Source organism: Grammomys surdaster, unplaced genomic scaffold (genome assembly GCF_004785775.1).
Source record: "Grammomys surdaster isolate TR1022 unplaced genomic scaffold, NIH_TR_1.0 174, whole genome shotgun sequence".
NCBI lineage: Eukaryota > Metazoa > Chordata > Mammalia > Rodentia > Muridae > Grammomys > Grammomys surdaster.
Genome location: NW_021604622.1, coordinates 4,844,981 through 4,917,069, shown reverse-complemented (window position 1 = coordinate 4,917,069; position 72,089 = coordinate 4,844,981). Strand labels below are relative to the sequence as shown.

At 39.4% G+C, this 72,089-nt stretch overlaps 3 protein-coding genes and 2 pseudogenes across 3 annotated transcripts in view; 1 reads left to right on the top strand and 4 right to left on the bottom strand.

Annotated features, from left to right (window-relative positions):
• The window catches only part of LOC114621294 (UDP-glucuronosyltransferase 3A2-like), an 18,495-nt gene extending 15,690 nt beyond the window's left edge, over positions 1–2,805 (bottom strand). The window contains 1 exon segment of the mRNA XM_028767528.1: positions 2,712–2,805. Coding sequence (XP_028623361.1) covers positions 2,712–2,805 — 94 coding nt within the window.
• Positions 2,806–24,928: 22,123 nt separating this feature from the next.
• Positions 24,929–48,612, bottom strand: LOC114621388 (UDP-glucuronosyltransferase 3A2-like). Its single transcript, XM_028767645.1, has 7 exons — positions 48,394–48,612; positions 44,796–44,894; positions 39,059–39,173; positions 33,352–33,883; positions 29,500–29,731; positions 28,244–28,463; positions 24,929–25,958 (listed from the first exon to the last, which is right to left on the bottom strand). The coding sequence occupies exons 1-7, from the start codon at positions 48,485–48,487 to the stop codon at positions 25,682–25,684; spliced, it is 1,569 nt and encodes a 522-aa protein (XP_028623478.1). The 5' UTR covers positions 48,488–48,612; the 3' UTR covers positions 24,929–25,681.
• A 2,242-nt stretch (positions 48,613–50,854) lies between these two features.
• LOC114621434 (40S ribosomal protein S11-like) lies at positions 50,855–51,390 on the bottom strand. The gene has a single exon (XM_028767702.1). The coding sequence runs from the start codon at positions 51,388–51,390 to the stop codon at positions 50,914–50,916; it is 477 nt and encodes a 158-aa protein (XP_028623535.1). The 3' UTR covers positions 50,855–50,913.
• Positions 51,391–55,404: 4,014 nt separating this feature from the next.
• On the bottom strand, positions 55,405–67,593 carry LOC114621293 (annotated as a pseudogene).
• Positions 67,594–68,152: 559 nt separating this feature from the next.
• Positions 68,153–68,612, top strand: LOC114621385 (annotated as a pseudogene).
• The last annotated feature ends 3,477 nt before the right edge of the window (positions 68,613–72,089 follow it).

Here is a 72,089-nt window from a genome sequence, read left to right as displayed (position 1 = left end):
CTGGGAAAGAAACAAGGAACATTAAACAAATGTCTTCCCCTTAGCCACAGTTTTTTTAGAACATTTGTTTTGAGTCCAGAACTAAAGAGGAGAAACATAAATTAAGAAAAAGAAAGAAATGGAAATTGTAAACAAAAAACTGAGAGAATAGGCTGTTCAGAAGAAGTAAGACCCATAGTGATTATATCGGGACAGAAAAGTCAGGGAAACAGCGTGTATCTTCTCAGTGAATCACTCCTTCCATTCCCATCTGTGTGGTCTGAACAGCACAGATAGAAGCCACCACACCTGAGGTGTCTTGCTCCTGCTCTCATTAGACTGCGAAGAAGGAGGGCCCAGTGATGCAGCCATCCTAATGGATGCTCATGAGCAAGAGCTCTTCCAGAGAAACACTGAAACTTTCAAACTGCACAAACCAAACCAGTGGGGACAGAAAAAAAGTGAAGTATCAAAATCTGAGGTCCTTACCATCATTGCCTCAGAGACCCTGTGCAAAAGCAACCGGATGAGGCAACTTCTGCACCTGAGGCTCAGGGATCATTGCAGAAGAGAGGCAGAGTGATTACAGGCCAGAGGAACATGGAGTTTGCTCAGGGATTGTGTCTCCTAGGAGTGTCAGAAGCTAAACTCATGAAGTCTTACCAGCAAAACTGCCTAAACATGAGGCAAACAAGGACAGCAACAGAGACGTGCTAAAGTAGATGTCGGAAATCCCAGGAGCTTTCAACCCTAGACAGATCAAAAGAGAAACAGACAGACAGACAGACAGACAGACAGACACATACATACACACACAGACACACACATACAAAGTCCAACTAAGAAATGCTGAGAGTAGAAGAAATATTCTTCCCGAGGGATGAGCAGACTATCTGGTTAAGCAATACAAAATGGTTATTGTTAAAACATACATACAGACTGAGAAGGTTACATGTATATATTTATATACATGCCCTTGTGTACATGTGCCAACAATTAGTGAGAAATGAGGGGCTGGTACTGAAAGAGAACAAGAAGCTGTGTTTGCAAAGGTTTGGGGAGAGGAAGAGAAAGGGGAAATGGAAAATGAATGTGGCGTCAGAATATTTAACATAAGTGTGCAAACCACCACTATGAAAATCTCCATAAGAATTTTTTATGCAACATTAGAAGGGTGAGTTGTATTCCTGAAAGAGGCAGCCCATGCCCTTGACCCTTGTTTTCCGCAAACATGAACAGAGTAGAAGGCTCAAGCCCATGTCTATAGTCTGTTTCACTTCAGCACTGAGGTCCTCAGGCTCCACCCCTGAAAGTGCTCTAAGGGTGGTACGCTATCATTTGAGAACAGCTGAAAACAATCACCCCTTTATACAGGCAGACTTTTAACCTTTTGCACTCTATTACCCTAGACAAACAAAAAATAGTTACCACATGAGCTATAAAATATAGATTTATTAGACCTATCCATCTTGAAAAATGTTCAGAATGTGGGTAAAACACACCAGGGAATGTAGAACCCTCTTGAAGATATTCACTCATATTCTCAGTTTTACCTTGGTAGAAAATACTCCTAATATTCACTCCTTAGAATTTTAAGATAATCCTTTGAATGTTCTGCCCCTGCCATTGAGAATGTTCTAGAATTGTAGGCCTTATGACTCAGGTAAATCCTTGACCTCAGGCCTGTATAATGATTACTTCTTCAGCAGTTAAAAGAAAACTTTTGCTTTCCATAAAAGTATCATGTAGCTGAGATAGGAGAAATAGTGAAGACAGACCAATGGAGGTTGTTATTCATTGTTGTATCCAAATGTCAATAGCTTTGCGATAAAACACCAGATAATTCGCCTTTTAGATAATATCTATTATACATGAATTATGATCACAGGTTAGAAATGAAGCATTTATGGTCCTTTGCAGAAGCTTGAAGATTAATTTAATAAAAATCTTTCCTGGCACAATGGGATAATACCTTCATCACCTTTGTCATGCTATTGTGTTTGTTATTTTTCTCACTCTAATTCTTGAGTCACAGCCTAGTCAACAATAAATCCAAAAAAATGACCATTTAAAGAGAAATATTTTCACAAAGTCTATATATAGGTTTAATGTAACCTGTTTCCTGTTGGAACTAATACGTATTTCTCCTACCCGACTCAGACATTTATCAGTGAACCATGTACATGAAGTTCCTATTATCATGAGATCCAGACCAAATTAGGGGAACAGGACATTTGTGGAGTCAAAAATAAGACATCAGTTCCTGGAATAAGATGATGTCCTGGTGACATCTAAACTTTGACGCTAAGATACTTTCTGAGAAGAACATCTTTTGAAACCAAAAATGTTTGTGAATGTTAGCCTATCCAGAACAATCATGAAGTGTTCACTGTTCCCTTTGTTGGATGAATAAGCTAATCCCTTTGACTAAAATGCCTACCAATTATTCACAACTAAAGCTTCACTAGAGAAGCCTTTTTTACAACCCCCTACTCCACCTCCTGCTGCTGTTTCTATATCACATGATGTCACCATCTACTATTGCTCTCAACCTTGGGGACAGTCCCCTCTGAGTACCACATTTCACATACTGCATAGCCCCTCCCCAGGTTTGTCAATGCCTAGATAGAAAAGTCACATGCATGATCAACTATATGCCATTTTTATGAAACATGGTAACCCAGGCATCACAGTATCAGAAGACTCTATCTATATTCCCAGCAAGAACTTACCCAGTGTAGATATAGTCAGGATTTTTGCAGCCTCCAAGAGGAGAAACTCAAGGAGGAAGAAGCTCACTAGAAGCCAACTCCGATGTACCGCCATCTGTAGAACACCTGGACCTCAGGCACAGCCTGAACAACTAGAGAACTGTGTCCCACTAAGGGACCCTGTAAGCCTCTGTCGCAAAGCACTGTCTGTGGCCTTGAAATAGGGTAAAGGGGGTAGATATTTTATGCTGTTTTTCCAAATGCCCTTTTGCCCTTGTCTCTGCCAATCTCTTTCCAGTGGACACTGTTTCACCCTCCTTAACTAGAATTAGAAGAAAAATGGGCGGAGAGCTGATATTTAACTTGTTCTATAGCCACAATATAGTCTTTGCTGCCTCAAAATAACTCTAAAGTGGGAATGTAGGGACTTTGGGAAATCCAGTCAATGACAGCATCTTAAAGTAGCATGTACCATGAACATTTTACATGCCTATTCACAAGCTTACAAGACATTGCCTCCTCTGTCAGTCCTCTATCTGTACCCTATTGCCATTTCTGGAACTCATTACCCTGGGTATCAGTTTTAAAATCTCCAGTAGTGTCAATCATGAACTAATCTTCAAGGAAAACTTCCCAAGATTATTGCTGAACACCTATCCCTAGCGGCAGATGCATGAAAATATGCTAGTGGCCAACATAACCAAAAGAGAAAAGAAAAAAAAAAGACTAAACCTCCAGTTCTGAATTAACATCATAAAATACAATGGAATTACTACAAAACCCTCCCAAGAGCAAGCTTAGGAAAGAGTCCAAATCTGTTTACTTGTAAATCAACACAAGAGGAAGGAGCACAATGCCCCATGGAGTCATCTTCATGCTCCAGTCTAAAACCAAACTGCTTTATCCAAGTTTCCCAGTGCAGCTCCAAAGCAGGAGGAGAATCTGCTTCAGTCCTTCCCAAGTATGCAGAAGAATGAAGCCTTGAACTTCTGCTCTGCTCTGCAGCAGTGTCTAGTGTCTATGTGTAAAAGACTTTGCCTATGCCTGAGTTTAAGCATTTTGCTCTGGTATAATTCACAATCATACAACTAAAGAGACAAAAAGAAGAAATAATCTGAGAAAGAGGACTAAACTGTTCTTCCCCCTGAAAATCAGTCAATCTTTTATTCTCATACTTCTCAAATGTATCAGTGTAATTGTTAACTTATTGTAAACTACAACAGATTATGGGATACTCAGACAGCTGGTAAGGCATCATTTGTGGCCAGGTGTGAGACTCCTTCCAGATGAAGTAGCTTTGGAATCAGTGAAGAGAGAAAGGAAATTCCACACTCACCCAAAGTGTCTGAGCACTATCCTGTTCACTGAGGTTCTGGAAGCAAAGGTGGATTCTCTCTCTCCCTCCCTCCTCCCTCCCTCCCCCCCTCTCTCTCTCTCACACACACACACACACAGACACACACACACACATACACACATGCGAGCACATGTCTTTGTACAAAACTACACAACAGGTTATTTTTTATCCACACAAAACTATATATCACCTGCACTCTATCAATAGGAAACAAAGTAAATTAATAGTGGTGATGCACACAATACACTATGACTAAGAAATACAATGAATTTTCCACAAGCATTATGAATGAATGTTTACATAATAACTTTTATTTAAACCAATAAAATAAAAAATATCAAATTTATGATCCCATTTATGTAAAATCTAGAAGATACAAACCAGCATAGTAACATTATTTACTGGCCACCAATGGTTCTTAGGAAGTACGACAGCCAAGAACAAATATTGTAAAGCTATAGGGGGAGGAAAGCTTCTGTTATGATAAAGCTTCATTGCATTCAGATATATAAAGGTGAATATAGGTATACATAGAATTATTTATTTTAGTTTTGATGAGGTTGTCAATAGTAACCCATTAAAAATACTTTAAAAAATGAAATGGTACCAAAAGGAAATAATAGTCAGATCTGCTTTGCATTTTAAATGGCTAAAAACAAAACTAAAAAGACTATAGGGGTAAAATGTTCTTCACACACTGTTCATTAGGAGGCTCAGGACACTCTGTACTCACTGGACTTAGTTTTCAGAATGCCGATCATGGAGGAAGTATTCAAATCCACTCAGGCACTCCCCCTGAGTGAGAAGGTTGAATTCAGATGTTAGGAAGGACAAGACAGCTGGCAGGAATTTACAGGCTAAACCAGCAAGGACAGAGTGCTACATGAGAGAACAGAGTGCTCTGTGAGACAAAGTCTGGAGCTGAGATTTCCTAGAAATAGATCGATCCAAACTCGCCATTCCCTCCTCATTTCAGCCATGAGCTACAGAACAGTCAGGTGGAATGATATCTAGAGGCCACACAGGGCCCTGTGCCCTTGTCCTGACAACTCTCTTTCTTTCCTTCTTTCTTTCTTTCTTTCTTTCTTTCTTCCTTCCTTCCTTCCTTCCTTCCTTTCTTTCTTCTCTGTCTCTCTCTGTCTCTGTCTCTCTCTGTCTCTGTCTCTCTCTGTCTCTCTCTGTCTCTCTCTGTCTCTCTGTTTCTCTCTGTCTCTCTCTCTCTCCCCCCCCTCTCTCTCTCCTTCTCACTCTCTCTCTCTCTCTCTCTCTCTCTCTCTCTCTCTCTCTCTCTCTGTCACACACACACACACATGCACTCATCAAGGACCAGGGTTAAGGGTGCATGTGGTGAGAACTGGAAAGGAGAAGAGTGGAATACAAAGGGATAAATGAGGTGAGAGATGGAAGGAGGGGACACCTAGGAGGAAACAAGGTAAAGGATAACTAACATAGGATAACTAACATTAAAGAGCTTTGAAAGTACCATAGGAATACCTACTATAGTAGAAGCTTCCGTTAAAGTTACATATATTAAAGAACCTTAAATGGGATTTATCTATAGTGAGAATAAATGCCTTCCGAATGCAACATAGGCTATCAAATAAAACACCAGTAGGTATCATGGGTATGAATTACTTCTTTTCAGGGTTTTGGTCAATTAGATGCCATAGAAATCCCCCTCCCTGAAACATGACAATCTGGTTCCATTGCTCTTGGTTACTCCCCAAAACTTGAAGGCAAGACTCTTGTCAAAGACAACAAAAACGTTATTCATAGAACATGGAGCAATCAAGCTAGTGCCAAACAAGAAGCTTCAATCCTACTAGCTAACTTTCATAATGCTAGAAGTTTCTATACATGCTACTAGAAGAAAAGAATCATCATGAGTCTTACCCATCATGAGTCTGTGAACTGTAAATTAGCAATTGGCCTGAAAGGAAATTTGCCCAGTGGTAAAATTGTGGCACAGATATTGTCAGAGTAACCAACCATTATCTGATCAGATTAAAAGCCTGCTGGATTACATGAACTCTCTGGCTGGTACCATTTTCAGAGACAAATTTCTAGGGCTTTCTATTTCATAAGCCATAGGGTAGAACACTAGTGCTCTTATTCTCTTAAATAGACATAGTTAAAAATTGACCCCAAAGTTCTTCATTTTCCATCCATAGATTAATTAGTGCGTCTTTAAGCTCTCATCATAGATGATTCTTTTTGCAGTAGATGATGATTAATACAGATACCAACAAATTGTCAATGTGCAAATAAAAAGGGACTGATATCTTCTGCTCAAAACAAGATCTCTCTTGGACATTGCTCTACAAAAAGCTCAGGGATACTTGCAAGACAAAATAGAAAGGAAAGGTTATAATGGCCACGAGTAGATATTTGGAAAGTATAAAAAGATTATTGGAGTGGGGAAAAGTAAAGAACCTGATCTGGTATTTGCTGGGGAAAAGAACTGAAGCCCTTAGGGCCAGCAGAAAGAATGGAAACGGGCAACCTCTTGGGACATAGGAGTTTAGAGGGACCCTTCAGAATTCACCAGAGACCTGAGAGGTGAGAGACTCTCGAGACGCAAAGGGAGGGACCTTAGATGAAATGCTGAACAGTAGGGAGAGGGAACTTATAGAGCCCACCTCCAGTAGAAAGATAGGGAATCAGGTGAGGGAGGGGGTTGCCATCCCACAGTCAAAACTCTGACCCATAATTGTTTCTGTCTGAAAAAACTGCAGGGATAGAAATGGAAAAGAGCCTGAGGAAAGGAAGGTGCAGCAACAGGCCCAAAGTGAGATCCAATTCAAGGGGAGGTCCCAAGGCATGACACTATCACTGATGCTATGGCGGGATCACAAAAAGGGACCTATCATGACCACACTGCAAAACACCCAGCAAGAAGCTGATAGAGTCAGATGCAGACATTTGCACCCAACCAATGGACAGAAGCTGCTGACCCCTGTGGTTGAATTAGGGAAAAGCTGGAAGAAGCTGAGGAGGAGGTTGACCCTGTAGGAGGACCAGCATTCTCAATTAATCTGGACCCCTGAGATCTCTCAGAGACTGGACCACCAACCAGGCAGCATACACCAGCTGATATGAGGCCCCCAACATATATACAGCAGAGGATAGCTGGGTCTGAGTTCAGTCAGAGAAGATGCACTTAACCCTCAAGAGATTAAAGGCTCCAGGGAGTTTAGAGGTATAGTGAGGTGGAGGGTGAGGGGTGGGGACATCCTCATGGAGACAGGGGGCAGGGAGGAGGTATGAGATGTGGAATAGTCAGAGGGTGTCGAGGAAGGGGAATAAAACCAGAAGTGTAAAAAATGCATACATACATACATACATACATACATACATACATACATACATACATACATAATTAAATGTTCAAAAAAGATTATTTTCCAGACATGACTACATAGTTTCATGCATGAGCCATAAGATTAGGATGGCAAAAGGAAGATTTTCTGAATAGGATCAGCCAAACACAATCTAATCATGGATGGAGAGATTTTCCTGACACTGTACAATCTGAGGATCAGTTAGCAGGTGACAGCTATCAGGTGAGGAAGACTTACTTTCCTCCAGGGATGTGAGAGCCCAGAGAGGTCAGATATCTAGTAGACAGACACATTCTCTCCATCTCTCTTATATGAACAAGTTAAGGAATAATATTAGTGCCATTTCATGACACACAGATTGAGGTACATGATTTCAGATTGGTAATAATTTTCATAATGTCATTTTCATCGTACATTAAGTACTCTTTATTAGCTAATTATCTTTTGTTAAGATTTCATAGGTTTAACCCCTGAAGGATCTTAGGTAAGGAGGTAGCAATGCCTGTTCCAACTGCCCTCTTCCCCATATTTAATACCTGGTAGGGATAATGCCTTATGCTAATAAGTGGGTCCTTCTCTTTCACCTATGCATAAGTATGCCTAGTTGTAGAGCACCATAGACACCCAGTAGAAAGTTCCTTAGAATCCAATTATTTTTCTTTTTCTTTTTTTAATTGGATAATTTATTTACATTTCAGATGTTATCCCCTCATCCCATTTCCCCCTGCCCAGGAACCCCCTATGCCATCCCCTCTCCTCCTGCTTTTACGAGGATGTGCCCCCATCCATTCCCTCACTCCCACCTCCCCATCCTTGAATTCCCCCAACACTCAGCATCCAGACTTCATAGGACCAAGGATCTCCTCTCCCACCTATGCCTTACAAGGCCATTCTCCCCTACATATACAGTTGCAGCCATGGGTCCCTCCCTATGTGCTCCCAGGCTGGTGGTTTAGACCCTGGGGACTCTGGTTGGTTGGTATTGTTGCTCTCCTCATGGGGCTGCAAAACCTTTCAGCTTCTTCAGCTCCTTCTCTCTAACTCCTCCATTGGGAACCCCTTGATCAGATCAATAATTAACTGTGAGCATCAGCCTCTGAATATGTCAGAGTCTGGCAGACCTCTAATGAGACAGCTATATCAGGCTCCTCTCAGCATGCACTTCCTGGTATCCACATCAGCATCTATCTTTGGTGACCTCACATGGGATGCATAGGTGGAATAGATCCCCAGGTGTAATGGTCCCAGACAGCCCCTCCTTCAGTTTCTGACCCACACTTTGTCTCATATTTGCTCCCTTGAGTATTTTGTTACTCCTTCTAAGAAGAATCAGAGCACCCACACTCGGTCTTCTGAGTTGTTGCTTTTTTATTGGATATATTATTTACTTACAATATAGATGTCATCTCCTTTCCCCATTCCCCCCCCCAGAAAACTCTATCCCATTTCCCGTCCTCCTTTATCATTTTGATTACATGCATATATTAAGGTCAGTTCTAGGTTGAGGGTGTAGAAAAACAATAGATGGAAATAGTCAAAGAATAAGCAAGACAATAAACACAAATAGTCATAGAAAAAGCAAGGCATTATACCCAATTATGTGAACACTCCCATGATCACTGTTTTTAAGGGCTTATCAGGATGACAAAAGTATCTGAGCCTACTTTCCTGTCCTAGCCCAAGATAATTTTCATGTTTGATGCCTACTTCCTTGTTCTAGTCTAAAATTTAGAATCCTGTCTGAAATTACTTCTTTGTTCTAGCCTAATATTTAGATTCGTACCTGAAATTACTTCTTCGTTCTAGCCTAAGATTTAGATTCCTACCTTTAATTGCTTCTTTGTTCTTGCCTAATGTCCTATTTCTGCCTGAAGCCCATTTCCTTGTCCTTGGCCCATTTCAAATTCTTGCCAAGCAGCCCCAAATGCTCTCTGCCTCTCCTTGTTTTTTCATTCTATTAACAAGACTGAGCCTGTCATAGGTCATTCTGACAAGAACGCCTTCCTTACCTGTTATGGAATATGCATTATCAAAAACAATGTACTTATGTCTTCAGTTGGTAAGGCTCTGTGCAGAATCTTACCTGTCCTTGCGTTGACAGCCTGTTAATTTAATAACTTTGTCTGGGGATCAATTTTCAGGTTCAAGTCATGTACTTTGGCTTCCAACATGTTGATGTTCTTAAAGAAAATCTTTAACACAATGTGTACAAATAAAAATATTTCCAGAACAAAAAGAGCTAGCACAATCAAGCAATATATGCCACTTTTGAAGCTTGACCAAAATAGAAATACTGACCTCAGGCCACGGGTAACTTTATCTGCAGTATCTACTGCATCAACGCTCAGCAGAGCAGCATCCCTGAAATTCATAAGCTACCTATGTATCATTAAAACTTCCAGAGACTGGGAATTCAAGGGCAGGAAGGTGGGAGTGGGTGGATGAGTGGAGGCACACCTGCATAGAAATGGGAGGAGGGAAGATGGGCTAAGGGATTTCTGGGGGTAGGGAACAGGGAAAGGTGATAACATCTGAAATGTAGATAAAGTACCAATGTCCTGGCCAGCAGGGCATCAAACAGGGGTCCTGAAAGGGATCACCTGAAAGACAAAGTGGGGGACAGGCTGAATGACAATCTGTCTATAGTCTGATCAGATCATTATTTTTACTTTTTCACACACAGGTTACATACACAAAAAGGCAGGATGTGAGGAAGGGGATGACACGGGAGCGTAAGCATTCGGTGGGAGTACAGATATCTTCCAGAATAGAGTGTCCGCTGGGTGAAGGTTCAGGGAGCAGGACACTATGACTCCACCTATTATTCACTTTCCTTATCTAAGTTGGTACTATTGACCAAGGCTACCTATCTACTAGGTCTATGTATACAGCCTGGCAATTTTCTACCAAAGCTTGTTTACAATAGCTTCTAGGCATCTGCTTCAGTGTTTTTCTACAGAGACCCAAGAATTTATGTTAGCAGGAATGTATGTCAGGCCTATTGCTGATTTTAGGCCTATGGCTGATTTTAGACCTTCAGTGTATAAGCAGGCCTGCCCCTGACATACCAAATAATAAAAAAATAAAAAGAAAAGAAAAAAAAAGAAAAAAAATGATAATGAAACTGGCTATGGCCATTGTCGAACACTTGAGATTTTTTAGCAGCAATTAAACATTACCTATATTATGGGCATTCCTTATAACTGTCAAGGACAAAAGACTGTGGAACGGCCCATGGAACTTTAAAACAATATCGTCAGGAAATAAAAAAGAGGGAGATATATCCCTGTACACCACAAATTTATTTAAATCATGGTTTTTTAAATTTTAAATAATGACAAAAAATTTGGGCCTTTTGGCTGGGGCAGACACCTAGCTGGTCTGCTCTGGGAAGACACTTTATTCTGAACCTTCTTAGAGCAGCTAGTAAGAACCCTTACCCACAAACCTTCACACCAGAACTGCAACTGGGAGCCTGGGGTACTCTGGACCCATCACCCACCCAAACCTTACCCCTCTGGAATACCACTCCTCTTCTACCCCTTGCTTGGTCCTTTTGGCTGGTCTGCACCCATGAAAACACCATATCTTGAACCATCTTAGAGCAGTTGTGGAATCACTGCACTTGGAGAGGAGGAACCACTGAACTTAGAGCAGCAGTATTTCAGGATCCCAGAGGAAGCCTTATTCCCAGGAGCTCTTCCACCCAGGAAGTCAGGATCACAGGATCACAGAGACATCTGGATTCTGAGGAGTTCTGACACAAGCAAGATAACTGGAAAGACAGTCTCCAGTCAGAGACAATGAGTGCAGGTAGCACTAGAGTTAACCAGATGGTGAAAGGCAAGCACAAGAATATAAGCAACAGAAACCAAAGTTACCCGGCATCATCAGACCCAGTTCTCCCACCATAGCAAGTCCTAGAAACCCCATCATACCTGAGAAATAGGATTTAGATTTAAAATTACTTCTCATGAGGCTGATAGAGGACTTTAAGTAGGACATAAACAACTTCCTTAAAGAAATACAGGAGAACACAGGTAATCAGGTAGAAGCCCTTAAAGAGGAAACACAAAAATCCCTTAAAGAACTGCAAGAAAACACAACCAAACAGGTGAAAGAATTAAACAAAACAATCCATGACATAAAAATGGAAGAAGAAACAATAAAGAAATCTCAAAGGGAGACTACCCTGGAGAGAGAAAACCTAGAAGAGAAATCAGGAGTCATAGATGCAAGCATCACCAACATATTACAAGAGATAGAAGGGAGAATCTCAGGTGCAGAAGATACCATGGACAACATTGACACAACTGTCAAAGAAAATGCAAAATGCAAAAAGCTCCTAGCCCAAAACATCCAGGAAATCCAGGACACAATGAGAAAACCAAAGCTAAGGATAATAGGTATAGAAGAGAGTGAGATTCCCAACTTACAGGACCAGTAAATATCTTCAACAAAATTATTGAGGAAAACTTCCCTAACCTAAAGAAAGAGATGCTGATGAACATACAAGAAGCCTACAGAACTCCAAATAGACTAAACCAGAAAAGAAATTCCTCCCATCATATAATAATCAAAACATCGAATGCACAAAACAAAGAAAAAGTACTAAAAGCAGTAAGAGAAAAAGATCAAGTAACATACAAAGGCAGACATATAAGAATTACACCAGACTTCTCACCAGAGACTATAAAAGCCAGAAAATCCTGGAGTGATATAATACAGACCAGAAGAGAATACAAAAGCCAGCCCAGACTATTATACCCAGCAAAACTCTCAATATCTGTAGATGGAGAAACCAAGATATTCCATGACAAAACCAATTTTACACAATATCTTTCCACAAATTGGGCCCTACAAAGGATAATAGATGGAAAACTCCAACACAAGGAGAGAAATTACAATGTAGAAAAAAAAATCAAGAAAGTAATCTTCCAACAAACCCAAAAGAAGATAGCTACACAAACATAATTACACCTCTAATAACTAAAATAACAGAAAGAAATAATTACTTTTCCTTAATATCTCTGAACATCAATGGACTCAATTCTCCAATAAAAAGACATAAACTAACAGACTGGATACATAAATAGGACCCAGAATTTTGCTGCATACAAAAAACACACCTCAGTGGCAAAGACAGACACTATTTCAGGGTAAAGGGCTGGAAACAATTTTCCAAGCAAATGGTCCCAAGAAACAAGCCAGAATAGCTATTGTAATTTAGAATTTCGACTTTCAACCAAAAGTTATCAGAAAAGATAAGGAAGGACACTTTATACTCGTCTAAGGAAAAATCTACCAAGATGATCTCTCAATTCTGAACATCTATGCTCCAAATGCAAGGGCTTCCATATTCATAAAAGAAACTTTACTAAAACTCAAAGCACACATTACACCTAACAAAATAATAGTGGGGGATTTCAACACCTCACTCTCAGCAATGGACAGATAACAGAAACTGAAACTAAACAGAGACAAAGTGGAATTAATGGAAGTTATGAACCAAATGGATTTAATGGATATCTATAGAACATTTCATCCTAAAACAAAAGAATATACCTTTTTCTCAGCACCTCATGGTACCTTCTCCAGAATAGACCATATAATTGGTCACGAAGCAGACCTCAACAGACAGAAAAGGATTGAAATAATTCCTTGCATCCTATCAGATCACTGTGGACTAAGGCTGGTCTTCAATAGTGACAAAAACAATGGAAAGCCCACATACACGTGGAAACTGAACAATGCTCTACTCAATGATGACTTGGTCAAGGAAGAAATAAAGAAAGAAATTAAAGACTTTTTAAAATTTAATGAAAATGAGGACACATCATACCAAAACTTGTGGGGACTCCATGAAAGCAGTGCTAAGAGGAAAACTCATAGCTCTAAGTGCCTACAAAAAGAAACTGGAGAAAGCATACACAAGCAACTTGACAACACACCTGAAAACTCTAGAACAAAAGGAAGCAAATACACCCGAGAGGAGTAGACGGCCGGAAATGATCAAACTTAGGGCTGAAATCAACCAAGTATAAACAAAAAGAGCTATACAAAGAATCAACAAAAGTAGGAGCTGTTTCTTTGAGAAAATCAACAAGATAGATAAACCCTTATCCAGATTAACCAGAGGGCACAGAGACAGTATCCAAGTGAATAAAATTAGTACTGAAAAGGGAGAGATAAACAACAGAAACTGGGGAAATTCAGAAACATCATCAGATCCTACTACAAAAGTCTATACTCAACAAATTTGAAAAATGTGGATGAAATGGACAATTTTCTTGACAGACGCCAGGTACCAAAGTTAAATCAGGAGCAGTTAAACCATCTAAACAGTAACATAGCCCCTAAAGAAATACCAGCAGTCATTGAAAGTCTCCCCACAAAAACAAAACAAAGCAGAAAAAAAGCCCAGGACCAGATGGTTTTAGTGAAGAAGTCTATCAGACTTTCAAGGAAGACCTAATACCAATACTCTTCAAACTATTCCACAAAATAGAAACAAAAGGAACACTACCCAATTCGTTCTATGAAACTACAATCACAGTCATGCCCAAACCTCTCAAAGACCCAACAAAGAAAGGGAACTTCAGATAAATCTCCCTTATGAATAGTGATGCAAAAATACTTAATAAAATTCTCCCAAATAGAAGCCAATAACACATCAAAACAATCATCCATGATCATCAACTAGGCTTTATCCCAGGAATGCACGGATAGTTCTATATACAAAAAAAATCCATCAATGTAATCCACTATATGAACAAACTCAAAGAAAAAATCATATGATCATTTCACTAGATGCTGAGAAAACATTTGACAAAATTCAACATCCCTTCATGGTAAAAGTCTTGGAAAGATCAGGAATTCAAGGCCCACATTGCTAAACATAGTAAAAGCAATATACAGAAAACCAGTAGCCAACATCAAACTAAATGGACAGAAACCTGAAACAATCCCACTAAAATCAGGGACTAAAGAAGGCTGCCCACTCTTTCCCTACCTAGTCAATATAGTACTGGAAGTCCTAGATAGAGCAATTAGACAACAAAAGGGAAGTCAAAGGGATACAAATAAGAAAGGAAAAAGTCAAAATTTCACTATTAGAAGATGCCATGATATTATACTTAAGCAACCCCATAACTTCCACCAGAGAACTCCTAAGCCTGATAAACAACTTCAGTAAAGTGGCTGAATACAAAATCAACTCAAACAAATCAGTAGCCTTCCTCTCCTCAAAGGATATTCAGGGTGAGAAAGGAATTAGGGAAATGACATCCTTCACAACAGTCACAAATAACATAAAATACCTTGGTGTGAATCTAACCAAGCAAGTGAAAGACCTGTATGACAAGAACTTCAAAAAGAAAAAATCGCAGAAGATCTCAGAAGATGGAAAGATCTCCCATGCTCATGGATTGGCAGGATTAATATAGTAAAAAAAAAATAGCCATCTTGCCAAAAGCAATCTACAGATTCAATGCAATTCCCAACAAATTCCAACTCAATTCTTGTCTGAGATAGAAAGAGCAATTCTCAAATTCATTTGAAATAACAAAAACCCCAGGATAGCAAAAACTATTCTCAGAAATAAAGGAAATTCTGGAAGAATCACCATCCCTGACCTCAAGCTGTACTACAGAGCAATAGTGATAAAAACTGCATGGTATTGGTACAGAGACAGGCTAGAAGACCAGTGGAATAGAATTGAAGACCCAGAAGTGAACCCACACACCTGTGGGCACTTGACCTTTGACAAAGGAGTTAAAACTGTCCAGTGGAAAAGGGACAGCATTTTCAGCTGGTTCAACTGGAGGACAACATGTAGAAGAATGCAAATCAATCCATTCTTACCTCCTTGTACAAAGCTCAAGTCCAAGTGGATAAAGGACCTTCACATAAACCCTGATACACTGAAACTAATAGAAGAGAAGGTGGTGAAGAACCTCAAATACCTGGGCTCAGGGGAAAAGTTTCTTGACAGAACACCAATGACTTATGCTCTAAGATCAAGAATTGACAAATGAGATCTCATAAAATTACGAAGCTTCCATAAGACAAAGGATACTGTCAATAGGACAAATGACAATCAACAGATTGGGAAATGATCTTTACCAACCCTACATCTGATAGAGGGCTAATATCCAATATATACAAAGAACTCAAGAAATTAGACTCCAGAGAACCAAATAACCATATTTAAAATGGGGTACAGAGCTCAACAAAATAATCTCAACTGAAAAAATGTGAATGTCCTAGAAGCACCTCAATAAATGTTCAACAACCTTAGTCATCAGGTATTGGGAGCCAAGTCCTAGCAGAAAGCAGCTATCATCTTTGCAGCCATCTCAGACCACATACCCTGACAAGAGACTTGTATTCAACAGCCCACAACAGCTGAGCACACTCTGATAAACATCTTGTTTTTCTCACATATCTTGTTTTGCTGTTTAGTGCCCTCAGCTGCAAGGCACAAGTGATCTCCATGCTGGTAGGCGCACGTGGTATCCACACTGCTAGCTAGGCACACATGGTATTCATGCTGCAAGGTACATAGTGCCTTCAGCTGTGCTTGTCCATGAGGGCAAGGCACGTGGTAAAGTGAATAAATACCCAGGATTTCTTTTCAATAAACAAGACTTGATCAGACTCTGTCTTGTCTCCATTCTTCGAGTCTCTTGCAACTCCATCACCACTCTCTAGCTTGCTAAACCCTGACCCACAGACCAGAGCAACAGCTTGGGCCGGGACAAAGTGGCCCCCAAGCGTGGGGCAGAACAGGTCGTGACAAAGTGGTGCCCAAAATGGGGCAGCAAGATTGACAGACCCAGTGAGGGACATTACTGGAAGAAGGATCGACTGAAAATTCAGAAGTGAAACAGAGGTGATTGCTGCGGGAAACTGCCTTGTCAAGAGGAGTAGGTCATAGTAATGATAATGGGGCAAAAAATAAGTGAGCCTGAACTCAACTCTCTGTTTTTGTTTTGTTGTTTGCTGTTTAAGTGTGTCAATTGTTTGCTTCTGTTTTGCTGTTTAAATGCTGTTTTTCATGTTCAAAAGAAAAAGAAACGCATAGAATCCAAAATATGACCAAAGGTTGATGATGATTTGTCAGAGCCAGATTGTGCTGACCTAGAGGAAGAAGCAGCCAAATATTTTGACTCTGAATGGCCCTCTTCCTGAAGGCCCCATCCCTATGCTCCTCCACCTCCAGATGCTCCCGCTATGGGGATGGTGGTTGTAGATCCCAGAAAGGAGTTACAGGACAAAATTTCTCTCCTTAAGCAACAAATAGAGTTAGAAAAAGAGTATCAGGACTTAATTAATCAGCTACAAAAATTAATGACAGGGAAGAGGACTCGAGAGGGCAAGGAAAATCCCCCAGGTCCTTGAGTTCCTCAACCCAGAGTACAAAGACAGCCCTTGTCCTCTGGTTTTAGTTCAGCCACAGATCAGCCAGAGGAGGGAGTGGTTGAGGTTTCCCCTGTATTAGAGACTAGACAAGCTCAAGGGATTTCATGGAGACATCACACAGGGTTTAATTTTCAAATTACTAAAGAATTAAAAAAAATGCAGTGTCACAATATGATGCCGCTTCTCCCTTTACTCTTGAAATCTTAGAACTTGTTACAGAGGAGTGGCTGACTCCTGGTGATTGGGATACTCTAGTGAGAGCAGTTCTTAGCAGTGGTGACCATCTTATTTGGAAATCAGAGTATCATGAGAATTGTAAAGAGACAGCTAGGAGAAACATTCAGGCAGGCAATGGTTGGTCCTTTGATGCCTTAGTAGGAGAAGGGCAATTTGCTTCTAGTGATAACCAGATGCAGTATGACCCAGGCTTATTCTCTCAAATTCAAAATGCAGCAATGAAGGCTTGGTGTAAACTCCCGGTAAAGGGAGACCCTGGTGCATCTTTGACAGCAGTCAGACAAGGGCCTGACAAACAATTTTCTGATTTTGCTCATCAATTAATGACAACAGCAGGGAGGATTTTTGGTAATGCAGAGGCAGGTGTAGATTATGTGAAACAACTTGCATGTGAAAAGGCCAAGCCTACCTGCCAAGTGGCCATTAAACCCTATAGGAAAAAGACAGACATTACTGGGTATATCAGACTCTGTTCTGACATAGGGCCCTCCTACCAACAGGGCTTAGCTATGACAGCTGCCATGCAAGGACATGTAAGAGATTTTTTGGCCAGTAGAGACAAAAATGTCTGTTTTAAATGTGGCAAGCCTGGACACTTTGCGAAATGTTGCAAAGCAGAAAATGAGTTAACCCAGAGACAGCCCAGAAAACAGCCTAGGCTATGCCCACATTGCAAACATGGAAGGCATTGGGCTAGTGAATGTAAGTCCAAGACAGATGCACAAGGAAACACCCTTTCCCATAGTCTGGACAATGAAAACAGGGGCCAGCCCCAGGCCCCAAACCAACACAAGCAAAAACAGGCTTGTGGGACAGTCATTTTCATACCAGCAAACAACAACCCCTTTCAGAACTTAGTCGAGCAACACCGGGAAGCCCAGGACTGGACCTCAGTTCTGCCACCCACACAGTATTAACCCCAGAAATGGGACCTCAAGCCTTACCCACCAGAGTGTTCAGACCACTCTATCCAAATGTCTTTGGCCTGATAGTGGGAAGAAGCAGTGCAACTATGCAGGAACTACAAATTTTTCCTGGAGTTATAGACAATGATTATCAAGGTGAGATTAAGGTAATGGCCAAGGCAATACAGAATATAGTCACCATTCCTACAGGAAGGAGGATAGCTCAACTATTGTTACTTCCATTGATCCCTACTAATCATAAATATAAGAGTCCTAAGGAAGGGGATCAAGGCTTTGGTTCCTCTGGTCCATACTAGCCACAACCTATAGTTAAACAAAAACTTATGATGACAATATTGCTCAATGAGAAGGTATTCCAAGGCTTGGTTGATACAGGAGCTGATGTGACGATCATCAAACAAAGTGATTGGCCCGCTACCTGGCCTCTGACCCCAACTTTAACCAGTTTAAGGGGTATTGGCCAAAGTCAAAATCCACAACAAAGCTCTAAGATGCTGACATGGAGAGATAAAGAAGGAAACACAGAGAATACACAACCCTGTGTCATCCCAGGCCTTTCCATTAATCTCTGGGGCCGAGATCTGTTATCCCCATTGGGATTGATTATGTACAGTAATGAATAACTTCGAAGTAACTTTGGATTCTGAAGGAAAATCTGCTGCAGATAGATTCTGGCATCCTAATACCAAAAAGAATTTTGCAACAGTCCTCTGGAAAGACCCATTAACTGGAACCTGAAATGGGCCAGATCCAGTGCTCATCTGAGGAAGAGGTTCTGTTTGCATATATTCCCAAATGGCAGATGCCACATGCTGGTTGTCAGAGAGACTGATTAAACAAATAGACAACAATAACAAATCCAGGGAGGAGAAACCCCCTGGGAAGTGTATTTTTGATTTGTAGGAAACATGAAGATGCTTCACAATAGTCTTCAAATGGGAACGGATCAACCAGCATACCTGACTTGGGAAGTTCTCAGTGTGGAAGAAGACGTCACCACCCGCACCTCCAGGGTGGCTCTATTAGACTCTTGGTTCCCTGATTTATGATTTAGTGGGGTATATTGTTTAGACCCAAGAGAGAACCTATTACCACAATTATTATAGTTGATTTTGGGGTTTAGAAGTGACTGGGGCAGGGACAGGGATTTCCTTACTTGTTTTGTTAAGATCAAACCTATGGTCAGTTCTGTGCTTCTATAGATTTAGATTTAGAAAGAATGTAATCTGCTATATTGCATTTGTAGAATTAATTACCCTTCTTAGCTGAAATAGTGCTACAGAATAGAAGAGGCTTATACTTTTTACTCCTCCAACAGAGGGAGTTGGGTGCTACCCTTAAAAAAGTGTTGCTCTGAGGCAGAATGGTTTACACTGACCATTCAGGCACTGTTAAGTCTCTTGTCTCTTGGGTCCATGCTGTTCAACAGACTGATGGCTTTTATATGAAAACAGATAGACACGATTCAAATGAAAGACATGCAGGTCCATTATTACAGGCTGGAAGTAGGGGACTCTAAAACCTCTGTCATCAAGATTGATGAGGATTAACCCCTAAGTTACATGCTAAGCCGGAGAGTCAATGACAGGTAAGAGAACACCTCAAGACCCTTGCCATTAACTGGTAGGCCTCACCATCCTAAGACAGGAGCTCAACCAATGGCTATTGAGTATCCAGAGACAGGAAAGGGAGGCCGGGGGGTCCTTTGTTCCAACCTAAGACATGCATGGTTTCCATATGTTTTCCCAGCCTTCCCTTTTGAAAAAAAATTAAAAAGGGGGACCTGTTGGGAGTCAAGTCCTAGCCGAAAGTGTCTATCGTCTTTACAGCCATCTCGAGCCATATACCCTGACAAGAGACTTGTTTTTCAACAGCCTACAACAGCTGAGCACACTCTGATAAACATCTTGTTTTTCTCACTTATCTTGTTTTGCTGTTCAGTGCCCCCAGCTGCTAGGCGCACATGGTATCCATTCTGCAAGGCACATGACATAGTGCCTTCAGCTGTGCTTGTCTATGAGGGCAAGGCATGTGGTAAAGGGCATAAATACCCAGGATTTCCTTTCAATAAACAAGACTTGATCAGACTCTGTCTTGTCTCCATTCTTCGAGTCTCTTGCACTTCAATCCCCATTCTCTCTCTTGCTAGACCCTGACCCGAGGACCAGAGCAGCAACTCGGGCTGGGACAAAGTGGCCCCCAAGCGTGTTGCAGAATGGGTCATAATAATCAGGGAAATACAAATCAAAACAATCCTGAGATTCCACCCCACAACACTCAGAATGGCTAAGATCAAAAACTCAAGTGACAGCAGATGATGGCAAAGATGTGGAGGAACAATCCTCCATTGTTGGTGGGATTGCAAGCTGGTACAACCAATCTGGAAATCAGTTTGGCGGTTCCTCAGAAAATTGGACATAGCATTACCTGAGGACCCAGATATACCACTCCTGGGCATATACCCAGAAGATGCTCCAACATATAACAAGGACACATGCTCCACTATGTTCATAGCAGCCTTATTTATAATACCCAGAAGCTGGAAAGAACCCAGATGCCCTTCAACAGAGGAATGGATACAACAAAATGTCATACATTTACACAATGGGGTATACTCAACTATTAGAAATAATGAATTTGAGAAATTCTTAGGTAAATGGATGGAACTAGAAAATATCATGCTGAGTGAGGTAACCCAATCACAAAAGAGCACACATGGTATGCACTCACTGATAATTGGATATTAGCCCAAAAGCTCACAATACCCAAGATACGACTCACAGACTACATGAAGCTCATGAAGAAGGAAGACCAAAGTGTGGGTGCTCTGATCCTTCTTAGAAGGAGTAACAAAATAATCATGGGAGCAAATATGGAGACAAAGAGTGAAACAGAAACTGAAGGAGGGGTCGTCTGGAGACTCTTAAACCTGTGTATCCATCCCATGTGCAGTCACCAATAGTAGATGCTGATGTGGATACCAGGAAGTGCATGCTGACAGGCGCCTGATACAGTTGTGTCCTTAGAGGTATGCCAGAGGCTGGTATTTACAGAGGTGGATGCTCACAACTAACCATTGAACTGATCATGGGGTTCCCAATGGAGGATTGGGAGAGAAGACTGAAGGAGCTGAAAGTGTTTGAGACCCCGTGGGGAGAGTGACAATACCAAACAAACAGAGCTCTCAGTGTCTAATTTACCAACCTGGGAGCACATAGGGAGGGACCCATGGCTCCAGCTGTGTAGGAAAGGATTTCCTTTGTCCAGTGAAGGCTGGATGCTCCCAGTGTGGGAGAATTCCAGGGTTGGGAGGTGGGAGTGGACAGGAGGATAAGGGCACATCCTCGTAGAAGCAGGAGGAGGGGGGGTTGGATAGGGGGTTCCTGGGTGAAGGAGAATGAGGAAACAGGATCACATATGAAGTGTAAATAAAATATCCAATTAAAAAATGCTTAAAGACACCTGTGGGGTATTTGGCATAATTCTAACACCTCTCTGGATGTTTTAACTTGGCATAGTGAGATTATGAATTTAAAGAATGCTGCTCTGTTGAGCTTTGATGCTGCAAATTATGCTGATAAAATTATCCATGGCTTGACTCAGTATTTCCATATTGGTCAAACCTCAGGAGTGGCATATAATGCTTCGTCAAGCTAGCCTCTTTTGTCCTGGGAATACTTTTATTCCTGCCCATCCTGTTAAAGCTTGTCTCTAACTACGTCAACAGGTTCACAGACAAAGTACATGACTTGAAGCTGAAAATGGATCCTCAAACAGAGCTATTAATTTAATAGGCTGGCAACCCAAAGATGGGTAAGATTCTGCACAGAGCCTTGCCAACCTAAGATATAAGTGCATTGCTTTTGATAATGCATATTCCACAACTGGTAAGTAAGGCTTTCTAGTCAGAACAACCTAAGACAGGCTATGTCTGGTTTATGCAACAAAAAAGAGGGAGATGTGAAGAGCTTTGGGGGCTGCATGGCAGGAATCTAACATTGGCCAAGGACAAGGAAATGGATTGGAGGCAAGAATCTGACATTAGGCTAGAACAAAGAAGTGACTTAAGGCAGAAATCTAAATCCTAGGCTAGAACAAAGAAGTAATTACAGGCAGGAATCTAAATCTTGAGCTAGAATAAAAAAGTAGGCTTCAGGCATGAAAATGACTTTGTGCTAGAACAGGAAAGTAGACTCAGATATTATGCTCATCCTGATAAACACTTAGAAATAGTGATCACAGGAGTAATCAGGGGACCTGGTGTATTGTCCTGAGTGTTCTTTCACTGTCTGGGTTTACTGCCTTGCTTGTTCCTTGACTATTTGCATCTACTGTATTGCTAGTTTCTCAACCTAGAACTGACCTTAATACTTTCATGTAATTTAAATGGAATTGAAGCAAAAAAGGAGGAAGAAGGATTAAATAGAGGATTAATGGGGGGGGATGGAGAAAGGATATAACATCTGATACGTAAATAAATAAAATATCGAATAAAAAAAAGAAATTATCCAACCAATAAAAAGTTTCACAGGTTTATTTCATAGAACCCTTTTAATTTTAATGGAAGAATTCTAACTGTCACAGAAAGAATAAATACATTTAAATTTAAAGACACATATTCAACATATATAGTCACACATTTTATAAAGTCATTTTTATTAAAGTATACGATATTATGTCAAATAATATTACTTGACACCATGTATATGAAAGGAGTGAATTGGGCTGAGACAGGCTGACTCCATGACATGCAGCAAACAAGCAGTTTAGGTGACCAGGTTTGACTTTCTACATCCCAGAATTGGACAAACCAGTTACTGAAACAACCACAGGCTTACAACCTCACCAGCTTGCAAAAGGACAGTTAGCCAAGTTTTGGGCCAAGAGGTCAAGAGGTACCCCTGCTTGACTCAAAGAAGAATAGGTAGTCTGAATCATAGCATCACCCAGTCCCCCCAGAGATAGAACCCTCAAATGAAGATATAGATCACCTACCCCTCCCTAATGTTCTTCTTAATGGCTTAAAAACTGATTCTGACAATTCAGTCTGAGTCCTTCCAGCTGGATAAATTTGGGCCCTGCATGTAGGAATAAATGTTCTTTGCTATGGCATACTAATTGAGTGTGGGATATTATTATTCCGTGAGTTTTAAACCCTGGCATATACACACACACCATTTCTTTCTATCCCATCTCCTTTTCTACTCATCCTCCTTCTCTCATCCTGTCTCACCTCCATCACTCCATATATATTAGTGATTTCATCTGTCTATATAAAAATCTGGGTCCCATAAATTCTACAAAATATAGCATTTATCCTTTCTAAGTATAAAAATCACCGGTGGCAGCCACTAAAATGGACCTGCAGTGATGTAATTCCAATCTTTTTCATGGATGAATTACATTCTATATCACATTTTCTTTATCCATTAACTTATTGGCAGATGCCTAGGCTGATTCTATAGCATCCTTGGTCATTACAGAACTTCAAATTAGAACCAAACCACACCAAGATTTCTTTTCACACCAGTCAGAACAACTACCATTAAGAAGCAGAAAAGAATAAAATGATGTTGAGGATGTAGGGAAAGGAATCTGTGCACTAATAGTGCAACATAACAATCTCTAATTATATTTTCATACATTTACTACAATATATTTTATTGCCAAGAGCTTTGCCTTTGAGTGTGTGTGTGTGTGTGTGTGTGTGTGCATGTGTTTGTTTGTTTGCTGTGGAATGTTATTATACAGTTCAAGTGAGCCTTCAACTCTGATAATCTCCCTAATAATGCTGAGAATAGAGACAAAGACCACCATACCTATCATATATATCACCTATATGTTTATATGTTTTAATTATTTTACATTTATGATTCATGTGTGTGTGCATGACATGTGTGCTTGGATGTGTGGAAGCCACAAAGCATGTGTGTGCTTGAAATGAAAATTTCATGGAGATGGTTTTCACCTTGCACAGGCATAGATTCCTATACATTAAATTAAGTTCCAGGCTTGCAAAGAAAATGTCTTACCCACTGAAGTATCTCGGTGGTTTTAAAACAAGTCATTTCAAAGTGATACAATGCACTACTATAGATATTTTCTGTGTTGTTCCAGCAGAATCACTCTTCTGGAGTATTTACCTTCTGCCTGTGACCTCATGATCATCTTACTTACCTAATGTCAGTCTTCAAATCATACATTTGCAGGGTACCATGGATCTTCTCCATGGCACATAGTACTTGGAAACCAGTTCATGGTCACCAAATATGCTAGAAAATGTACATATGTAAACAGGGTTATAAAATCCCATGTAACTATCTAAAAGAGCCTATATTTATCATACAAAATTGTGAGGTTTTAGTCATACTTTAAATTGAAGTACACTCTCGCTTGGGTTACTATTCTTCTCATATTGCCATTTCAAAGTCTTTCTTTGAAAACTAAAGAATATTACGCTTGGTGTTATCAAATTATTTACAAATTTGTTTGCTCAATCCTATGCAGTGGATTCTCAAAGACTCGTCCACACAAATATGAAACACAAGCAGTAAATCAAAAGGTCTTCTGCAGGTGTGTTAGTCTTTAACTGAGAATTTGATACTCAAAACACTTTTAGCCATTAGTTATGTTAGCTTTTCATGCTTTTCATGGTCATAAAAATTCTGGGGAGAATGGAGAACACTCATTTATGTGTGAATTTAATTTTATGAGTTTTCCTATTTTGTTCATTTCAACATGTTTTGTGCATAAAACCTTGGCACACCTGTGGGTAGTGAGAACTGTGATGTATGAAGCTTTTCACACTGCATCGTATCCACACAGTGCAGAGGAACCATCATGTGATCCTCTAATAGCTCTTTCCAAGAATAAGAATACAGTGTATGAAGCATAGATGTTCACTATTCATGGTACATCAAATCTTAGCACCTTAGAAAATGTGAAACGATACACTTATTGCTTCATTGGCTTTATTTTAGGTAACAATACTGAAACTCATTCTACATATATTTATAATAAGGTTCTGGCTTATTCTACTTTAAATAGACACATTACTCCAATAAATAAACACCAGGTTCTTTCCTTTTTTAATTTTTTACACATTTGGAAATAAATCTTTTATATCAGGAACATTTTGAAAGTATTTTCTTTCAATATTTCAGTTGCATACCATTTTTATTCTGATTTTTATGAAACAATAGTTATTATATTTTTCTAATTCATATCTTCTTAGATCAATTCATTTACAGTATAGCCTGAGAATGATTGCTGTCCCTGCCTAAGGGAAACAGTGGAGAAAGGCAGAGCAGTTGTTCTGAGCTCTGAAGAGTGTTTATAGGAAAAAAGAAAAAGATAAGCTAAAATAATTTGCCAAATATGTCTTTTAAATCCCAAATGATAGAAGGAATAAAGAAAGTAAGAACATGAGGAGCCACAGTAGGACCAGCCTACTGAAGCAGTGTGTTCAGGATAAATGAGTGGGAGGAGGAACACATGATGAAAATAGTTTATATCTAAGTAGGGATGAAGGCCATAGGGGGAAAACAACAAGCAAAGGGGCCAAAAGTAGTGAGGTACCAACTCAGGTGCATCAGTAGAAAATGGAAGCAGAAAATGTTAGTGTTGCTCTGTGATGAGTTATGGAAAGCCTCTGAAGGGCCACAGACCTCCCATCCCCACATCAGAGCCAAGCCCAGCATTTCACTATCATGTCTGCTTGACCTTCCTTGCTCCACTCAGATACCTGGCCACAGCACCAAGAACCTTAACACAGAGCCACAAGGTGCCCAGTGTGAGCCCTAGCAGAAAGAGGAAGACATCCTGCAGATACTGCTCATGCCATGGTTGCTGGAAAACATATGGCCTGAGATGTGCTGCACCCCCTGTCTCCAAGATGTGATCTATCCAACCCACAAGCCTCTGGGCAGGTGTCAGAGGATGGGACTGCCTGATAATCTTGGAAGCCATTGCTGCAGACTTGTACCTGTGAACAGAGAAAGATGGAGGGTATTACCAATTTGCTCTGCCAGTATTTAGATCTTATATCATATACACACATATACACATATATACAAGCCTCCATCTATCCATCTATCTATCTATCTATCTATCTATCTATCTATCTATCTATCTATCGGTCTCACACACACACATACACATTTCTAGTGCATATCAATATGTCAACTCTAAACAAAATAAATATTGTTACTCAAGTCCATTCAGAAGTTCCCATGGCTCAGGAGATGACCCCCACCAAACCCACGCACATGTGGATAGTTGACTGCAATTAGTTAAAGAGTAAATAAACAAACAAACAAACAAACAAATAAATAAATGGAAGCAAAGATTTTAAAATGAGAAATGAAGTCGAGAGGGTGCTGTATGAGAGATTACATGGAAGAGTTGGAGGACAAATTAAGTACGGGTTTGGTCAAAATATACTACATATAAAAAAATATTTCCAAGAATACGTACAAAGCTGTTTTTTAAAGTTCAATGTGAAAGAAAAACTTACACAGATTGATTATAAGTAATTTGAAGGAAAAATGTTTAGATAGAGAAATACAATAATCATTGAAAGGAGGGAACCGGATGTGAGAGGGGATGGAGAGGGAAACATAGTGGGGAGAGCAGATGAAGGGATGCCAAGGAAGCAAGGGCCAGGGGAGTGAACCAAAACAAGTGAAGGAAACAGATGAAGAGACCCACAGCCAAACACTATACCAGGCTCACTGAGTCTTCTAGGATAGTTGGGGGAAGGATTGAAGGATCCTGAGGGGATAGGGACTCTGCAAGAAGATCAACAGAGTCAAAGAACCTGGACCCTTGGGGGCTCCCAGAGACTGAACCACCAACCAAAGAGAATACACACACTGAACCTAGCTCCTCACGCCACCACCAACACATATGTAGCAGATGTGTGGCTTGGTCTTCAAACAGATCCCCCTAAAATTGGAGAAGGAGCTGTCCATGACTCTGCTGCCTGCTTTTGGACTCTGTTTCCCTGACTGGACTGCCTTGTCTGGACTCATCAAAGAGGATGTGCCTAGTCCTGCAGTGACTTGATTGCCAGGTGGGTTGATAAAGGAGGAAAGGCCTCATTTTCAGATGAGAAGTGAGTTGGGATGGAAGGGGCTATGTCAGAAGTAAATTGGAAGGAGGGGACTGCGATCAGGATATAAAATGAATGAATAAATAAATTAATGGAAAAAATTTCTAAGCTGTTAGAGCTGCTTGACCTTATGACCCTCAGTGTTGGTTGCCTCTTGGATTTCTGGAAAGAGGATAGGATATAAAAGAGGCAGCAGAGGCTGAGAAAGTGAATTGAGTTAGCAGAGTGAGGGGAAGGCAGTTGGTACAGAAAATATTAAGAGACAGTTGAGTCAGAAGAAGCTGAGCTGAGTAGATAGGCTAGAACAGTTGTTATAGTTTGGAGCTGCTAATACAGGGAAAACTGAGAGAAGAGACTGTTTAAGCAGAGGGAAATTGAAGGTAGAACAGTTGGTTAGAAGTAGCCTTTGAAAGGGCTAGACTGGAAACTGGGAGGAGGGCTGGCCAGGAGTTAAGAAAAGTGGTCACAGTTGGAAGTAAAGAAAAAAAAACACATTTTACACCCTATACCATGGAAAAAGGAGCATATTAAATACTGTGAACAATCGTAACAGATGTATATCTGATTTAAGCCATTAGGACATTGAAACCTGAATATTTTTTGCTGTTGTGTTAAGTCACTATGCTAAATGGGCAAGAGCTGTGTGGGTCTCCAAGCTCCTGGTCCTGCCCAACTTGTGCTAGGTTTGTGAAATTTTCCTTAATAACAGACATGAACTGAAACCTAGAAATAGAATAGAAATAATACACTCTGCTTCTTCCTGGTGTGTGCTTTCTATGTGCCAGTGTATGACAGACAATATAGGTGAGAGAGATGTTTCAAAGCGTCAAAGAGAAAGTCCCAAGGCAGATCAGCCACAATAACATGAAAATATCTTCTCCTGTTTCAACTGGAATTCTACTATAGGTAATCAAAATATAAGAGGTCATAAAGATACAGTGTAGATAAGAAACCATCATACCACCATAGGCAGAAGCATCTGTTAACACCTCTTCTAAAATTAAGATTAATAGCAAAGGAAAAGCTAGAACTTCAAGTCTCACACAAGTATTAAAACACAGAACACAAAATTCTGGTTTCACTGGAAAACAGACAACACAGCTCTCTGTTTGGCTTGCATTTGGCCTAAGGGACCACAACCCCAGAGAGCTGCATACCTCTTGCCTTCTATGACTTCTTTCATTGTGAGTGCAAATGTCTCTGCCTTGAGCTTCTGTATCTGAATAGAAACACCAATTTTCTTTGCTTCTACTCGGACCATGTTTTCAGGTTGGTCAGCAAAAAATGGAATGCCCACCATGGGTACTCCATGCTGGATGGCCTCGTTTACACTGTTCAACCCCCCATGGGTGACAAACAGACGAATGCTAGGGTGAGCTGGTGCAAAGGAGAAAGATAGTCCCAGATGTCACTATGAAAGCTTCAGATACCAGGTAAAGCAGCAGACTCAAGAAATAACCATGTGCAATGGAAAATGAACTTATTGATTTTGTTTTGATATTTGTGGTGTTCCAAGATATGATGTCTAACTTTCCCTCTGTAGTGAAATGCCTTACTTCAATACAAGGACATCAAGCTACAAGGAGAGGGATAAGCCAGGCATGTTTCCTGTCCTCCTATTCATCCTCATCTCTTCTGATGATGCTCTTCTCTTCACTTTTCTCACCTGTTCCTTCTCTTGCTTTCTATATCTGCTCTCTTATAAAGCTTATATTCTGTGTGCTATCTCTTCTACTTCAAGGAATGTTTACAGAGGGAGATGGTAGATAAGTCACTTCAGGATGTACATGTCTTGGTGTCGCTTCATCTTCAAATCAATCTATCATTTATTATGATCATATAGAAATCATCCCAAACTATGCCTCACACAAAATCTAGCTATGGTCACTGGAAAGTGAGCCATTTTCCCATTTCTTCAACCTGTAACATTAACATAAGTGTGTCTGACTTTTCAGCCCATAGCTGACAAACAAGATGTCTCTACATGCTTACATTCATATTTGTGTTTTTAAATTGCTGGAGTGTTTTTACATCACTGCGAAAACAATGGCATCAAATACTCCCAGCTGCCCCAGACCATAGTTATAGTTCACATATTGTCCAAGATTGTGTTATATTAATCCTATTCAATGTTAGATACTGTTACATCAAGGCAGCATTACTGATCATATCTAATTAGGGACTGGAGACCTGTCTGAGTTGGAAAGAATAAGGCAGTGGCTTCCACAGCCATTATAGAGTGCTTCCAGATCCCTCCAAGTATTCTAGCTGCTATTGCCTTACTCCTGGAGATAAATCTTTTCCTATAAGCAGCCTTCTCTTCTGCTAGTCCAAGCACTCAGACATCAGACATCAAGTTAAGTCACAAAATCATGTAAATGGAAGTAAAGTAACAGGTCCATGAGGAGCTTACCCAGAAGGTCAGTCTGTGGAAGCCAATCCATGATTTTGACATTTGGGGCCAATCTGACATCTTTAGGCCAAAGAGAATCCTTACATGTCCATAGCACCCCTTGAGGGAGGTGACCAAAGGCACTGTTCATCTCCTTAAGAACTTCCTTGGTCTGATGCATGGTCACTATGGAGCCCAGGGCCACAAGGACAAAACCTGAGTCTCCAAACTGAGAGATAAAATTCTCCAAGTCCTAGAAGATTCATAGAGGGAAGAAGGCAAAGGAAGTGTAAAACACCAAGGCAGAAATAACTTGAAAGCAGGTTAGGTACTGAACAAACCCAAAATTCAGATGATCGTGTTCATATGACACAATCCTTTCTTAGGTCCTGTGCAACTGTGTCATGTGCTGTGTTCATGTTTACTGCCTTTATAAGCAGCCATCTCTTCACCATGGGCTCTTATAAATTATGTAGTCTGTGGTTTTACTGACAGAGGTCTATTTCCAAAATTTCCCACCTTATTTTGAGTCACAATCTTAGGTATAAAACTCAGACCAGCCATTGAGTTTGGTGGGGATGGCTTTCCAAAAGTCACACAGAAACAACAAATTTGAAGGGAGATGACTTTAGGAAATTCTGTTTTCCAGGAAATCAGTATCTCCATATTGTACCATGAGGTTAGACAGGTTGGCTCTCCAAGAGCTTCCTATGTCCTCAAACTCCCAAAATTTATGTTGTAAGTGTCTGAATTTTCAGCCTTGAGATGACAACATATACACATATGCATATATACATACACTCATATACAAAATTTTATTTTAGTGACTGATTTCTGTTGCTTAAAGTATAAACTTAGTAGTAACCTAATTGTTAAGAATAGTTCTATATTTAACTACCTGAGGCCTCTCCAAACTGTTTTTGTTACATCAATTGTACTATTTTATAATTATGCTAGAAATATACAATGGAATGTACAAATTTCGTCACTAGCTTTGTTCTATAATTTCTTGCAATCTTGTTTTGCTTTTTGTCTCTGGTTACATAGTAATGATAGACTCATAGAATTGGCTGAGAAGTATTCTTCCCTTTACAACTGCCTCAAATATTTATAGAGAAACTACCATCAATTCTTAAGTGTTTTGTTTCATCTGCCATTTAATCTATGTTATATTAGACTTTCTTGATGAAAGATTTTGTTTGACTTTCCCCATATAATTTAATCTCACAAGTTTCAGATTTTCTATCTGTCCTAGAGTCAGATTTGTCAAGAGATATCCATAGGAATTGTCCATTTATGTAGGTCACCTAATTTGATGATACACCATGTTAGTTCCCTTGTAATATTTATAGTCTTAAATAATAATGGGTATTTTTCACTTTAGGATTTAATTATTTGATTGGTCTTTCTTATTTAGTTTCTCAGTGACTCTAGTGGGTTGCCAGCATATTCTTCTCTTTTGCTCTGTTGATTCTAATTTTTTTACTATTCATTGTTTCAATCATCCTTGCTGTCATTTTTAAGCCTTCTTATTCCTAGTATCCTGTTTAGGTCTCTCTTCATTATCTATTTCCATATAGTGAAGGGTTACGTTATCCATCTCAACTGCCTTGTCTGCACCTAAGGAGATAATAACATCCACAGAGGATGTCCTGATTTGTTTGTATTGCACTTTATTATTCCACTGTGCTGCGTCTCTTTTTCCTTGATACATAGTATGTTCAAATGTTCCTCATGATTTTTTCCCTTTGTCGCATGGACTGTTTTAGAGTGTTTTTATATTTTTATACTTTGTTGATTTCTTTATCATCCCACTGTGATAGATTTTTTCATTAATTCAAGATTTTGAAATTTTCTGGGATTGTTTTCATCTTGGTGTGTTTTAATGTCTGAACCATGGCTGTGGTTTCTGCATTAGAGAGAATATGTGTACTGTTCTTGTTGGAAAGGATATGTGAGCTAGAGAGATGGCTCAGCATCTAAGAAAACTTGCTGTTCTTCCAGAGGACCACAGTTCAGTTCCCAGCACCCATATAGCAGGTCACAGCCCTCTTTAACTTTAGCTCCAGGGAATTTCATGCCCGCATCTGGTCTCTTCTGGGCCCAGGCACATATATGTCTGGTACACAGACATACATGCAGGACAAACATTCAGACACATAAAATGATTTTAAAAATAAATTTAAAGAATACTCTAGCTGGACGGTGGTGGCACACGCCTTTAATCCCATCACTTGGGAGGCAAAGGCAGGTGGATTTCTGAGTTTGAGGCCAGCCTGGTCTACAGTGTGAGTTCCAGGAAAGCCAGGGCTATACAGAGAAACCCTGTCTTGGAAAAAGAAAAAAATACTCTATATTTCTAATAGTTCTGATTAGTTTACAGTGTTATTGAAGATATTAATGGGTATAAATAGTGTTCTCATTGTACAACTGAGGAATTAAACTCTTCAGTTATAATCTATTTCTTCTTTAAATTACTTACATTTTTCTTCATATTTTTCTTTCATATTAGGGGCATATATGATGTATTTCTTACATCTTCTCTGTGAATTAACTGTTTCACATATTTTAAATAATGTAATTGTAAAGTTTGATGAACACAAAATTTCAAATTGTTATATACAGTCTTTAATCTTTTAGAAAGTTTCAATACAAAGTCTGCTTCTTATTGACAACCACAATTGTCTATTTTGCTTCTAACATGATTCTTAAAGAAACATGGGGTAAAAATACTCTACAGAGTCAATAACATACTTCTTTGTCAGACATTCCTTCAAAACATTTCTCTCCACTCTTCTCTTTGATAACTATTTCATCTCTTTGTGTGCCAATATCTGATTCACCTGTCTAGAAGATAAAAACTTTGTCAATAATATCTACATCTCTAAATGTAAATAAATTTTCTACTACTTGGAGATTCAGTCAGGGAGCCCCGATGATAACTATCTCACTTCCACATCTATATACTGCACCCCTACTCCACCAATTTGGGTTTTCAGAAGATTTCATTCAAAACCATAGCTGACAACTCCTTCCAGCAATGAAAAAACCATATCATTCAGAGATCACTGCCAAAACCCTTCTTCTCACACAGTGTAAGCAAAGGTAGGGACTCTAGTACCCAGTAGAACCAGAAGAAATCTGTACCCTCTCTGCTTTTAGATGAAAATAGGATAAACATCATCTTTATCACTTCAGCATCTCACCATCACTGTATAAAAACACAGGTGATCATTCCTCCGAGCAAGAGACAGAGAATTACAGAAGATAATGTCTATGAAATAACAACGACACAGTGACAGGTAACAAGCAATCAAAATCTATTAGCTCTCTGTACTTTTGAATTTTCAGTGGTGGTGATTTTGAGTCTGCATTGAACATGCAAACCAGATGGCAGCTTTAGTGGTTTACAGTAGCTGAATGAAGTATAAAGGGCTCAACAGACTGGGGACACAAAATAACAGACACAGTTCTTGTTGCCACTTGTGCTAAATTGTACATGTCTTCTGAAAGGGGTATATGTTTCATCATTAAAAGCCTGCTTCCTAAACAAATATAAAATATGCAGACATTTGCTATATTTGTATATATATATATAATTAATATCAACACTAACTAAAGGAGTTATTCTATCAAATCCAGAACTACAGAGGGACAAAAGAAACTCATACCTCTTTACCATATAACCAGGTCTTCAACCTCAGCATAGGGCATTCTGACACTGTACATTCACAACCCTAAAAATGTAGGCCGCAAATACCTCCCTTACCTTAAGGTACTTCCTTTCAGGACATTTCTGCCAAGTGACAACCCCCACCTGAGTACTGAAGGTCTCTGAATAAAATATAAATTGAGAGCTAATGTATCACTCACTTGAGGTATTGGCTGAACAGGTTTGTCCAGTAAGCCTCCCACATAGACAGTGTTGGGAAACAGGGGACGGGCAAACTCCAAAGCAAAGTCAGAGTTGACAAACCACAGCTCAGCTTTCAGTAGAAGGTCAGACAAAACTGGCCGAGAGCCTTCTGCAAAATGCTCCTGGATGGCACTGTCATATTGAGAATGTATTTCCCTTTGCTTCATGGAGAAATCAAAGAACGTAAGAAAGTTCTTCACTCGGCCCCAGAAGTCCATTTGGTCAGTTAGACAAGAACCATACACTGGAACATAGGACAAGGGGTTTGGTAACACAAAGTCCATAAAGCTAAATTGAAGGGGAAGAAAGGACACAAATCGTTTCCCAAGCTTTTCAACAATCAGCAAAGAACAGTAATCTAATGAATCAAGAAGGACTAGGTCAAAGTTCTCATTTTGTAACAATTCCATGATGTCCTTTCTGCTTAATAAGTGACTGCATAATTCACCATAGAGTCCATACATCTTTACAAGGGTGTGATATTCGAACCTGTAATCAACAAACAAACAAATAAATAAACACAAAAAATATTTTGAATAGATTTTTCACACTTTTTGGAATGATGTTATGCTCAAAGAAAATATTCTACAGCTAGACAGACACATGACTATAATTCCAACATTCTGAAAATGGAGTCAGAGGATCAAAAGTTTAAGGTCAGTCTAACATTGAGACCTTGAAGCAGGCAGTGCCAGGGCTAAATAAAATTGTAACTCACTTAGAAAAAAATGATTTCTAATATGTTTTATGGAAAGAGGTTCTGTATCCTGAATTTTTTCTTTTATTCTATTTAAAAATAGTCAAACATTAGTCTTACTTCCTATGTAGATGCTATTGCTTTTCATAAAATGAAGTACACTTTTTAATTAAAAACAAAGCAGACACATAGGAAGTTATTTTCCTTTCCCTTCCCTCCTACAGGGAGATATTTCTTAATCTTTGCTTATGAAAGAGAGAGAGAGAGAGAGAGAGAGAGAGAGAGAGAGAGAGAGAGAGAGAGAGAGAGAGAGAATTCTAGGTGACCATATAGCATCAGTCTTATCAGTCCTCCATCTGAATCACAGCCCTTCAACAAAACCTTCAGCTTTAATCATTCTGGTGGAGGTGTTGCTGCTTCCCAAAATGAACCTACTTCCATCCCAATTCCTCTAAGGATTTAATTCCCATTAATCATCAATATGAGTTTGATTTCTGCTGTCTTGGAAGTCATCATTGATTGTAGTAGATGACAGAGGATCAGTCACCATATGCAGGTGTATAATGTTGTTTAACTCAGGTTATACAATGAGTTTTTGAGTCACGGTGTTGTTCCCCTGCCAATCTGTATAAGTAGTGTAATTACGGCTATTGCAATCCTCAATGATAAACTTATCTTTTTTTAATCATCTGTATCTTAACTTCTATGTTTTGTCTCAAAAGAGAGCATCCCAAATGATAACATTGGAACTAGGCTGAATATGTTTCACCATTCAGCCTAGATCTTAAACAATTAGAAAAACAATGTAGAAACCTTGTGGATTTTGTTTGTTGAATATGAAACCTAAATTTAAATTTGTGTGTGTGTTTCTGTGTGTGTGTGTGTGTGTGTGTGTGTGTGTGTGTGTGTGTGTGTGTGTGGTATTTGCCTTCTTGTGTCATGAAATTAGAAAGGAGACAATGAAAGAAGGGGGTAAAGGCATCAAGAGAGATGCAGGTGTCATGAAAAAGGGCTATGAAGGAAGAAGGCAAGGTATCATTAAGGATAATCATAAACACACACATCAAAATATGTTACTTTACATGCTAGCTTAAAAACCTAATGGAAAACATGTGTGTGATTGAAGCTCTCCACTAGAATTTCTAACTTACTGGCTCAAATTTTCACTGAAGATTATGCTAAATTTTACTCATCCTACTGATAATTCCTATCTGTAGCCCTTTTCCAGGAACTCTTTCAAGTCAATGCTTACCAGATAGATAAGCAGTATGGTAAGATGAGATAATGTACCACATCAACATGTATCAAAAGACCCACAAGATGTTAGTCCAGAAGCATCTTTGCTCACTTTCAGACTCAACTTCAATTCACAGCACATCTGCTTTGTAATCAAGGAGTCCTCTCTCAGAGATTTGGTGATCAATACAACTGTGTAGAGGTAACAGAACCTTTAAAAAGACACATTAGTAAGAGGTCATTATTAGCCCTCCTCCTGTATGGTTAAAGTAGCCCTCACTGGCCTTTGAGTTGGTGTCTGTGGAAGGCACTAGGGAAACACTTGCCTTTTCTTTCTCTTCTCTTTACACTTCCAGGCACACCACCAGCCAAGCTGACTGTTGTTTGATGTCATGTGCCCAAACTTCCACAACTGTGACGCAAATCAAATTCTTTTCAGTCTAAAGCCACCCAAATTCAGCTATTCTGTTAAAGTAATAGAATGTAGGGCAATACAAGGCATAATTCTATAAAATTATTGCTGGTACTCCATTTAAATTTTTTATGTAATAATTGCCAAATAAATGTAGTATGTGCAGGATAAACTTCTTTAAAATAGATTTAAAGGAAATCAATTGAAAAACTCCAAGAAGCTTCTGTTCTCAGCAACTAGACTATATCACACTTGTGATTTGAACCATTCCTCAAGAGTTCATGCTTGAGAAGGAAATCATATGTGTGTGTGTGTGAGAGAGAGAGAGAGAGACAGAGAGAGAGAGAGAGAGAGAGAGAGAGAGAGAGAGAGAGAGAGAGAGTTTTAAATGTGTAAAATAATAATCCGATTTGAACCACGCCCAAGAGTTCAGACTTGAAATGAAGGTACAAAATATATGTTAAATGTATATAAATAATAAACCAATTAGACTAAGGTGTAATTTGACAATACTTTTAAATATATGATGAAAGAAATATGGTTTTTAATGTCTGTGAGTGAGAATCCTTTTCAGAAAGAATGATCCACCTTGATTGTTAAGTTGAATTTTTCAAAGCTGGAGAAGAGAGTGAGAACAATGCAATTAACTAAAAGACACATCTGTGCATGCAATCCCTGTGGAAGACAATAGGGGTTCTGTGCATCCCATTTAAGGACTAAGCCTCAGGCTCAGCTGGATCAACTGGTCATTGAAAGGTTTTAAACTTACCTGTGGCTATTGGTTGTAAAGTCAATGATAGCGAAGCTACAATCCATAGAACCACAGAGGGTAGGTATAGAGTAAGGGACAAGTAGGCACAAATAGATCCCCTTAAGAATAGAAAAATAGACTAGATACTTCTGTATGGAAGTGTGGGGCTGGAACAGTAGGATCAAATCAGGTGGTGAGAGTGATGAGGGAGTGAATACAAGGAGATACAGCTGAAATTAGGGGACATTGAGGGAGATCAAGGAAACCTAATACAGTAGACTCTTTCTAAAATATATACATATATAAAGACACTTTAATTAAAATTGTCAAATAATATGGTAGACAGAGCCCCAACTGTTCATCTCTTGTCACAAAATGAGCTTCCAGTACCATAATTAAGTTGCATCTAAACAATTTGTTAGCCAAAGGGCTTCCATGGGAATTCCCAAACAACCTTGGCAGTTGCCAAAACTGTAGGATGCTCTCCACAAATTGGCTGCAGCTCTACTGCTGAAAGAAAATACCTACACAACTCACTGAAAATGGAGAAATTGAACGGCTGACTATATAGAGTCTAGGTTCAAGCACCTTTGGTATGGAAACATACCCTGTACACTACCAAAATAGAAATGTATACATGAGCCACCCACAAACCCATTGAACTACAATCCTGTCCTGCCTGCCGAATATGCTAGGAAAATTGTAGCACAAAGCTTGTGTGAGTAACCAAACAATAGCTGATTTGACTTTAGATCTACTCCACTGGATAAAACCCATGTACAACACTGTTTCCATGACAAAGAACCTTACACTAGATATTCCAGAGACCTAAGGTAAGCCAAATATTATTGGTCTAAAAAAAAAAAAAAGGAACAGCATAATGACACCTAATGACATTCTGCTATACTCATAGATTGGTGCCTTGCTCAGCCATCATCAGAAAGCTTCCCCTTGCAACAGATGGAAACAAATATAGAGACCCACAGCCAGGCATTATGCAGCACTTAACCCTAAATGGGAAGTCTGCATCCAATCTCTCCGTCCCTTCAGGGCTCAGAGAACCCTGAGGAAGAGGAGGCAGAAAGAATGTAAGAGCCAAAGGAGATAGAGACCACCAAGAAAACACCGCTTTCTAAACATGAGCAAAGCTCATATGAACTCAGAAAGACTGAGGCAGCATGTACAGAACCTGCATCAGGTCATACATACATACATACACACACACACACACACACACACACACACACACACACACACACACACACATATATATATATATATATATACACACACACACATTTACACACACACACATTAGTTGAATGTTTTTATGAGATTACTGATTGTGAAAGCTAGTGAGAGTGAGATTTGGGTCTTTTCTTAGGCTCTTTTCCTTTGGTTGTTTTTCTTATCTAACTCTGATGAGATAGTTTGGGTTTTATCTTATCATATTTAATTTTGTTATATTTTATTATTATCCCTTAGAAACCTGTTTGTGTTCTAATGAGATACAGAAAGTTAGTGGATCTAGTAGGGAGGTATTGGAAGGAGTAGATGGAGGGGAAACTGTAATCAGAATATATTATGTGAGAAAAAATACTTTCATGTATTCAAGGGTGTTTGAAGTTTCTGCTTTCTCTAACAATTCAGTTGTGTCACATGATGTTTTTCTGGAAGCAGTTTTGTGAGAGGATGTTTTGTTGAAGCAGACATGTGAGAGGGTATACAATGCTCTGCTGGAGCAGATGGTTAAGAGGGCATGTACTCTTTAGAAAGAATATAAATAAAACCCCACAGTCAAGAGAGAATGTCCTTGCATTGGTTCGCCTTGCAATGCTTTGCTGTTTTCACTGATTTCGCTTGTCATAACCTCATAGAGAGAAACACGCCAAAGAACTTCTCATGGTATCCTAGCTGCTTCCTGCCACCTCCTCGAACTCAAGCTGATTCCTCAGAGCCTTAAGGCTTCTTATGGGTCAAGCAACTGCTCTTGATTTGCCTTTGGTGTTGGTTGATTGGGCTGGACTGCCACTAATGATTCGTGTTTGGAATTGTCCCCAAAGAACTATTTCTAAACACGTCTACATTCTCTTATTAACTAACTTTTTCCCCTATCTTTGATTAGTAGGCTAGAAGGGAGGTTGAAGCATTTAAGAATCCTTACTAAAGTAGGTTTTGAAAACTCTAGGCCTACAGGTGTTACCTCTATTGGTGAACTTATATTAGAAGGTGATAAAGTACATTGAAGAAGGTGGCCCTTCTTTCCCTGAGTAGAGAACTTGAAGTGATTGTATTAGCCCAAATGACAGGAAGCTTGTGGACAGGTAACTTGTAGATAATAAAGCCTACAAAGTCCACCTTCCACTCTCTAGAGAATTACTCCAGCCCATCATTTACCTAGCTATGAGTCATCTACCGTGCACAATTTAAGCACATCCATCCCTATAGCCATCAACTCACCCAGTCATCATTTCTCTTCACCTCACTCAATGCATCATACATCCATCATATACTCACTTTTAAGTCTTGATTAGCAAAACTTTGGTTCAAAAACTTGCAACAAATTACCTGCCATTAGATAATTCTTCTTCAATAAGACACATTCTATTATCAAGTTTCTTTTGCTGATCTTCAGGTAGATGCCAATTTATAACATGGTATGATGGTTTTTCCTTTCTAGAATCTAAAACAAATTGGGTAAAATTTAAATTTATCACAATAAACCACACACTATTATGGTGATAAAAACAATTATTTTAATTAATGTCACATCTTTGTGAAAATATGATTTTTGTTTTCCAATGGGTTTGCTTTCTTTGAATCCATTCAATTCTATATTCTAATCATATTTATTGATACTTTACAATAATTCAAGTATTTTATACAGTCTACATAATGAAAATTCTAGATTACATTTAAAGACTCAACTATTATATTATTTTTCTCTGTGCAAGTAAGAAAACTCAGGCTGTAAACATTCTAAAATGATATAATTCATCAACTTTGTCACCATATGGAGTTAGAGTTTGTTGTTAATTACAAGTCAGTTTGATTGCAGTTCTCTGTGTTTCAAAGAAATATTAAAATGAAATATATGTAGTGTAGTTTTGCTTGTTTCCCTTTTAGTTGCTATGCATTTTGTGTGTGTGATTTTTTTTGTTTGTTTGTTGTCTGTTGTGTGGTAGAGTCATGTGCAGTATCCCAATTGGCTTCAACTCACAAACCTACTTCTTAAAGCTACGAAGCAGTTGGATTAAAAGCACATGCTAACACAAAGAGGTTATGTCTGGTTTGTTTGTTTGTTTGTTTGTTTGTTTTCTTGTTTCAGTAAACAAAAGGAATCTACCTTCAGTCAAAATGGTAAATTGTGAAAAAAGGAAGGAATGAAGGAATGGAGGAATGAAGGAATGAAGGAAAAAGGAGAAAAAGTATGCCAATACCAACTGCTCTTCTTCCATATTACTCATGCACATTGAAAAGTCTTAATCCGTTTTGAGGTTTCATTTCTGACAATTTCAAGCTGTATCTTTCATTTTGTTGAAAGAAAAAAATCCTTAGTCCATCTGCCAGGCAGTGATCTTAGTAAAGGGTTAGGAAGGATCCCCAACACAACACAATATACAGGTGAATAAATCCAACTGGATGCTTATGCACAAACAGCACAGACATCAATCACACAGAATTTTGGAAAATGCCCTTTCTATTCCTATTGATTACATGTCTACAGATTTGGAAAATGCTATTAAAAGGTTGCATGAAAATGACCTCTCAAAATTGCCATGAGTATGATCATTCTTTCTGATGACGTTAGTTGGGTCTTATAAATGTAGAAAGACACACACCATTACCAAGGGAAATAAAGCATTGACAAGAAAGAAAGAAAGGAAGAAAGAAAGAAAGAAAGAAAGAAGGAAGGAAGGAAGGAAGGAAGGAAGGAAGGAAGGAAGGAAGGAAGGAAGGAGAAAAAAGATTAGGAGAGAGATGGGGAATAGTTAAACAAAACTAAAGATTATACAGGAGACATATGGAAATCTACTAGTTTAGAAGATAATTTTAAAGGAAGAAAAGAAATTCTCAAAGGGCCAGTGAGATGGCTCAGCTGATTAAGGCATTCACTTCCAGGTCTGATGGCCTGAGTTTGATTTCTAGAACTCAGATGCTGGAAACTCCTGCAGGTTGTCCCTAGAGCTCCACACATGAGCATCCATACACACATATACACAGTCAGTCAACAAATTTACTGTCAAAATCATACATAAAAATCTGTTAAATTGTTTAAATAGAGGTGTCATGTATACTTAGATAACGCTGTCCTCAGAAGTCAAGAGTGATCAAACAAAAAGCCCCAGTGCTAGTGTGGGAAACATTCCTATGAGTTGTGGATCCAGAGGCCTATGAAGCCTTCAAGACAGCATAGGCTGTAGCCATTGCTCTTGAGTGCCTAGCAGAACTAGATCACAAAGCTCAGGTCACCACAGACTTTGGTTGTAAGGCAGAGCAAACTCAAGTTGGAATTGACTTGAAGCTTCCTCCCTCTGGCCAGAAGATGGCACACAGGCTACTAGGGGGCAAAAGTCATCAATGGTTTTACATAATGATGGGCCTTCCGTGTTAAAATATTGACCTGCAGGGAAAAGATGCCCAGTGTTATGGAGGTGATAATCTACCTTCTGACTGGACTTAAAGCCTGTTGTACAGACAAAAAAAAAAGTACCCAGCACTGTAAACCTCTTTAAACTTCATGGCTAGGGAGGACATATTCTGTATGGGAGAAGTTACTACTTTCATTTCACTAAATGGACATGTTTTTCAAATCACCTTATAGATATTTATGTTTATTCCCATGTATTATAAGTGTTGATCTCAGCCTTCATTAGAGAATATTTTTGTGCAGCAAACTGCAATAAATGCAAAGAACCATGTCTCCTTGATGTGCTGAGAACAAGTGGCTGTTGAGTGCTAAGACCTAAAAAGAGCATCTTTGTCCATCAATCTCTGGGGTCAGAGATCATAGCACAGGAGGAGATGAAACTCAGATAAGGACTGGATGGAGGGAAGAAGTATCACAAAACACTATCTCCTGAACATGTCATGGCTGTCTCAATCTCCACCTCATTCCAACTGTGATTGCTGACAATGGACCTGACTTTTAGCCAAAATGAGGAATGACTCATGTGATTGCCTTGCCTGAGGAACTACTGCTGACTATCCATAGATGCTGGGGGTAGTGGGTGTCATTGTCATCATTGGTTTGACTACTATTGAGCCTCCTAAACTCCATTGGATAACTCTTTTCCAGGTTTATGCAAGTGATTACCTTAGTTAAATGCAGTTCTTTCTCTCTCTCTCTCTCTCTCTCTCTCTCTCTCTCTCTCTCTCTCTCTGTTTGTATGTGTATGTGTGTTTATATGTCTGTCTGTCTGTCTCTCTGCCTGTGTGTGAGAATTCTGATATTTAAGGATAAAAGCATATTTTAATTTCTGTAAACTCAATTTATTAAATCAACTTCACCTTACATACTGAATGAAACTGTTATACATTTAGTTCCAAAGGATTAAAGTAAATGACGCCTTTAGAGAAGAAAAGTCTATATTCTAATCTGAAAAACGAGCTCTGAATTAGAGACTTCATCATGTTTATATATCTGGGGTTTTTTGTTTTGGTGTTTGTTTGGTTTTGTTTCACCTAATCTCCACTACAAATAAGAAGCAGCCTGCTAGAAGGGTTAAAGGTTTTCTGATAATCCAGAGCATTTATACAAACATGTCCTGGTCTGAATATTTATATCAAATCACTGAAGATCAGTAACGTTATTGGATTGGTCCCACCAAAGCAAGAACAACATTTAACTTGAAATATATGCATGATAAAAAGTGAAACATATAGGTATTGAGATGTTGCTTAGTTGTTAAAGTTACTGCCTGGTGTGTACAAAGTCCTACTTTTGATCCTGAGAAATACTCAGAATCAGATCTTTTTGGTATACCCTTATTATCCTGAAACTCAGGAAGTGGAGAAAGAAAGACAAGAAAAGTCAATGTTATTATTTACTACAAAGCAATTTTGAAACCATCCTGGGATACATGAGACTCTTTGTCAAATCAAGTAAGTAGATAGATAAATAAATAAGTTAGTTTACAATGATACTAAGGACTATGCTAGTTAGACGAAGGAAAAGAACTATAACTTCAAACCATTAAATCCTCCTTCCTGGCACCAATCCAATACTTGCAATTATGTATAAATCCTAGAAACCTTTACTCCTTTAGAATACATTATATAGTTTTCCATGTTGAACAATCACAGAATGAAAGTCTGTTATCCAAACAGATCCAAACAGCTACTTAATGTTTAAATGGTTTAATGCTTAGCTTCAACTGAAGGTTGGGAAAATAACCTAATAATATTATTTCTACATTCATAAATCCACTCAAATTCTATAACTAAAAAAAATAAAATAAAAAGAAAGAATAACCGAGTATTGCATCTGAAATGGCCAGAGCTCATGAATGTTGAAAGGACCTCTGAGTTGGGTGTGGTGACTCAAGCCTCTAATCCCTAAAGTTGAGAAGCTAAGACAGAGCATTCCCCTGAGTTTGAGAACTACCATGGCAATGTAGCTGAGCTCCATAAGAGCCTGGACCTGCCTCAGAAAAATGAAGAAAAATAAAAGAAAAATGAAAGAAAACAACATAAGAATGAGAGCAAATAGGAGATCATGGTGGGGTGAGCAAGAAAAGAAAAGAGAAAAAGAAATGCAAGACAAGATACTTTAGGGCAGTGACACTCAATGTAAAAATGAAGGACACCAGGTCCACAAATGTGGAGAATTTTGGTAGATTTTTTTGTTCATAGCTTATTAAAGGAGCAGAGTCTATAGACATGAGCAATATGTCAAAAGTTGTGGAAACAAGCAAAACAGGCTGAGTATGAATTGCAGCTCTGCAGTCAGACAGTTAAGGCAAATTAAATGTATTGGAAGATGTCCAGTGAAGAAGGAAGTGAAGTGTTCTGAGCTTCTGAGCCTTAATCTATCAGCAGCGATTCATGATCTTCAGTTCGGTTATGACTCTCTTTATTTACTAAATTAAATAGGAACTTCTGACATCACTGAACAGAGTTTTGGACGAGCTACTGATTTTTAAGAATCTGAGGTCAGCTCAATCCTGTATCCTAAATGTTGGGCACAAAATATGAAAGTCATTGGAAAACATTTCTTAAAATGTAGGCCTCATTGAAAAATAGAAACTGATATGTGTGCTACTGAATATAGCTATCTTTACGTAATTAGAGTCCTAAATATGATAGGATACATCTAGTCAACACTACATTCAGAAACACTTGACATAAGAGCCTCTCAAAATGATCAATAATAGTGGGTAATGTTGGGTATGAGGGACACCCAAGAAATAAGATATTTAATGTATTTTTGTTGCCATAACAAAATATCTAATATTAGTTAATTTATAGTTTAAAAAATTATATTGGGATGATGCAACACTTCAAAGTGTATACTACTCTTGCAGAGATATCATGTCCAGTTTCCAACACCTACATCAGGCAGGTCACAACTGCCTGTGGCTCCAGGCCACTGCCGGATCTAAGTGATCCAACCATGTCTTATGGCCTCCTTGAGCACTTGCACTCACATGCAAAACCTCACATACAATCACATGCAAATGTACATAAAGTGAAAATTTAAAAAAATCTAAAAACCTATTTTGCTCATAGTCCTAAAGATTGACCATCCAAGATTGGGCAGAGTCGCCTGAATAGCCTTTGATGGGCTTTCACTGAATCACAACACAAAAGTACCATCTGTGGGTACAAAAGTCACAAGGCAAAAGAGAAGAAAGAGGCCAGGGAAGAGCAGGTTAATTCTTTCATAAACACCTACCCAGCTAAGAACTAATCCACCCCTAGGAAGACAACATAGTTCCCTTCCAAGTGTTTACCCTCACAGGCCAATAAGATTTTACTAGGCATGCAGCAAATAGATCAATAATTATTCAACACCATTGCATCTAAAACCCTCATTCTAGTACATTAAGGTTTGGGGTACATGCTGTAATTATAGTCAACCTATACCAGGAAGCAAGGACAATACAAAAGTATATCATATGTGCCCAAGTCTCCATAGTCTAATCAGATCTATAAAACTTACACATATACACACATACACACATTCACACACCACAATTTAATTCTCATAAAGCCAAATACAGAAGCTTTGTCAAGTAGTTGTATACAAAAGCTGTCATTTATTATTTAAGTAATTTATTATAATAATTGATTTTAAAGATACCTGGGATGTGAACTGTTTCATGAAGAAGTTTGGTCACATTGTGGCCACTGTCATGAAGAACTTGCGACACACGGCTCATCACTATATAATGGCTTCCACCTAGAAACAGTACATAAAGTTCATTTTTGTGGAGATTAAGGAAAATGGTTCTGATTACCAGAGATAAGTAACATAAAGAAATTCAAACTAAGTGTAAAAGCACAGAATACCTCAGGATGCCTAGAGAGGAACCAGGTCTTCCATACCCTCAGTTACATTTTAGGTAATACTCAAGACATGAACCCACCGGAACTTTGGCCAAATAGCAATCTTTCACCAAAGATCTGAAGGTCATGCCTGGAGATATGGCTCAGCAGTTAAGAGTACTTGCTGTTCTCGCAGAGAACTTCGGTTCAGTTCTCAGAAGTCACATGATGGCTTAAAACCATCTGAAACTGTACTTCTAGGAGATCCAACACCTTCTTCTGGCCTCCACAGACTTGCAATGTGCATAACATACTAACATACATTCAGGCAAAACACTCACATAAAATGTAAAATGAAAACAAAGTCTTTTTAAAATTTAGATGCTTTTCATCCTATGATACACGTATATTTTCCATTGTATCTTTCCATAATGGCCATCAAAAAAATTGCTGTAATCATGGAAAATACATAATGATGTGATAGGCATTATCTTTCTCTGGAATTTTTTGTGATTGCTGAGGACAGATATGCAGTTTCTAAAATATTAGGGAAAGAAATTTTCATAGGGATAGAAGGATATGGAGGCCCAATTTAAGAAGTTTCTCTTCTTGGACCTGAGATTATACCCTTTAAAATAAGGTCATCAAGGATCACTGTGAGACCTGAACAACCCTGAAGTAGTTACAAAAAAACAGATGCATGAGAAACTGAGACAACATGAATTCTGCAATATTCCTGGGCTGCTAAGTAAAGAAGGTCGGAGAAGAAACAAGGGTGATTACACCAATGTCTTCCCCTTAGCCACAGTTTTTTTAGAACATTTGTTTTGAGTCCAGAACTAAAGAGGAGAAAGATAAATTAAGAAAAAGAAAGAAATGGAAGTTGTAAACAAAAAACTGAGAGGATAGGCTGTTCAGAAGCAGTAAGACCCATAGTGATTATATCGGGGCAGAAAAGTCAGGGAAACAGCGTGTATCTTCTCAGTGAATCACTCCTTCCATTCCCATCTGTGTGGTCTGAACAGCACAGATAGAAGCCACCACACTGAGAAGAAGGAGGGCCCAGTGAGGCAGCCATCCTAATGGATGCTCATGAGCAAGAGCTCTTCCAGAGAAACACTGAAACTTTCAAACTGCACAAACCAAACCAGTGGGGACAGAAAAAAAGTGAAGTATCAAAATCTGAGGTCCTTACCATCATTACCTCAGAGACCCTGTGCAAAAGCAACTGGATGAGGCAACTTCTGCACCTGAGGCTCAGGGATCATTGCAGAAGAGAGGCAGAGTGATTAAGGGCCAGAGAATCATGGAGTTTGCTCAGGGGTTGTGTCTCCTAGGAGTGTCAGAAGTTAAACTCATGAAGTCTTACCAGCAAAACTGCCTAAACATGAGGCAAACAAGGACAGTAACTGAGACATGCTAAAGTAGATGTCGGAAATCCCAAGAGCTTTCAACCCTAGACAAACCAACAGACAGACAGATAGACACATATGTGCATACACACACACACACACACGCTCCACCTAAGAAATGCTGAGAGTAGGAAAAATACTCTTCCCTAGAGATGAGCATGCCAACTGGTTAACCAAGACAAAATGGTTATCCCTAAAAACATACATACAAGTAACATTATACAGCCTGAGCATGTTATAACTAGTAATATATATTTATATACATGCATTTGTGTACACGTGCCAACAATTAGTGAGAAACCAAGCCCTGGTATTGAAAGAGAACAAGAAGCTGTGTTTGCAAATTTGGGGAGAGGAAGAGAAAGGAAAAATGGAAAATGAATGTGGCATCAGAATATTTAATGTAAGTGTGCAAACCACCACTATGAAAATCTCCATAAGAATTTTTTATGCAACGTTAGAAAGGTGAGTTGTATTCCTGAAAGAGGCAGCCCATGCCCTTGACCCTTGTTTTCCGCTAACATGAACAGAGTAGAAGGCTCAAGCCCATGTCTATAGTCTGTTTCTCTCCAGCACTGAGGTCCTCGGGCTCTATCCCTGAAAGTGCTCTAAACAATTACCCCTTTATACAGGCAGACTTTTAACCTTTTGCACTCTATTACCATAGACAAACAAAAAGTAGGTACCACATGAGCCATAAAATATGGATTTATAAGACCTATCCATCTTCCAAAATGTGAGAAAGTGGGTAAAACACACAGGAAGCATAGAAGCCTCCTGAAGATGACTGCTCATATTCTCAGTTTTACCTTGGTAGAAAATATTCCTAATATCCTACTATCCTTAGAAATTTGAGACAAGTCTTTGAATGTTCTGCCCCTTTTGAGAACATTGAGAATGTTCTCAAATCCTAGGACTGAAGACTCAGGTAAATCTTTGACTCCAGTCTACATGAGTAGTTCTTCAACAGTTAAAAGAAAACTTCTGCTTTCCATAAAATTATCATGTAGCTGACATAGTTAGAAATAGTGAAGACGGACCAGTGGGTGTTAATTTACTATTCTTTGTTAAATCCAGAATGTCAATAGTTTTGCCATAAAACACCAGATGATTTGACTTTTTGGTAATATTTATTATTAGTGAATTATGATCACAGGTTAGAAATTAAGTGTTTATGGGCCTTTGCAGAAACTTGAAGGTTACTTTTGCTAAAAACCTTTCCTGGCACAATGGGATAACACCTTCATTACCTCAGTCATGCTATTATGTTTGTGTCCTTTCTTGCCCTAATTCATGGGTAACATCCTATTCAACAATAAATACAAAAAAATGATCATTTTAAAAAAATGTCTTCACAAAGCCTATATAAGGGTTTAATGTAACCTGTTTCCTGTTGGCACTAATATGTATTTCTCCGACCCAACCCCGACTTTATTCAGAGATCTATGTACATGAAGCTCTGATTATCATGAGACCCAGACCAAACCATAGGACCAGGACATTTGTGGCATTGAAGATAACATATCAGTTCCTGGGATAAGATGACGTACTAGTGATATGCAAACATTGATGCCTGGAAGCTTTTAGAGAAGAAGAACATCTTTCAAAACCAACAATGTTTGTGGATGTTAGCTTACCCAGAAAAATCAAGAAATGTTCACTGCTCCCTTTGTTGGATAAATAGGCTAATCCCTTTAAGTAAGCTGCCTCCTGTCTACTCACAAGTAAAGCCCCAGTAGAGAAGCCTTTTTTGCAAACCTCACTCCACCTCCTGCTGCTTTTCTATATCATATGATATCACCATCTACTATTGCTCTCATCCTTGGGGACAGTCCCCTCTGAGCACCACATTTCACACACTCCATAGCCCCTTCCCAGGTTTGTCAATGCCTAGATAGAAAAGTCACATGCATGGTCAACTATGTGTTATTTTTATGAAACATGGTAACCCAGGCATCACAGTATCAGAAGACTCTATCTATATTCCCACCAAGAACTTACCCAGTGTAGATATAGTCAGGATTTTTGCAGCCTCCAAGAGGAGAAGCTCAAGGAGGAAGAAGCTCACTAGAAGCCAACTCCGATGTACCGCCATCTGTAGAACACCTGGACCTCAGGCACAGGCTGCACACCTAGAGAGCTGTGCCCCACTAAGGGACCCTGTAAGCCTCTGTCACAAAGTACTGTCTGTGGCCTTGAAATAGGGTAAAGGGGGTAGATATTTTATGCTGTTTTTCCAAATGCCCTTTTGCCCTTGTCTCTGCCAATCTCTTTCCAGTGGACACTGTTTCACCCTCCTTAACTAGAATTAGAAGAAAAATGGGTGAAGAGTTGATATTTAACTTGTTCTATAGCAACAATATTTTCTTTACTCCCTCAAAATAACTCTAAAGTGGGAATGTAGGGACTTTGGGAAATCCAGTCAATGACAGCATCTTAAAGTAGCATGTACCATGAACATTTTACATGCCTATTCACAAGCTTACAAGACACTGCCTCCTCTGTCACTCCTCTATCTGCATCCTATTGCCATTTCTGGAAGTCATTACCCTGGGTATCAGTATTAAAATCTCCAGTAGTGTCAATCATGAACTAATCTTCAAGGAAAAAATACAATATTATTGCTGAACAGCTCTCCCTAGTCACAGATGCATGAAAATATGCTAGTTGCCTTCGTACCCAAAAGACAGCAGAAAAAAAAAGGCTAAACTTCCAGTTCTGTATGAACATCATTAAACAGAGTGGAAATATTACACAACCCTCCCAAGAGCAAGCTTAGGAAAGAGTCCAAATCTGTTTACTTATAAATCAACACAAGAGGAAGGAGCACAATGCCCCACGGAGTCATCTTCATGCTCCAGTCTAAAATCAAACTGCTTTAGCCAAATTTCCCATTGCTGATCCAAAGCAGAAAGAGAATCTGCTTCAGTACTTCCTAATCATGCAGAAGAATACAGACTTGAATTTCTGCTCTGCTCTGCTCTACTCTGCAGCAGTGTGTCTTGTGTCTACAAGGCTTTGCCTATGCCTGAGTTTAAGCATGATATTCTCGTATTATTCACAGTCATACAACTGAAGAGACAAAAAGAAGAAGAAATAATCTGAGGAAGAGGACTTCAAGGTTCTTCCCCCTCGAAAAAAATCAGTCAATCCTTTGTTCTCATACTTCTCAAATGGAATAGTGTAATGGTTAACTTATTGTAAGCTACAGCAGATTACAGGATACTCAGACAGCTGGTAAGGCATCAGTTGTGGTCAGGTGTGAGACTCCTTGCAGATGGAAGTAGCTTTGGAATCAGTGAAGAGAGAAAGGAAATTCCACACTCACTCAAAGTATCACTCAAAGCACTATCCTGTTCACTGAGGTTCTGGAGGCAGCAGTGGATTTTCTCTTTCTCTCTCTCCCTCTTCTGGAGCTGAGACATCCATCTTCTAGTTTCAAACATCAGACGTCAGGACTGGTAAAATGTTTCAGTGCATGAAGCATTTGTGGACTTGAATACAGACACTTAGATCTCACTTTAAAAAACAAAACATCAGGCACTTATAATCCCAGCACTAGGAAGGTCAAAATAGGTGGATCTTGGGGCCTTACTCACCTGCTTATCTAACTTAATTGCCAAATGACAGGTCTAGTAAAAGTCCCCATCTGGAAAAGCAGGGCATATGTAGTATAAAGAAAGACACTTAATGTCAATCTCTGGCTTCAACATTCATGTCCATAAATGGATGCAACTGACTCACTCATCCATCATCACAGAAGCTTCCTCTTGCAGTAGTTGGGAACTAACACAGAGATTCATAACTGTGTAGTGTATATGGAGTAAGAGACTTTGGACCACTCAGTCCTATGTGGGATGTCTTCATCAAATCTTTCCCTATCATCTCAAGGCTAAGATCTAATCCTGTTAAGAGGAAAAAAAAAAAGCTGTCAGAGCCAGAGGCCAGAGGTAGGGGATGACTCCAAATAGACAGGAGTGTGTCTTCCATATACAACAGGACTACTATACCTAATATACCGGTGGCAGTTATTCTGAGTCTGTACTGTGCAGAAACTCAAACGTGGAGGTTTAATTGCTTTGAGTGACAGGATCTGATTCATATGAATCAAATCATGGGGTTGTAGAACAGAGCTCAACACTTGAAGATTATACTGCCGGTCCACTTGTTCCCACCCAAGTCTCCTCACTTCTGAAACTGTACTTTGTTTCAATGCAATTAGCTCACGTCCTTGGCAATGATTGTATATATGGTTTCTAGTTGCCTTTATGGTACACATATCATAAAACGTAACCAAAAATACAAGCTTAAATAAAAAGCTGATGCCACTGAATCAGTGGCAACAATGAAAGAGGAGAGGGGCCATAAAAGCAAGTTCTAAAGCTTACGGTAGATGAAGACCTAACCCTGTGTGTGTGCAGCCCTGTGTGTGTGCACTTGCTGTACCTCTCTTCTTAGACCCTTTTTTTTTTTTAGTTGGAAAATAACTTTATTTGTTCTAGGGCATTGGCCAGAGTCCCCTTAGAACTTCTGAAACTGCTTCTTGGTGCCAGCAGCCTTGGTGACCTTGAGCACATTGAATCGTACAGTCTTGATCAGGGGCCTGCACTCTCCAACGGTGACAATGTCGCCAATCTGTACATCCCCGAAGCAGGGGAACAGGTGCACAGACATGTTCTTGTGACGCTTCTCAAAGCGATTGTATTTTCGGATATAATGGAGATAGTCCCGGCGGATGACAATGGTCCTCTGCATCTTCATCTTCGTCACGACACCAGACAGGATCCGACCTCGGATGGACACATTGCCGGTGAAGGGGCATTTCTTGTCTACGTAGGTGCCCTCGATGGCCTCTTTGGGCGTCTTGAATCCTAGACCGATGTTTTTGTAGTACCGAGGGAGTTTTTCCTTGTCAGTTTCTCCCAGCAAAACACGCTTCTTGTTTTGAAAAATTGTAGGCTGCTTTTGGTAAGGACGCTCCGTCTGAATGTCCGCCATCTTCCCGGCAGCTTGAGAAAAGGAAGGCTAGGCCCACTCCCGGCTTCCTTACTCACCACGCGAGGTCTTGAGCGGAAGTGGCCTTAGACCCTATTTCATTCTCAGAATTCCTCTGGCAGACCTAGTTACCACCTTCGTAATTGAAATTAAATCCAAATTTCAGGCATAAGTTCCACTCACTTCCAGTCCTGACTTAATGGATTGGTAAGCCTCCAATATAAATATTATTAAAAAGCAGAGGACAAGCCAAATCCCAGACAAAGTCAGAGTTGACAAACCTCTGCACTGATTTCTAGAGAGGATGCGACACTTTTTGGTAGGGATAAGCACATAATGTAGAAAGGGCAGGGCTAAAGATTACCTCTCCAGCTTCTACTTTCCATGACCCTACCTAGGAAGACTGTGGTAAGAAGAAGAAGAAGGGAAGACGAGCTGCAAGAAGAAAAAAGGGAGGTTTTTTTTCTCTTTCTGTTTTCAAGTACACAGCTAGAACTTTTAGAAGAGAAATCAGAATTTCCCCCAGACAGCTTTCTAAGACTCAAGATGTATCACAATCTAGAATTTGTCTCAGTTACTATTATGCAATACATAGTAGGAATACTGAGCAGTCGGCAAGCCCTGACCAGTGACCTCCATCATTTCCTGGACTCCTCCTTTCAGAAGCTGTAAAAAATCCTTACTGTATCTACTCTGTGTAAATATTGACAAGGAAACTCAGAGTGGAGAGTCTAGGATGCTTGTGCTTCTGGGACAGGTAGTGCTAAGAGTGTCTAGTATCATTCCTGTTGCTGTTATAAATTTCTCTGACCAAAATCAACTCAGTGAAGAAAGGGTTTGTTTGGCCTACAACTCCAGCTAACAATCTGTTATTACAACTCTGGGTTACAGTCTACTCTTGCAGAGATGTCAAGACAGGAACTCAACCACATCCACAATCAAAAGCAGAAAGGACAGAAGTACACAAGCCGCCAGCTTCCTTGCATTTTCTCAGCTGGCTTTGTCCTGTCTTGCATAGTTCACGTCCCCCTGCCTCAGGAATGCAGCAGTGTTCAATGGGCTAGGTGTTTCTACATCAACTAACAAAGACAACAGTTCCCCATACACATGCCCACAAGGAAATCTGATCTATGGAATCCTTCATTCTGGTTCTGTTCCTAGGTAATTCTATACTGCAAAGAGTTAGCTTTTAAAACTACCGGAGTAGTCATTACAGTACTGCTTCCCACCGGCTGAGAGCAGGGTTGACGGTGGGATGTTCGAGAGACTATAACCCTCAGAGTGTGCCCAACAACGGAGACCAGAGAGGGGAGCTAGTTCTTGAGAAAATGGAGCCTTTCTTCCAAGCTGCTCTGTGGTTTCCTTTACATTGACTTGTGTCAAGAATTTTAGATTTTTAAAAAGCAGCACCTCCAACAGGACAGATGCAAAGCAGTCAGAGGCATGCTTTAAACTCCTTAAAGAGGCCTCTTGGCTGACAGTATAAACTATGGGCGTCCTCAGGATCCCATCAGGGGCCTGGAGCAGGCGCTCCTATCGGGCAAAGCACATTTGGTGGGCGTGATTTTTCAAAGCAGACCTGGAGATAAACTCAGACAAGAGTGAGAACTTTTGGTCCCCGTGTTTGAAAACAGCACAGACTCATCAGTCCTGCACTCTATGACCTTGTTACTGTAACCTCTATTTTTTTCCAAAAAGGATAAAGAGGTAAAAATGTATCAAGAATTTATTTGATATATTAATGTTATCATCAGAGTTGTTAAAGGAAGCTTCTTTCCCCGTCCCCACCCCCAGGGGCAATGGCTGATGTAGAGACTCATAACTGACAATAAATGACTACTGGTTGTTCAGCTTTAAATGGCATAAATCAACCACACACACACACACACACGGGGGAGGGGGGAGAGACACACCGACACATGGACACATGGACACAAGGACACACAGACACACACACAGGGAAGAGAGAGGCAGGGAAGGGAGATAGAGCATGTGCTCAGAGATGGATAAAAGGACTAAAAATATGTAAAAGCCACAGAACACTGTGGACTTGGAGTGTTGTTGAACATGGAGTGTCATTAGACGCTGTCTTGTGGATGTGACATAACCATTACATTGGTAAAGGCACAGCAGCTGTGAGAATCTGCACAGGCTATGCCCAAGATCAAGCTCATCCACACCCCAGCATGTGTGGGGATGTCTTAGGGCCTCCACCTACAACTAAGAAGCTGTGGATAACGCATGACTGCTAGTAGGAGAGTCATTCTTTCTCTAATGGTGTAGCTACTGGGAGGTTGCCCATACCCTAATAAATAACCCTGGACCCATCCATGTTGATGGAAACAACCTTAAGTAAACTCAGTGGGTCATCAATAAAAAGGGCAACTAGAAAACATGACTCAATGCTTACAAAACTGCTGTGGAGCAGGAAAGTCACCTAAAAATTAGTTTGGTAGGTAGAATGGAGTTCCAGAAATTGAAGACAGAAAAGGGAAGAAAGTAGATATTTTATTGTGGGACTGCATAAGGGTATCCTGGGTCATGGCTGAGCAGTTGCCTAGAACCCTGAGACTCTGCATAAGAACCAGCAGGAGTTCGGCACACCCCAAGAACCCAGAGTCTTGAAAAGCAGTCCAGTCTCCATAGAATTACATTGTTCAGTCACATAGGCCAGACTATAGGCCTCAGGCCCTAGGGATTTACATCCTAATGAAGGCCAGACAGCCCCTCCCAAAGTGCACGGGTAGAGGGTGTGACTAGAGGCCTCAGGGCCTAGGGGTTTACATACTATTGAAGGCCAGAGGGCGGAGCAAATTAAGCATGCCTGAATAGATCCTCCCCCTGATGCTCCAGAGATACTCCCCCTTTCTCCCTCCCTATATAACTCGGAACTACCCTGAGTTTTAAGGGGGTACACCTAGATCCATCCACCATCTGCCATGACAATAAATCTTTCTGGAACCAAGGACTTCCTCGTGTCATTGGGCCTGCCACCGCCAAAGCCTCCAGGCTGCTGGAACCATAGATGTTCCTCCTGCATGTGAGACCAGCTGCATCGTGGAAACCCACTGGGACACCACCGCTTCGGCCTCTAATTTTTCCTTGCATTTTATCACTACCTTTATGGTTTTAGAGTTTGGACAGGAATATCATGAATGTAGTATTGATTGTGTATTATGATTTACAGTCAGGGGTATGTTTCAGTTTTTCTATCAATACTGTTAAATTTCATTACAGATTGAGTTTGTGTACAAAATTTGCAACCACCTATGCTTGAAATTAAAAATTAAATAATTTTCATAGTAACATAATGAACCTTCATAAAATATTGTGTGTCAAGTAATTATCTTTCACTTTCATCTCTCCATAATTTCTTCACTGAGATACCTCCAACTTCAGCAATGACAAATGAATAATTTATCCTATTGCCTCTCTTCCATTCCTCTTCCATTGCCTTCTCACAGTTTATGTACATGTTTACTTGATTCTAGTACTAAAAACATACGATTATTTTCAGTGAGATATATTCTGCTACTGTAATTCTTTTTTATGCTGTCCCTGAAGATGCTTCATCATTTTAGAACATCTCCCTTCCTCTTGGCACATGACACTCATCTTGAATTTACCATGTCTCAGTCATTAAATCACACACTTTAAGGCGTTTGAAGCTTAATGTTATTTAGTAGTAGGATATATGACGCAGTAGATTAAATGAGACAAAGGTTTCCTCTGCAAAGAAAGAGTAAAGCTATAAAGACTGGGTCTAGGAGAAGGTATCTAGAAGGCAGAATTGTCTAGGAAGGGTTGTTCCTAAGCAGAGAGTTCTGAGCTAAAAGAAAGTCAAGAAGACCAAGTGTTATACATGAGGTTTCCACAAAGGAGTAATCAAAACGTGAGGGCTAACTGCTAGGGTATCAGAAGAAAGAGATCTATGCTGTGGTGGGAAACCTTTTGAAAATTCAGAGCACCTCTACCAACACCAGTTTCACCCTTCGGCAGCACAATCATGCCTTAATGTCACGTTTCCTTCATCTTCTTGACTTTACTCAGACACCTGATCACAGCACCAAGAACCTTCCTACAAAGCCATATGGTACCCAGAGTGAACGCTACCAGGAACAGGATGACATCCAGCAAATACTGCTCATGCCATCACTGCTGGAAAGCATGGGGCTTGAGACGTCCTGTGCCTCCTGTCTTCAGGATGTGGTCTATCCAACCCACAAGCCCCTGGGCTGGAGGAACTGTGTGGGTGCGTCTGATCACTCTGGCAGCCATTGCTGCAGACTTGTACCTGTAGGTCAAAACAGAAGGGATGTTATCATAGTGATGTGTCAATATTTTGAGACCTCATTTCTTTCATTACCTCTGTACACACAAACACACACACACACAAAGGTGGGTTACATATTGATATGTACACACCTCCCATTAGTTAGATATACTTTAAAAGATTAATATAATCTTACTCAGATTAATGATGAATCCTAAAAGTACTAAGGGTATAAAAAAATTACTATTTCAGTACTAGACTGTACCTCTTCTATTAAATAATGGTAATGGTATAGTTGACATCATATTATGGAGCAGTTACTCTGTATCATTGTACATTGCCTCGTTTTCTCCATATAACACAGAATATCATATTGGTCAGAACTGGTTTTCCCAACTTAAGTTTCATATTTACACATTATGCATAGTAGTATCCCGTGGTTGGCTTAAGAATTCATTTTTCATTTTAATCATTGTGTGTGTACATGCATGTGAGCATGTAAGCATATGCATGTGTATATGTGCACATGAATGAAGCTTCCAGTGGAGGCCAGAAAAGGTTATTGTAAGAGTAAAAATTAAAAACAACTTGGCAAGGACCGCCGGACGGCTTGCTGAGCTTGCTGAGAATAGCCATAATAAAAATATCAAGCCCCTCTAGGGACAAGGTGACGAAAAATGTAGAAACAACCAAGGACATATCTTGACCAGTCTAAACATGCCCAAGTGAGTAATGGGCCACCTGGTGTTTATCCTAGAAGGTCTGAGGTTTCATGGTCAAAAATAGTGGGCCATCCAGCCTGTCAAAATGATTGCTTACTCAAAGTGCTGATGTTTGAAATATCCAATTATATGTAACCGCATCAGAATTTCCCGCTTTCCCCTTCCCCCCTTACACTGTTCCCTACAAAAGCCCCAAACTTTCTGGGGTCTTTGTCGATTCTCTCCCCTGCGTGGGATGCGTTTCGATCCGAGGGCCCTCGTTAGTAAACTGTCTTTTGCCATTTGCATCAAGTCAGTCTCTTGTGTCTCCTTGGGTGCGCGCTGATCAGGACTTGAGTTGGGGGTCCTCTTCGGGGGTCCTTACATTATCAGATCCTCTGGGGATGGATTTACAGGTGGTTGTGAGCCCTAGAGTATGTGAATAAGTTACCAAGCTCCAGTACTCTGGAAAAACAGCAAGGGCTGTCATCCACTGAGCCATCTCTCCAGAACCCTGTGCTGAATTTGAGTCTTGTTAGTTTGTCACTATTTCAAAATTATTTGGCTAAAGGATTCTCATATTTGCATTTTCACAAATTATAGAGCTGGCCCTAAAGATGCACAATATCATTTTTGTTCCAATCTAAAATACTTCTATTATGGTGTACAAAGAAGAATGCCCACTCAGACTTTAATAATCTGAAAATCTAATTGTTCTTCAGAAAATTAATCCACCACAACACATGAAACTGCAAATACTTACAACTGGCCTGAAACCTACCACCTCTTTAGGTCTTACATCTTCTGTTACATGGTTGTTTTTGTTCCCACTAACAAGACCTGCCTGAGTGTCTAATTAAAAAGGAACATACAAAGTTTGAATACTTGACTCAGCTTTCTGCCCTTAAAGCATCAATAAATTATTCATCCTCTCTTCTTTATAAAGGGAAAAATACTTGCTTTTCTTTAAAGGAGATCACTGGGTTCTGGTAGGAGGTATTCACCTTGAAGTGCCCAGGACCCATCTCATTGCATCAATGAATGGGAAACAATTAACAACCATTATAGTGGTGGCCCTTTGCTAGTCACTGAGAAGAAAGTGGAAGATAAGGGACTCACACTTTAGTTCACAGATTGCAATAAAGTACAAAGCATGCATTGGTGGTATAACAGTGAGCATAGCTGCCTTTCAATAAGGTACAAGCATAAAGGAAAATACAGAAAAATAGAATGTTTGTAGACCCTAAATGTTAAGATGGACAGAATTTATGTGGTAAGCTAGTGTGATAGGAGGCTGCTAGAAATAGAACCAATGAACTAGAAAGATAATATCAGAGGTAAGACTTGAATCTCATAGACAAACTATTCCCTAAAGAGACAGGGAGGAGCATTAATAGACAAAGTGAAAGGAGGAGGAGGAGGAGGAAGAGAAGGAGGAGGAGGAGGAGGAGGAGGAGGAGAAAGAGAGTGTGGTATGTTTGTAGAAGTGTAAGGCAACCCTCTGCCTCACATGGAATTCTTATTAAAGAAAATCATTATCTCAGTCACAGAGGCCCCATATATGTAGACACAAACTAGACAGTTATTCTCGGTGCCTCACTATAAAATTTCTGTAGTGTTACTTTTGGAGGACACAGGTCAGCTCTAGTATATTACACATAACTCTGTTTCCTGGATGACTCTTCTGTATTGGAAAATAGACTCTCTCATATTGCTCTTAGAGGACAGCTACATTCACCTTGAGGGTCACCACATGTGATAGCTACATACCTCTTGTATTCCACGACTTGTCTTATCTTTAGGATCAGTGTCTCCTCCTTGACATCCTTAGGCCGGATGGAAATTCCAAACTTTCTTGCTTCTACTTGGACCATGTTGTAAGGCTGATCTAAGTTGATTGGAATCCCAACGATGGAAACCCGAAGTTGAATGGTTTCTGTTACGCTGAGAACTCCTCCATGGGTAACAAACAGATGAACGCTTGGGTGGGCTGTTACAAAAGGAAAAAGGGTTCAACACTTTAGGTTGAAAAGTTTGGGAGGATGAGTTAAATTAGCACTTTGGAGAAAAATAATAAAAGCCAGTAAGACTCCCATGTATATTTGAGTAAAATCCACTGTGTATTATACTTTCTACAGTTGGAAGACTATGAATCAAGTAATAATGCAGCAGACATGTTTGTCTTTCTGAACCCTAATACCCGCCCCATGTTTCTTAAAAGAAATTAAGATAACTGTTGATAATTAAATTATTAATATCTCTCCCCCCTCTCTCTATATCTATATATATATATAGATATAGATATAGATATAGATATAGATATAGATATAGATATAGAGAGAGAATAATGTGTGTGTGTGTGTGTATGTCTCATAGAATCAGCTCATCTTCTTTAGAAAATACTATGCAGTTAAACTATATAGAAAGTTGCACCTTTGATGATTTTGAACCATTATCCTATGACCTCTTAATTATTAACTGTAGTGGTGAGAGATCTCCAAAAGCAGCTCAGAAACAAAGATTATCACTACCTCATATAAGGCCATCTCCATAAAACCAACACTAGCCCAATTCAATAGCCTACTTTGAGAGAACTCAACCTAGTGCTCCCATGACTTGCTAAAACTCCAAGCACTATTGGCACAAATGTTATGTAGTTATGAGTCTTCAAACCACTCCTGCATAAGAAGGGTTTTGATAAGAATATGTCCAGTTATTCCTGCTATATGACACATGCTTGACAGGTGCTAAACAGTTACCTAAAGACAGTAGCAGTACTCTCATATGTCCTTAGTCTGCTTGCCACCATGTATTACATTCAAAATGTCCCTTCAGGGCAGATAGAGTGCGGTCAACATGGTATGATAGAAGGTTATTATTCAGTGGAAACCTAAGCCTGGCATAATATGAAAAGAGAAAACAAACAGGCTTCTCTGGTGACTTTGAAAGTATGAATTTATTCTCCTAGCTCTATGGCTAGGTGTATCTTCTCTGTCCTCCAAGATCTTCCTTAAGACTATTAATAGTAGCTCCTTCTAATATTAGTTTACATCCCCATCTAGTTAGTGGGTCCTGGTGACTCTCACATATAGATGAGTGTGAAGAGAAGAGACATCTGTCCAGTTCTTACCTAGGAGGTCATTCTGAGGAAGTCATTCCATGATTTTCACATTTTTAGCCAACTTGATACCCTTGAAGGAGGTGGGCAAAGGCATTGTTCATCTCCTTGATGCTTTTCTTGGTCTTATAGAAGCTCAGTGTGGATCCCTGAGAAACAAGTACAAAATAAGAGTCTCCAGATGGAGAGAGAAAGAGAGAGAGAGAGAGAGAGAGAGAGAGAGAGAGAGAGAGAGAGAGAGAGAGAGAACAAAAAGGAGTCAATAGGGTTATGTGTGACAGTCTGGATGAGTGTGCCATGAAATTCAGGTGATGCATGAACATGCTTACCCATTAGCTACTTCTGCAAAGTGTCCTGAGCTACTTTCATAGTGCAGCGTCCTCTGCATTGTCTAGAGATCACTTGAGTAATTCTTATGGACATGTTTTCCATATAAACAATTTTGCTAATCAATGTGAGTTTGAAGAAGGTTTTAGAGTTTCAGCCAACACTGCAGCCTGCATCTCTCTCTCTCTCTCTCTCTCTCTCTCTCTCTCTCTCTCTCTCTCTCCCTCTCTTCTTCTTCTCTCTCCCTCTCTCTCTGCTCTTTCTATCTCTCTCCCTTTCCCTCTCCCTCTCTCTGTCTCGCTCTATCACTGTTTGTCTCTCTGACTCTGTCTCTCTGTCTCTCTATCTCTGTCTCTCTATCTCTGCCTCTCTTTCCCTCTCTCCCTCCCTTTCCCTCTCTTCCTTCCTCTCCCTCTCCCTCTCTCTCTCTCTCATTCTCTGCCTCTCTCTCTCTCTCCCTCTCTCTCTCTCTCTCTCTCTTTCTCTCTCTCTCATTCTCTGCCTGTCTCTGTCTCTCTCTGTCTCTGTCTCTCTCTCTCATACACACACACACACATACACACACACACACACACACACAAACACCTTATAATGTAAGTAGCATCAACAGTCACAGATCCTGGATATCTATGCCTAACAATATCTTATGGAATAAGGGTGCTGGGGTGACTTGGAATATCTTTCCTAACTGAGTTTCTGGTTGTAGTATCAGGGTCATACTCTCTGGACCATTTCAGGTCCTAGGAGCTATGAAAACTTTGGTATATTCCAAGGCTGGCCCCAGATGATGCTGTTTGGAAGTGCATATTGAAGTGTGCTATTTCAGAAGGGAAATCAAGCTATAAAATCCTGCAAGAACATGTCTCTCCTGAAAAGGGTGCCCAAGACAGCGTAAGGCTCCTCGGTACCCCCATATAACAAACCATTTGACATGTTTTGTTTCAGTGTTTCTTTATAATCAGAGTCTGACCATCATACTCCTTCCGCTGTATCAGTGGTTGCAGGTTAAAGCTGAAAATTAGAAATATTTGGGAAGATATGTTTAAAGCACTTAACAAAGACCTAAAACCTCAGACTTCAAACAGTATTGATTAATGCATTGAAATAATGGGGTTCTTACTGAAGAGAAATTAACTTCAGTATATCCACTCCAGAGGAAAAAAATCATGGTTACTATCAATACATTTTCAATCTTATTAGCTTCCATCATTCCTCCATTTTCACAGATCTTATCCATTAAACATTCATGCTCCAAGTCTTACTAATACAGTGTCCAGAATTTACCAATGTCTCTTTGTCTGAGTTACCTATTCTTGAAGTTTTATATAAGTGACATTTTGGATTGGGTTCTTTCACTTAGCATACCAGTTTTGGCTTACTTTGATTACAGTATATAATCAAACTTTATTTCTTAAGGCTGAAAATATCTGAGAGGGAGGGTGTGTGTGTGTGTGTGTGTGTGTTTCCATTTTCTCTTTTTAGCATGGGTACATTGGTTATTTCTGCCTCTCGAATATAATGAATATTACTATGATCATACATGCACAAGTATTTATTTGGATGATTTTTCAATTACTTAAAATATATATGTCTACTGCTACAATGGCATTATGGTATGGCAATTTTGTCTTTGGATATTGTATGATCTGAAAATCTTTTTTACACTAGTCTTATAGATTCATATTCCTAGAAATGGTGTACTTGAATTCAATTTCCCCTTGTTTGTTTCTGCATTTCTTGTCTTCTAATAAGAAAGTAAGGAATATTTTGCTTTCTAGGTTTATATCAGAATAATTATGACTTTATAGAATGAATTTTGCAATATTTCTACCCAAGCAACTTCTTCAGAGATTTTTTTTTTATGGTTTATCTCCATTTATTTAGGAAGTCTTTACATTTCATCATCAATATTTGTAGCTTACAATATTGAAATGTTTAATTTTATGGCTATTCTTATAAACATTAATATTGACTCTTACTTAAATACTTAGCTAACAAAATTGAAATCCTCAATTTTATGACTATTTTTATAAACATTGATATTGACTCTTACTTAAATACATAATTAAACAAAATACCTCATTAAACAAAGAAGAAGATTGCATGTTTTATATCATGCAGAATTTAAATATACACACTTAAATATCATAAAACTTTATTTAAAAAGTCATAGCCACAAGGTCAGAACTGGAGTTAGAAAAGGAGAGAGCCCACAGATAGCACACTGTCAGAGGTCCTTAATCCTAGGGTAGAAAAACTTCTGACTTTGTCTTTGCACAACTAAACATTGCATCTGAAATACTTTTCTTGCAACATCCTATTGTGTTCTCAGTATCCCTCTGGCAAACGGTAGTCACAGTCTGTGCCATCTGCCTGAAATCCAAGCAGAGACCTAAGGTTTCACTCACTTGGGAAACTGGCTGGACAGGTTTGTATAGTAAACCTCCCACATAGACAGTGTTGGGAAACAGGGGACAAGTGAAATCCAAGGAAAAGTCACAGTTAACAAACCACAGCTCAGCTTTCAGTAGAAGGTCAGATAAAACTGGCCAAGAGCCTTCTGCAAAATGCTCCTGGATGGTCTCATCATAATAAGAAAACATTTTCTTTTCCTTCATAGAGAAATCAAAGAACATCAGAAAGTTCTTCACTAGGCCCCAGAAGTCCATTTGGTCAGTTAGACAGAAACTGTACACTGGAACATAGGACAAGGGGCTTGGTAACCCAAAGTCCACAAAGCTAAATAGTGTGAGAAGGAAGGACACAAATTGTTTCCCTAGTTTCTCAGCAATGAGGAAAATGCAAGGATCTGTTGAATCCAAAAATAGTAGGTCAAAGTTCTCATGTGTTAAAGAACCCATGATATTCCTTCTGCTTAACAGCTCACTGCATAAAATCGCCAAATATTTAAGTAGTTTGGCATAGCTGTAGAATTCTTCTCTGTGAAAAAAAAATTTAAAAGCTTGTAGGGTATATTCATTTCAAAGTATTTCCATTACTCTCCAACAACTGTCCTAGGACTGGCCATTCTTGCAGTTATTTCTACTCAAAATCTCATAATCTCCTCATAATCCGCACCTCATCTCTCTCGTCCATAGTCCCTGGTGTTTACAATGTTCACAATGTTACAATATATTTCCAGTATATATTGGAACCTATCAGCAACCATATCTAACCTCAGAATTCTGTGTTTTGTTCACATTTATGTAATGCTCTCATTAACCCTTGAGAAGTCAATTACATTTCAAATCACTATAATGCCTTCTTGCAAAACTGGTAAATAACTTCATAGCAATTTCTAAGGAATCAATCATATGCTCTTTTCCACAATGGGTTGAACTGTCTCACACACACAAAAAAATCTGATTATAACATTGAGTGCAAAATATTAGCCAAATAACAGACTTCCAGAGCTCTGTTATAAAATAAATATTAAAAACAAATTCAAATAAATCTATATCTTGAGGCTTAATTTTACATTTATGCATCATGCTGTCTCAAATATTTAAGAACACAATGCTAAAAAGTGTCTTAAATTCTTGCCTAAGACACTATAGCAGAAACCCTTTTCCCTCAGTAGTTTTCCATCATTGCCTATAAAGAGAATGATCTAGTTCTATAACAAGGAAGACTATGAATAGCTACAAATGATCCAGGTACTCTTGAAACCATGGCATTTCTCATCCAAGATGGAATGAGAGACTCAGTCTCTCAGAAAACCCATTACTTGGACAGTAATTTAAACTATCATTTTATATGAGGAGAATACAATTTGAGAACTCAGAAACATTCTTGTGTCTACAGTCCTTAGAATCTACAATGCCTTTGTTATGGTTTCTTCCCAGGTGTTTCATCCTGAAGGTCTGAGCCTTGGTGTGGTTGTGTAGAGCCTACACAAAGAGCCTAGAGTGAGTCAATAAAAACCCAGCTCCTAGAACTGACTATAGTAGTTCTTCTGGTACTCTGAGTAAGTTCCCATAGCTGACCTATAAGAAAAAGAACCAAATAGTGCCCACCCATTTTGGCATCTTGTTTTGCCATGGGATTTTGTCGTTTCAACTATGCTGCCACAATACTGATACCATAATGTCCTACTGGAATGAAATGGTGTTGGTGACGTTATCTGAAATGTTCAGAACTGTGAAATATGTCAACCTTTTAGGTTTACAATGTAATACAATAGACTTTGTATAAGTATAGAAAAGTGAGGCCATTTTAATTAAGAGAAACATAAACAAACATCTATATTGTAGAAGATGGAAATGATTCTCTTAGATTAAAAACAATGTTAGGCTCACTTTTACTGTGTCATCAGTGTATTTGAGTTTAGTAGGAGGTTTTAAAACAGGAAATATCAGTTGGTAGAGGATTTCTATGAATTAAGGATGATGTGTGAGGGCCAGACAGCTCTTTCTCTACCATGGGTTGTTAAAAGTGTCTTGCCTGGTTTTGTGTGAAGAAGATTGTATTCAAAGACCATGGATGTTGTAGTGTAGATAAGGTCTAGAAAAACAAAAATCTTCCTCTTTCTACAGATTTATCGTAATTGTAAAGAAAACTAGTCAACAGACTGAATGACTAGACATGAAATGCTCTTTCATTATACCTACCTAATCGTGTGTCTGTCTTCTATTCTTCATGACAACATTCATTCAATACCTATCTCTCTACTGTTCATTATACAAATCATCCAACCCCACATCTCTTCATTCACCAATTCATCCTCTTCTGTTAAACTATTTTTTTAAATTTTTATTGATTCCTTGTGAGTTTCACATCATGTACCTTAACTCCATTTTCTTTCCTTCCCCCATATCTGCCCTCTGACCTTGAAACCTCCTTCCCAAAAGAATTTTTTTTTAAAAAATTAAAAATTTATAAAACAAAACATAAAAAACATATCTTGCTGTGGAAGCTATAGTGTGTCACAGTATGTCCTGCAGTATACCATTTTGTCCACACATCTTTACATGTGAATATTCATCGCAATGAATCATTGGTCTGATTCAAGAACTCTGGCTTCTACTACACTGTCAATCCTGGATCCTCATTGAGACTCCTCTCAGCTATCCTGTTGTTGCCCTGTTTCCTGAAGATCCTGTAACTTTGATTCTACAAGACTGGCCCCTACACAGGATCTACTAGTTCTTAAATAAGTTAGATTTTGGGTTGGGCCAGCTGTAGGTCTTGGATCTGGGTATGGGTGGTAGCTGAGCTGGTCTACCCGCTAACTCTTCTGTACCCATACCACTAGGGTGAACTCTCCAGCACTGCCCTAGGTAGCTCACCAATGTCACAGAGGGCAAGGGGTAGGGACAGCTCTCCTGCTCTCACATCCTGGGGGCCAGCTCTTCTGCACCCATACCACCAGAGCCAACCCTACTGTACTGCCCAGTTGAGGCACAGTGCTCTCGAGCAACCCATGAAGGGCAGGGACAGTTCTCCAGATGCCATAACCAATGAGAGATGGGGCCAGCTCTGCATAGCCCTTGGACATCAGCATGGTTCCAGGCAGCAGCCCATACCAGGGATGTCTGTGTGGTCTTTAGTGGTAATATGAGACACAAACATCAACATAGACTCCTGCAACAGCATGGCTAAGGACCCAGACATGGTCCTCAGGGGCAGCACAGGCTGGAACTTCACCATGGCCTCAGATGGTAGAGAAGGCTACTCACATCGGGCTATTCATCTCCCCTCGCCCTTGTCTCCAGTCCCACCTCACTTCATAGTGCTCAAACCACTCTGCTTCTCTTTCTCTCCTATCTCTCTACCACATACTTGCACATCGCGATGCACAGTGCACAAGGCCATGCGGCTGGCAAGCATCAGGATAGCTTACGCTCACCGGTGCCATATGGCATGGTGGTAGGCTAGCCTCTGGGTGTCCTTTGCCTGCCTGCTTTTAAACTTATTTTAAGTAGTGCCCATCCCTTTATTTATTTAAAAAGTTAATAAAATCAAATTACCTGCCATTGAAGGCTTCCGTTATATAGAGTTCAAAATGCTTTGCTAATTTTCTTAGTTGATCTTTAGGTGGGAACCAATAAATAACACGATATGGTTTTTCCTTTTCTTTAAATGAAAGAAGACACTGATTGGTTAAGGAATAAATACGCCACAACATATGAGTTAACAATAGCATCCTAATAATAAAACTTCTACTCTAGTATTTATTTATAGAAGTTTGCATGTTTTAATTTCTGTTGTCATGAGTTCATCATACATAATGGGGGTGTTATAAAAATATTTAGAGGTGTAGAGAGATAGATGAGATGGTGAAGTGCTTGCTGCACAAACAAGAACCTGACTTTTGATCCAGAACCCACATAAGAAAGCCAATACTGTCAGATTTGCCTGCAATCCTATCAGCAGTCTGGCTTCATGATCAATAAAAGACTCAGCCAAAAATAGGTTAGAGAGTGGTTAAGCGAGACCCATGGCATCAACCTCTGGCCTATACTCATACGCATACATTACTTCCTCTCCATATACACACAAACACACATACACACAGAAACACAAATACATAAATACATACAAAGAAAAAAGAACTTTTCAAACACTATATTATATGTTTTGGCCACATTCACTTTACAAACCCTTCCCCATTATGCCCCATCTCTGGCTTCAAGTCTCCAGACAGTCTCACTTTTAACTTCATGTAAAATTATATATATTTGCCTATATAATATATTACATATATGTGATATATATGTATGTATATATACATATATATGTATATATTATATTAAATCTGTAATCCACAAAGAAGAAAAAAATATATCTAGTATTTGTCTTTATTCTTTCAATGCTATAATTTCCAGTTAAATCTGTTCTTATGAAAGTGGAATGATTTCATTCTTTAATAAATAAAATAAATATAAATAAATAAATAAATGAAATGGACATATTTTTGTGTGCATACCTATTACCAGACAACTAGGAGAATTTTAACTTTGACTGTTAGAAATAATGGTCCAATAAATGCATAAGCAAATATCTATGTGGAATATTCACTTAAAATCTTCTGTGCACATATCCCAAAATTTTATAGTTGGGTCATATGGTAATTGTATTTTTTGAGGACCCTACATGTTCATAGTGAGTGAACAAATTTACATTCCCACTAATACTATATGAGGGTTCCTTTACCTCACATCCTTACCAGTGAATTTTGTTTTTAGTGGTAGCTATTCTCCCTTCAATAATATAAAATTAATCTGGATTCAGTTTGATTTTGAATTACCCTGATGACTAGAGATGTCCAATAGCTTTTCATATGTCAACTGACATTTATATGTCTTCTTTTAAGGAGTTTTTCATTAATTAGTCCATTTATTAATTGAACTTCATGGTTTATTGGTACTCAATGTTTTCAATTATTTTATATTCTAGATATTTACAATCTCAGACATTGCAAATGTTTACTACTACTTTGTAGTTGTTCCCTCAGTTGTTTACTTTGCTGAGCAGAAGTTGTTGATAGATGGTGACAAATAGGTAAGTCCTGACTTTATAATCTAAGACATTATAGTCTGTGGCTTTTGATTGGAAATTTGCATCTGTTAGCATTAATAGTTAATGCTGAAACATCTGCGTTTATTTCTGTCACTATGTTGTTCTTGTAATATTTGGCATGTCCTAATTTTTATTTACTTACCTGTTCTAGTGCAATTTATTCTTTCTCCTTGAATGTGTTGCTCTTTCTCTGCATTATATATTATTATTCTTTCAAGTGCCCTTTGCAGTCCTGGCTTAGCGGTCAAGAGTCCCTTAGTTGTCATAGGAAGACTTTCTTTCTCTTCCAACTATAAAAGATATTACTAGGTATCCTAATCTACATTGACAGTTATTGCCATTCAGAGTGAGACTACACTGTTTCTTGCTTGTTGAGAAATATACTCTTAAAGCCGGGCGGTGGTGATTAACGCCTTTAATCCCAGCACTTGGGAGGCAGAGGCAGGCGGATTTCTGAGTTCGAGAGTTCGAGGCTAGCCTGGTCTACAGAGTGAGTTCCAGGACAGCCAGGGCTACACAGAGAAACCCTGTCTTGAAAAACCCAAAGAGAGAGAGAGAGAGAGAGAGAGAGAGAGAGAGAGAGAGAGAGAGAGAGAGAGAGAAATATACTCTTTTACATAAGCTTGTGTGTATCTCTCCCAGCTTTCAATATTATTTTTTTCTCTGCAGACTTAGTGTTTTAGCTTTAATCTGATGTAATTTTTGTCCTGTTTGTTTGGCCTTCCATGTCCTTCCTAGATCTAGATAACCATCTCCTTTCCAATAACTGGGAAAGTTTATTAAAAGTATTATTGAGCTTTTTCTGACTCTTTCCGGACACTCAAGATGTCGAAGCGAGGACGTGGTGGGTCCTCCGGATTTCCCTGGGTCTTCCGGTAGGAGCTGTGATCAACTGTGCTGACAACACAGGAGCCAAAAACTTGTATATCATCTCTGTGAAGGGAATCAAGGGACGGCTGAACAGACTTCCTGCTGCTGGTGTGGGCGACATGGTGATGGCCACAGTTAAGAAAGGCAAACCAGAACTAAGAAAAAAGGTACATCCAGCAGTGGTGATTCGACAACGAAAGTCATATCGAAGAAAAGATGGGGTGTTTCTGTATTTTGAAGATAATGCGGGGGTCATAGTAAACAATAAAGGGGAGATGAAAGGTTCTGCTATCACAGGTCCAGTTGCAAAGGAGTGTGCAGACTTGTGGCCCAGGATTGCATCCAATGCAGGCAGCATTGCCTGAGTCTCCAGTGTATTTGTAAAATATATTCATTAAAGTCTTTGCTCTGAGAACTGGTCTTCTTGACACCTTTACCAGTATCAGCTTTGCAGAAGGAAACTTGTAAATTTCAGCTCTGGGCATGACCTTGCAAAACTTTACCTTCCAGATTAAGTAAGGATTATCTTTAGGGGCTGATGGATCTATAAAGACCATTCATTAGCTGTTCTCGAGAGGACAGGGGGTCCATGTCTCAGTGCCCATATGGTGACTAACTCCAGTTGGAAAAAAAAAAAATCAAGGCCCTCTTAGGTTCCTCCTGGGCCCAGGCACATGGTATGCAGATAAACATACAAGCAAAAAATGCCTGTACAATAAATTGTCTTTGTGTTTCGGGTCCCTAAAATAAATTGTGGTGTTCATCCTTATTATAAAAAAAAAAAAAAAAAATGTATTATTGAGGTCTCTACTTTGCACCTCTCCTTCTTAGATCCAGAAAGGTTTTGGCATAGTCAATGGGTATTTTATGTTTAGAATCATGTCATCTGAATTGAAGCAGGGGCTGTCTCTGACTCTGTTGCCTGCCATTGGATCCCTTACCTAAACTGCCTAGTTGGGCCTCAGCAGGAGAGGATGTGCATAGTCCTGATGGAACTAGATATCCCAGGGTGAGGTAGTACCCAAGGGGGCTTCCCCTTCTCAGAGGAGAAGTGAAGAGGGTAACGGAGGGAGGGATTTGAAAGCATGGGCCTGGGAGGAGAGAAGGAAGGCTGTAACTGGAATGCAAAGTGAATTTAAAAATTATTTAAAACGGAAGAAAAAAAAAGAATCGTCATCTGAAAATAGAGATAGTTTAACTTCTTTCCAGTTTTAATTAATAAATGGTTTAGATCACCATTTTGGAAGCTGAAAGTACAAGGTTGTAAACTGACTGGCCTTTGATGATGACCTTCTGACTAGGTCACAATAAAGGACCCACTATCACATGACAGAAATCATGGTAGAATGAGAGAACTATATGCATACATACATACATACATACATACATGCATACATATGTGTGTTTGTAACAACCATTAATAAAAAAAAAGAGGCCATGTACTTGAAAGACAGCAAGGAGAGTTATGTGGGAGATGTCTTTAGTCACTGCTCTATCATTATTTAGAGAAACCATGATCATGGCAACTCTTAAAAGGAAGGATTTGATTGAGAGCTTGCTTACAGTTTTAGAGCCTTAATCCATTATTATAATGCCAGAGATCATGGTAGCTGGCCAGCACTGGAGCAGTAGCTGAGACCTCTATACATCCTGATCTACAGACAAAGAGAGAGAGCCTGGGCCTGGTGAGGGCTTTTGAAATCTCAAAGCACACAGCAGAAACAGACTTCCTCCAACAAGACCACACTTACTCAGACAAGGCCATATCTCCTAATCCTTTGAAACTATTCCACTCTCTGGTGACCAAGTATTCAAATATATGAGCTTATGGGGGCCATTCTTATTCAAACCACCACAAGAGGGTTTAAAGGGAGGAAGGGAAGAGAGAAATGGTAATTACATCATAATATCAAAAAAAATGCAGAATTTAAAAGAAGAAGAGGAGGAAGAGAAGGAGGAAGAAAAAGAAGAAATAGACAAAGGAAAGACCAGGTCCCCTCTTCCTAAAAATGCACTCAAAATGAAAAATAATCTTTTCTCCCATAACCAAAATAATCCTTTACCATCATGAATTAGTAGCTTTCTAATAGAATCCACCTCTTTTTTTTAAAAAAATCAAATCGTAATTTTTACTTATTCACACAGGAGTTATAAATACAAAAAGGCAGGACGTGGGGAAGGGGATGTCACCGTAGTGTGGGTGTTCAGGGGGAGTACAGATATCTTTCAGAACAGGGTATTGGCTGTAGAACCCACCTCTTAAGATAAATTCTTCTTAATTAAGTTATATAGAAGTCCAAGCTCCTGGACCATGAAGGATTTGAGTATCTACTCTATACACATGAAATCATAGCAATAAGTATAATTGAACTCCAAGAATAGAGTCTAATGTAATTTCTTTTTTTTTTAAAGATTGTTTTATTTATTTATTATATGTAAGTACACTGTAGCCATCTTCAGACACCCATATGAGGGCATCAGATCTCATTGCAGATGGTTGTGAGCCACCATGTGGTTGCTGGGATTTGAACTCATGACCTCTAGGAGAACAGTCAGTGCTCTTAACCACTGAGCCATCTCACCAGCCCCTAATGTAATTTCTAAAACTTAAAAAACACACACACACAAAATGTCATTCAGTCTATACAATAACTTATGTCATATATAATTACTTATGTCAGAAGTCAAGCTGGTACCTAAGTAAAATCTCCATCCCTACTGACTTGCTTTCATGGTGATACAAGATACTCTGTACAGTCCTAAAGAAGAAAGTTCATCACCAGTGTCATCCAGCTACAAATTCTGTGACCTCCAACAGCAACCAGCCTGCAAGATATACTGGTGCAATGTTAAACAAATGTTATGGGACTAAGCAACCCCTTTTGGATTGAATTTACCATTCTATAAGATGGAGCCCATATCTGACACAGCTAGAGAAACCAAGAACCAAAGATTAGCCTGATCATGGGAGGCCTCAAGCAAAGCCTACTATTATTCTGCTAAATGAACACGGTAATAATGAATCTTCATGGCATACTGTGATCCTCATAGATCAGTGCCTAGCTCAGCTCTCACCAAAGAAGCTTCTTCTTGCAGTATGTAACAATTAATGCGAAAATCCATAACAGTGTGCCAGGGACTTTGGAGCACTCAGTCCTAAATGGGTTATCTTCATTAAAGCCCTCTCCTCAAGACTCAGGGTTCTAAGCATCTGAAAAGACAAAAAGCTTATGAGAGCCAGAGGTGGTGCCTGACTTCTTAGGAAACAGTGTCTTCCAGACACCACAGAACTGATACACACATGAACTCACCGAGACTGTGGGAGCACATAACCAACCTGCACAGGTTGAAGCCAGACAGGATCTTAACACTGAGAGGGGAAATGGTCAGGGGAACTCATCCCTAACCAAGAAGCTATCTGAAATTGATACTCACTGCAAAGGGGGGAATACGTTTTCTTCAGTGGAATGTCACTGGGTATATCATTCCCACTCCAGAGTAGGTACTGTTCCCAGGAGTAATTGGAAAAAAAAAACCCTCCAAGTCTTGTTTTGCTTTGTTTTTATGGAATCTATGTTTCATTTTGTTTTATTTGGGCACTTTTTCCTCATATTGTTTTTTGTTTGTTTTCATTATCAGGGTTTTTTATCTTGTTCTGAGAGAGAAAGAACATGAAGTTGAGTATGTAGGGAGGTAGGCAGGATCTGGAAGGAGTTGGAGGAGGGGAAGACATGATCAAAATATATTAAACTCAAGTGACAGCGGATGCTGGTGAGGATGTGGAGAAAGAGGGACACTCCTCCATTGCTGGTAGGATTGCAAGCTCATACAACCACTCTGGAAATCAGTCTTTTTGTTCCTCCAATAAATAGTTCTACCTGAGGACCCAGCT

Coding starts and splice junctions, on each gene's coding strand:
- LOC114621388 (XM_028767645.1), bottom strand. CDS start 48,487: ATGGCGGTACATCGGAGTTGGCTTCTAGTGAGCTTCTTCCTCCTTGAG. Junction 33,884..39,058: donor GAAGAATTATCTAATGGCAG/GTAATTTGTTGC, acceptor TGTTGATTACAG/GTTCGAATATCACACCCTTG. Junction 25,959..28,243: donor GAAGTCATAGAAGGCAAGAG/GTATGCAGCTCT, acceptor CTCTGTTCACAG/GTACAAGTCTGCAGCAATGG.
- LOC114621434 (XM_028767702.1), bottom strand. CDS start 51,390: ATGGCGGACATTCAGACGGAGCGTCCTTACCAAAAGCAGCCTACAATT.